The sequence below is a fragment of the Hesperophylax consimilis genome, chromosome 17, assembly GCF_061612785.1.
Source record: "Hesperophylax consimilis isolate HC1 chromosome 17, BYU_Hcon_1.0, whole genome shotgun sequence".
Taxonomy (NCBI): domain Eukaryota; kingdom Metazoa; phylum Arthropoda; class Insecta; order Trichoptera; family Limnephilidae; genus Hesperophylax; species Hesperophylax consimilis.
The window spans coordinates 3,149,715-3,221,803 of record NC_142852.1 but is presented as its reverse complement, the minus strand read 5'-3'; the positions used below and the strand labels follow the sequence as shown (position 1 = coordinate 3,221,803).

The following is a 72,089-nucleotide window of genomic DNA, read 5'->3' as shown; positions in this document are numbered from 1 at the left end:
CAGATACAAGCTCAATGGAAGATGCTCAAATTGGCTTGTAAGAGCCAATTGAGCCGGTATAGGAGGGAAGTGATGGCAACAGGTGGAGGTCCCCAACCAGCAAGTCCTTCGCAGGATATTCTCTCGATGGTGGATTTGTTACCACATGAATTCGTAACGGACAAAAATGTTGATGATAGCGATTCAACATTTAAAGCAAAGGTAAATATCTTTTTATCGAAGGAAGCAAATACTTTGTGGTGTGACATTATATATTAAATGGAAAAACACACTTTTTATATGAATTAATATTTAACAGCCAACCAGCATTTTTTTTTCAAAAGATAAGTTGATAGTAATATTATTGAAATATTGATGGTTCTGTCTATATTTAAACTCATGTAAATCTTGCTTTAATTGTGGGAGTTATATTGGTAATTGTGTTTTATTATTACAGATGAATTTTCCTACATCAACCCCTCACTCCACACTGCCACACTCTGTTCCCAATAGGAAGTTGTCTTTTGAGGTAATATACCTAAACCTACTTAAATGATCATCGCAACAATGAGTGCTAACTATTTGCAATATTTAAAGCAGTAACTTTTCAGTTGGACATAATCTTTTGTTTATATCAACAGGAAACAAGTGAAGCTGATTCACCACCACCGCCACTATCACCACAAGCACACACCATCCAGCATGTCCCGCTGCACGCTTGCCCTCCACCTCCACCTCGGAGGCGACCACGCCATAAAGTAAGTATTTCTTCACACCACATTTTTGTTTGCTCAACTGACTTTATTGTCGTACCAAAACTGAAAGTTTACTAAGAAAAACAATAACTCGTATATGAATATTATTTTTTTTATGTATAAAATGCACGATAATTTCAGTTGGACATAATCTTTTGTTTATATCAACAGGAAACAGTATCGAGTAACAAAACTGCTGCTTCGGAGAGAGACGGAAGACGTTTAAGCGAGAAGTTTCAGACTGAGGTATGTTTTTACTGCCAAGATGCTCAAATAGTATTGTTATTTTCCTAGGAATTCAATGTTGATACAAATAATATATGTGTTTTTTACAGGTTTCCAGTGAAGCTGATTCACCACCACCGCCACTATCACCACAAGCACACACCATCCAGCATGTCCCGCTGCACGCTTGCCCTCCACCTCTACCTCGGAGGCGACCACGCCATAAAGTAAGTATTTCTTCACACCACATTTTTGTTTGCTCAACTGACTTTATTGTCGTACCAAAACTGAAAGTTTACTAAGAAAAACAATAACTCATATATGAATATTATTTTTTTTTATCTATAAAATGCACGATAATTAAGAGATTTGCAGAGAATAGATTAAAACACCGTACTAGGTGACTGCCTGTTTCATGGTGACTAAAGTTGAATATAGTTATTTTGTATGTAGTGTTAACATATGGATTAATAAAAATAATAATTCTAAAGCGCCGTTTTTGTGAGAAATCACCTCTGCTGTACACTTTGTTATATATAGGCACTATCTAAGTTTATTATTTACAAAGATACATAAACATACTTACCTGGATTGGAAATTGGAAAAATTATAGTAGAAAGTTGGAAATAGAATAATTATGTTACCAGTTATGAAAAGTTTGTCATTTAATGTTTTTATTTTCAGGAAGACGACTTAGCCCAAATGAAGGCGAACGTCTTTGAAGAAACAAAAAAAATAATGCACCTTGAGCACCAAAAAAAAATGGAGTACTTGTTCAGGCTCATGAAAGACGAATCCAGGGCCAAAATTCGTCTACAGGAAGTAGAGTCACAGACCAAGGTCAGCTTGATGAAGAAGGAAAGTGGCCTTAAAAATTGTCTACAGGATGAAGAGTCGCAGACCAGGATTAGGTTCATGGAGGAGGAACCCAAAATTAAAATGTCGATGCTGAAAGATGGATGGATAGCCAAATAATAATTTTATTTTATCTATATTTCATATTTTCGTTTACATTTATTAATGTTCTTCACTGTGCTATATAAAAATGTACAGACGTACATCAAATTGAATTCCTTGTAATATAAATAGACCAGCTCAACGCCCATGTAAGGAAATCTATAAATGGTTTCTCAGTTAGGTGAATTACACACTATAAATTAAGCACGTTGTAAACTGATTTCCCTAAAATAAAAAAAACAATATTGATCATACCGTAGTCTTATTATTATATCTTCATTATTGTGTAATATGCATTTGTGTCGCAGGTACATTATACTATTGAGTATGTACATTTTTTCAGTGTAATATAATTATATATGTAGATACAATCATATTGAGTACATACTAATACATTTAAAAATGTTGATCAATGAACACCTGTCTAGTAGCATTTCCAATATGATTGATTGGGGCTACTTGTTCATTTGGGGCTACTTCCATGAAACCACCACCACCTGCTTCTGCTCCTTCACCCTCATCATGTTCTTCATCATCATCTATTCCAAATTACAAATCATAGCATTAGTACATACAAAACTCTAATGTAAGGAATATCTAAAAACTGACATATTATATTATGTTTCATTTTAACACATCTTTTATTTTGAGTTGTTTTCTTACCTAACTGAGGATCATTCATATCGATGGCAAGACAATGGAGAACAGCAAGAGCTACGATAGTTGTCTTGATGGTATCGAGAGATCCTGACGTACCCCGCAGCAGGCAACGAAATCTCTGTTTCCATACCCCAAAACATCTCTCCACCGTGTTGCGAGTAGATATTTGAGCCCTGTTATACGCCACTTCTCTGGGGTTTCTTGGGTTCCTAACTGGGGTGAACAGATATGGTGTACAGGCATAACCTCCGTCTCCCAACAGTCGTCCGTTAAAGTGACCTTCTTCAAACCTCTGCTTGATGGAACTTTCCCGGAAAATACGAGCATCGTGAGTACTGCCTCTCCAATGAGCAACAATATCCATAATTTTTAGATCTGCATTGCACACCACCTGGAAGGAATTTATTCATGCAATCAATGTTGGTTAATGTTTATATTTCAGACACGTATTGAGGTTATCACTTTACAAACCTGGACATTTAAGGAATATTTCCCCTTCCTATTGATGTAATATTGGCCGGCATCACCCCCAACTTTCCTTATTTTAATGTGTGTGCAGTCAATGGCACCCATTACTCCAGGAAAACGTTTTATTCCTTGGAACTTTGCAACTGTTGATTGTTGCTCTTCAATACATTGTGGCATTTTAATGTACTGTGGAGCAAGGCGGGCAAATGCAGTTGCGACCCTTTTGGCAATACGGGACATTGTCTGTTGACTAAATCCATGTAAATCTGCACAATCATCTTGTATCTGCGAAAAAAATGTTATAATAATTTAAAAACTGTTTAGTTATCGATTTTGCTGATTTGTTTCACAGGAATGCAACAATAAACACTATCCTTACCTCGTTTCTGCCCCAGTATCGTATGGCACAAAGAACTTGGAGATCGGTAGATATTTTTCCACCCCGTTTGTTATTGACATGCAAATATGGCCGTACCAAATCGATCAAACGTCTCATATTTGCTTTGGTGAATCTATATTTGGACCTAAAATCTCCTTCCGTTAGCGCCGTAAATGGGTCATACCGCTTTTTGTATGTTTTCCGTGCCCGTGGTGGATGAATACATTTGCCAAAGCTCCAGTCAAAACGTCAAAATTGTCAAAGTCAGCCATTTCCGAATTTATACGCTCATATACTGCCTAATCCTGGTCTTCGGGTGGGTTAAATTCTGACGTCTGCTAATACGGTCAGATTAGGCAATGCGCATGCGCGCGAGTTGGCGCTATTATGAGTAAAAATTTCACTTAACCTGTCCGTATTATCGTAGTGTTGCGATTATGAGTAAGGCTGGAGTTTAACAGATTCGAGATCTCGGTGTCTTATTCCACGAGAGTCTGCAGTTTAACTTACACATCGATAAAACTACAAGCGATGGGATGAGAATGCTCGGTTTTATTTTGAGAATGGGGGCAAAGTTTAAAAATGTGTTAACTTTAAAACATCTATATTGCTCATTAGTACCAAGTTAATTAGAATACAATTCAACAGTATGGTCACCGTACTACAAAGTCCATTCTCATGCCTTACAAAGGTATAAAATAAATTCCTTCGGTGCATCAATTTTAAAATAAATATTTCCATCGAATTTATAAATTACAATAACTTACGCACCCAAGCCAGACTTCTAGATAGAAGACTTTTAACTTATATATTGTTTTTATTGAAAATTATCAAATCTCTAATTGAAAGCCCTGAATTATTGGAATTAATTTCTATGAATGTACCTGCCAGACAAACTCAAAGCAGACAATTTAAAATATAACAATAACCTCAATACTAACTACTCTTTTTATTCACTAATTCCAAGAATACATCACCGCGCAAACAAACACTGTGAACTTATTGATGTATTTAGTGTTAATAATTTTTGAGTTTCAAAAGGCAACTAATTTCAGACTTGTTTGCTAGTTATCAACTTGTATTATTTATTAGCTTTAAATATGAATGCAACAATATAAATAAAAATGACTAGACATGCATTTTAATGTTAAATTCAAAATAATCAGTTACATTATCAAAAACTGACTTACCAAACACAGGCAATTCTGTCGACTGACCAGTCCAAGGCAGTCCAAGGCAAGATGTGCTGGGCACAGCGGTATCTGAAACATATACAATATTTTGTTAACATTTCCTCTCGGAATTCCAAATTAAACCAACTTGGTTGTGCCATTATATATCACATAACTTTCTACCAACCATCAGGCGATTCGCAAATAGCGCGATCGCTGTCGTTGCTGAAAATCATTTCGACATTTGTCACCAAGTCCAGCACGCTGTCGATTGGATGATGCTCCTGGGAAGCACTTGGTGACAGTCTGCCCCCTCCCGTCTTGGGCCTGCTTATCTTTTCTCCACGAAGCTCCAACTTCCTTTTCGTTTTTATGTTGTCCCAAAATTTCTTGAGCTGCGCTTGAGATCGCTAAAAAGGAATTCAATACGGTATTATAATCTAGTATACTATTACGGAGTGGGAATAACAGAAAATTATGATGGATATATGAATGTGGATGAAACGACGTGATGGTTGGTTGGTATTTTAATTACAAACGAAAAATACCTTTAGATTGTCGGCGATCGAGTTAAATTCATCCGTCACCTTGTCCCAAGCATTTTTCTTATCTCCGAGCTGCTGGTGATTTGTGGCAATGGAAGAAATGGCTGGATATTTGCATATCAAATCAACCTAACATTTATTCTCATTGGGTGTAACCACAATACGCGAACTCATTTAAAAAAAAACTCACAAACACGAAAGAAACGAACTAATGGAGTCTGACAGCGGCTTGATAATATGCAACTCGGCGTAGACATGTAAATCCATAGAGAATAGCATAGATAAACGTACAACTTGTCACAAAACGGGGAGTGTTGTGATAATTATAGCGCAACATCCTCAAATTTCTGATGACGTCCCAACTTTATTTCGGCGTAGACATAAGGTACACACCTTGATAAAGGAAGTTCCAAGTGTGGACTCTGAATTGAAGCGTTAAAGGTAAGGTTCCTCGATTATTTCCCTTGAGTAAGGAAAACACTTGAGTAAGGCAACCTTGAAGGATCGATTCTGAATACGGGTGTCAAAGTTATTGTTGAATTTGTAGATAATATATTTTATAAATTTGTTTTGGATATGTTCTATACTATCTATGTAAAGTTTATTTTGTGGATTCCAAATAGGCGATGCATATTCCAGTGTACTTCTGACTAATGCGAAATATAAAATTACAATTCTAGGCGGATTATTGAATATTTTACTTACACGTAGCGTGAATTTATAGTAATAGTGCATTTGAATGACAACGAATTTGTAAGCGTTTCATATGACGTTAAATTTATAAAATCTACATTTTAACTGAATAAATAATACAAATAAGTTTCGTACCTTCTTCAAATTATAATGAAATACTCAATAGTTGAATATTCCTAATGGAGATTTGAAATCTCATAATATTTTTCCTTATTCCGTGAAGTCATTCTTCAATAGAATGAAAAATTAAAATAATCCATCCCCGCGGATATCAAAACCTGGACACTAAACCATTACCGATTATAGTATTAATATGTCTTTCACATAAAATACACACATAACCTTAAAATACATTCAACCTTTAGATTCTTTATGGAGCGCCCACTGGGTGCTTTTTCAGTACTGTAAAAATGATCATTTTTTGTTCATAAATAACCTTCCCAACTTATTATTTGACAGAATGCCATTTTTTACTTACACTAAACTCTAAATGTTCCTTAAAAACGCCAAATTTATTCCATGACTTAACCATTAATATCTGTACCCGAGAAGCATACGGATGCAAGTCCAAAATTTGAAGAAATGAGTTTTTGATGAAGACATGAAGTAAATTATCATATTCATTAGTGGCAGAAAGATGCAAGCCCTATCTTGAATATTTATGGTATTTTCAAAAATATTATAAGGATGCAAGAACCATTAGCACATTCAAACCGTAGAAGCATAAAGATGTACATTGTACTTGCATCTTTCTGCCTCTAACATTACTAAACTTTCCATGGAAGTAAACATTCGAATGTAGACTCAAGTCCATTTTGCGTCCTTCTGCCTCTAATTTCTATGTTTTCTGTGGAACTAAACAGAACAATCCCAGTGCTCTCATCATTATTTATTGCATTAAAGAGTATTTCCGTGTATGAATGTATGACGAGGCTCAAGAAACAGAATTCTTCTTAAGAGACTTATGGAAACATAGGTGGTGATATTATTATTGAAGACCTGACCATGTCACTTATTTATTTATTTACTTACATTTACCTTACCTCATCATTATACTACTGAATGGACTATATAGGGATGGAAAACAGGGGGCAAATGAAGTAGCTTCTTGCCTCTTAAAGTGGATATACATTATACAGCGATATGGAGAATAATGTTGAAGAAATAACCGTATGGTCTGACAACTGTGCAGGTCAAAATAGAAATATAACAATAGCCATATCCTACGTATGGCAGGTTTTATAAAAAATTAAAAACCTCAAGATCATTCATCTTAAATTTTTATTACCTGGAAGTAGACTCTGTCCATTCAGCGATTGAAAGGGCAAAAAAAAACTACCCAATTCCAAATATTTTACCGCACAACAAAAAAAAAATTAACGGGAACAATTCATCAGATATTGCAAAACTAATAATCAGTACATCAATGAACTTAGAAAATTTCAAATATTTAAATTCCCTTTAAAACTGGTTCACAATCACCTTTTGTATGTCGAAAGAAGAATATGAATGGGAAGGGTTTCCTAATATCAACGGTATTATGGCTACGAGCTGACGTAAATGTGTCGGGGATGCTACTGTATAAAAATGGTTTTCAGGAAACTGAATTAAATATTATTATATTAGAAGAAAAAGGAGAGGTGTTTTGAGCGGTGACCGGATAAATCATCAAAATGATAATTCATGATAATTTCCCATTTTTAAAAAGTTATATAAAAGTCATGAAAAGTGATGGTAAAGTGAAGAACAAAATCTCTATTAACTGGGTTAAGTGGGTTAGGTTAGGTTTAATTTATTTTTTTCATCGTTTCTAATGACTTTATATCACTTTTTAAAGGTGTGTTGAATTGTCGATTTATCATGGAACCATTTTGAGCACCCCGGAGGTACTGCCCCAGGTAAATACAATTCCAATCGCATTAAATACACCAAATTTTGGTGTCCTACAAAAGATGTTACAGTGGGTACCAGAGCCACTGCACTTTTTTTACACTTATTTTTTTTAATCTTTTTTTTCTCTGTCAGATGACGAAGATATGGAAAATACCAATAATTTGTAAAAATAATTATAATTAAATAAATATATAAATAAAATAGATATTTATATATACCGGTTATATAGTTATTATTTTACTTCCAAATGAAATTTCAACATTGATCTATTTTATTTATATTTATATTTACCTATAAATATCTATTTGATTTTTTATTTATATTTACCTAGTAAATATAAATATTTATTTTATTTATAGGGAAATATATATTTACCTGTAATATAGTTATTATTTTACTTCCAAGTGAAGTTTTCAACATTGATCCCTTTATAATATACCATGTGTCATACCAAAATATTCAATATCATTTTGAAGCAGAAGGACTCAAGTCCACAATGCTTTTTTTAAAACATTTTTTTTAGGCTTTGCATATAAAATATTTTATTTTATTTTCTTATTTTCGATACAAAATTAATTGATTCAATAGGATAAAAAATAAAAATCAATTATCATGAATATCCGCAGAAGTTATGAGACCAAACTTACAGAAAAAAAAGTATTTTGGCTCTCCTGAACATTTAGCTTTTTGGACTTGCATCCGTATGCTTCTCGGGTACAGATTAAGTAGTAGACAGTAATGAAGTCATAGACAATTTTATTTTCGTAAAGTTGACAGTAAGTATTTCAAATTAATTTACATATAGTATGTTGGTATTTTTTTGTAATCATTTCATTTGCAAGGGCTCCCGCCAGGGAGTAAATTGATAGAAGTATAAAATATATAATTATTCGAAGAAAACTTCTTCAGAAAGGTTTTCACTTTGTGATGGCATTATTTATTTTAGTAAAAAGACAAATAACTTTGTTTACATCACTTTATTTGTACACAATCAACATGTTTCGTGAACAATGTTCACTTCTTCAGGATCAAACGTATACTAAACTTAAAAATTAAATATAGATTACATATGGGCGGAAAGAGAAGAGTTTAAATTTCTTAGATTTAAATTTAACACTGATAGGTTATAAAATAGATTTCAATATATTCAGTAAAGATACGTACACCGATACTGTTATACATAATTCATCAAATCATCCTTTCACTCAGATACTCGCGGCCTTTCACTCTATGGTTAATAGATTAGTTACTATTCCTTTGTCTGTTCCTAATTTTACTTTGGAATTAAATCTCACTAAACAAATAGCAGTTAATAATGGTAATTCTACTAAACTAGTGGATCAAATACTTAATAAAAATAATAAACAGAAATTCTTAAAACTATATATCTACCCTTTTTCTAAACATAATAATAATCAATGGCGAATAATTCTATTTGTTAATAACGATATGTCGAAAATAATTAGCAAAAGTATTTCCGGTAATATACACCCAGCATTTTATGCAAATAACAAATTTAAAAAATTCATCCTTGACAACAAAGACAGCGACATCAAAACAAAAAAGTCAGGCGTTTATAAACTCGATTGTAAAGATTGTAATAGCTTTTATATAGGTAAAACAAATAGAAAGTTTGAAGTAAGGAACATCTCAGGGCATTGAATGGCAATAGCGAGTCTGAAATCGCAGATCATTTATAAAACAATAATCATAATTTTGACAAACACCATGGACTTAAAATATTGCATACAGGCTATAAGGTATCACAGATAAATAAGTTAGAGATTTTAGAAATAATAAAAAATGTTAATAATAAGGCAGACATAATTAATAAACAGCAAATTTTTGTTAACCCTCTTTTGAACCTTTTCCAACTTAACCGGTCTTTCCCTGCTAATGGCTTTGAAATCCCTAATTGATAAACTTTCCCCACTTTTACCCCTCTCCCTCCCTTCTGTCCTTTCCGACAATATGTAATCTATATTTAATTTTTAAGTTAAGTATACGTTTGATCCCGAAAAAGTGAACATTGTTCACGAAACATGTTAATTGTGTACAAATAAAGTGATGTAAACAAAGTTATTTGTCTTTTTATTAAAATAAAATATTTCTCATAGCGATGATAGGGACTGACATACCAAGAAGAATATAATCTTTACAAAGTATTCTGCTAATAATAATTATACAAGTGCGACAATATAAGTGATGTCAGTTTATTACAAGATATGTTGAGGGGTGTGGGAGGGATGGGGGATATAGGTATAGGATAAAGAGACGTAGGACGGGAGTAGATGGGAAGGAAGATTGTGTTGTCCCTTTTGGTGATGGGCAGGACACATTAACACTATCGAAAAATTTCGACTCTTATCGTCAAAACGAATACTTAGTTATTTAATTTTTTTTATTTAAAATGAACAGTAACTGATTTGAGTCCTCTGAAATAGTATCGTTGTTAAATTATCTTGTTACTAGTAGATCAACTAGAATCATATTATTGTAACAATACTGTCACTAATGCTGAACAAAATTTTCTAATATATCGCCTGCGTAGATAAAAAAATGATGATTTGGATATCAATGATGAATGAAGTCTGTTATCGTATAAAAATGTGTAAAAAATATGTTTTTCGTATAAGAATCAAAAGATTATGAATAAAGCATATTTTATTCATTATATGTATGTTATGCTATTGATAAAATCACCGTTACATTTTTTATTTGGAAAACTACAGTATTATATGTGTAATTTACCTGAGAAATTAATGATTGATTATATTACTACACTAACACATTATAGCTTAATTAAATAATTCTACAGAACAGCTAATACATTTTATTTAAAATAACAACTAGAATTACCCCCTTATGCATGTAGGTACTTTGGTTTATTTGTAAAAATAATAAATTTTAATCACCTTTTTAATTCACTTTAAAGGTGAACTTACGTAGGTAGTACATCAAGTTGAATATATGTTTGTAACTCACTAACACTACACAGGCTTTATATTTTTATCACAAAGAACTTTAACAAGCAATATTTTAGAGACACGAAATGATATAATTTAACTAATTTGGGGTGTCGCGGTGGACAAAAAACAAAATATTTATGTAGGGTGGAACAATACGTTCTAAAAATTATTAATAATAACAATAGTAATGAAAATAATAATTAATCTCCGTCAGTACAGGGTGTTCAAGAAGTCGAACCGATCGACAAACAGAATTACCTACCGTCTATAGCCCTCCGCGATTCTGATAAATTCCACAATAACTTATGAAATGAGATTAGAACGACATGCCAACTATAGGGGCAGAAAGTTTGCGATTGGTTCCTGGAATGCGCGATCCCTTAACAACAAACTAGAGGTGGTGGACGATATTTTCATATGAGACCAAAAACTCCATATCCTTACTGTCACAGAAACTTGTCACAAGAACAGTGATTCGTACTCAACTAAGAGACTCCGAGCTTTAGGGTATGTGGTTCTTGAAGAAGCCCGACCTAGTGGGGACCTACCATCAAACAATATCTCACATGTGAATCACGGGGGTGTCGCGATAATAGCCCACCAGGATTACGGCTAAACAAAGTAGCTCTCGGTACATTTAACACGTTTGAGTATATTGGATGCAGGGTTTCTTCTTCAGGAACGTCGTTCATGTTGTGCACCCTTTATAGGCCCGGATCGAAACCAATGTCTGTCAAATTTTATAATGAGTTTTCACAGTTTTTGGAACTTTCAGTTTGACTCTCCGACGCACTCATTATTAGAGGCGACATCAATATTCGTCTTGAGCGCGTGACATCACCAAACGCTGTTAAATTCTTAGAACTATTAGCCAGCTTTGGATGCCACCAATGGGTTGACGTCCCAACTCATGATGCTGGTGGTACATTAGATGTACTAATTTAAAAAAAACAGTGATCCACCGCTTTCGGCAGATATTCGTAATATAGGACTGTCAGACCATCGGCTTGTTTGCAATAATATTTATTTTAACCCGCCTAAAGTACCATATACAACAATTGTATCAAAGGAATGGCGTAAATTTAGCCCTAGTGATTTTCTGGAAGAGTTACAGACCTCTCTCTTATGTACACCCAATGTTTGGGAAACAAAGAATGTTTGGGAGACAAAGGAAAGATAATGTTAAATAAGTGTTAATCTCGAGTGACCTACCAGGTAAGTATTGTACTGTTTATTTTCTCCATAAATAGTTAAATAATAACATAAATCACTGTAGAAATGTATTATTAGTTTGTACAGCGCCCTTGAGGTGATTTTGCACAAAAACGACGCTATACAAGTCATCCAATTTTTTTTTTTTTTAATCTTTTCCGATTTTATGTTCGGGTTAAATCTTCCCCATGGGAAAAACTAAACCCTTCCACACACTTTTCCACAAATGATCATCTAGTCCAGGGGTCTCCAAACTACGGCCCGCGGGCCGTATCCGGCCCGCCAGTGTCTTCCATCCGGCCCGCGACATCTAATGACCAGTGTCATCAAGGACCCGTGACAGCTAATGGCTAAGACCTTGCTCAGAAGGGGCGAAAACTCCGCGAATTTTTTCGTGCGAATAAATAAATATGCTCGTTGGCGAGGTACTTGGCACCAATACACTGCGGCCACAAGTATCGCGCGAATATATCAAGAGGATTTTTTTGAAAAATCTTTATTTGATTCGCAATGATATCAAGGTCTGAGAAACGAGTATCAAAAAATATCTTCAAAGCTACGTTATCTAAAGCTATATTTTCATCCCTGAAAATTCTATTGTCTACCCCCCCCCCACCCTAGGACAGAAAATATGGGTGTCTAGAAATTAAAACGGTTTTGGCCCTCCGAACTCACTGGAGTAGTCAATGTGGCCCTCCGGCTGAAAAGTTTGGAGACCCCTGATCTAGTCAATCAACATTATGCAAGTGCATTATATAAGCAAAATATATACAAGAACAACACGTCAACTCACGAGAGGTCAAATGAGAAAATAATTCACCGACTCCAGATATTTTCATATCAGAGGGTTCGGCTCGGTAGAACTCCTAACAGGGCCTATAAATCCTACTGATCCCTCAGCATAAATATTTAAAAAATATTTCGTTATCCTACATGTATTCAAAATGACTGACTTTTGCATCTTTATATATAATTTTTTTGATAGATCTAAAACGCCTAACTTTGTAATGAGGGAGCTAGGTATAATGCCAGTAGTACATTATTATTATTATTATCAATTTCGGGGACCATGACGTTTCCCGCGTGGCCTTGAGCGAAATGTCAAACTCTAAGCCAATGAGATCTTTTTTTTTTTTTTTGTATTAGGCAATTCACCCTAAAGAGAGTGCTTTGTGCCGATTGGGTTAAGATATATGGTTAAACTGATGTGAATTATCTATAAGGGGACTGGACATATCATATATTAAAGTCATTCAAATCTATAAACTTATAAATAATAGAATATACGCGAGAGTTGTTGAGAGACAGCAAATATGGAATACTAAGGGGAGACTGGTGGGTGATTTTAATAAGCAATCGATACATGCCCTTGAAAGAAGAATGGTTTTTACAATTGAAGAAGACATGGTCAAGAGTCTCATCCTCCACACCACACTGCCATAATGAACTTTCGAGTACCCGAATTTTAAACAAATGAGTTGCTATAGAGCAGTGGCCAATTCTCATTCTCGAGATACAGGAAATAAATCTTTTGGACTTTTTTATTCCGTGAAACCAGGGTTTACTTGGAATATGATTTTGTATTCCAGCATAGAAAGATCCAGTTTGAGTTTTCGTGACTGTCCAATTTTCTTCCCAGGAACGAGACATGTTGGATTTAAGAATAGAGAAGACGTCAGAGACAGGAATTTTAAAATCTAAAGGAATAGAACCAGATACAGTTCCAAGTTTAGCGAGAGAATCAGCTTGCTCGTTACCCTCAATTCCTAGATGGCCAGGCACCCAAACCAGTATTGTCTCAAACATAGATTCGTTTAAAGAATCGAGGATGTTTTTAATATTACAAATAACATAGTCTTCTGGACATCGAACGATATTAGAGGAAATTTTTAATACTGCACTTAGAGAGTCAGTACACAGTAAGGCTCGACGAATATTGAGGAGTTGGATTTGAATTAAAGCTTGTTCAATTGCGAAGCATTCTGCAGTAAATATGGAAATTTCTTTAGGCAATTTATAAGACAGATTAACATTGAATTCAGGAATATATACCGATGCGCCACATTCTTTGTGGTCGGATTTGGAACCATCTGTGTATATGAGGGAAAATCCAGGAAACTTTGAAAATATAAAGTTTTTAAAATGTTCTTAAACATTTTGAAATTTATTAGCTGATGATAAAATGTTCGTCCGGAAGTCAGAAATTATTACGTTTGGGATAAAATTAATAGCATTAAACGGGGTACTGTAAATAGGAAGGATTGGATCATCTTGTAGATTTTGAAGGTTAGAAGACAGAGATCTAAATGATAGAAAACTTTTTAATAAGAGAGGGAACCGATCTCTATCTATTACCCTCCTTCTGTTATTCAAAATACTGAACAAACGATCGAGACTCTGTTCCAATGAGTGACGCGATAAAGATAACGCTTTGAAGATATATCTATCCGCGAGGTATTGTCTTCTCAAAAATAAGGGAGGATCTACACATTCTATCTGAAGAGCATTAATTGGAGAAGATTTCATTGCCCCAATAATCATTCTGAGCCCTTTTGATTGGATTCTTTCAAGTTTTTTATCCAGATATTTAGGAAGTGGGTCGAAAAGAAATGTGCCATAATCCAAGTGACTTCGAACGAGGGAATTATACATTAGTTTAAGAGTAGTAGGATGGGATCCCCACCATACTCTGGAAACAGCTCGCATCATATTAAGCCCCTTTTCACACTTAGCAGAAACGTTCTGAATATGCGGGAGCCAGGAAAGCTTATGGTCCAAAAGCAGGCCAAGAAATTTTATTTGCTTAACGATTTGAAGGGGGAAATTATCAAAAGAGACTGTAAAGTGAGGCAGTTTTCTTTTGCGAGTAAAAGCCACTACCTTGGTTTTAGAGGTAGCTAAATTCATTCCATTTGTCAACATCCAAACTTTAATATTATGTAAGGCCAAATTTAATTCCTTCGCAGCATGTGATAAATTTTTGTGAGATAAATATATGAGAAAATCGTCCGCAAAATAAAGTCGCTTTATAGACGAAGGGATTACAATGTCTAAATCACTAATATAAATATTAAATAATAATGGACTGATTACAGACCCCTGGGGTAGCCCTTTCCAAAGTTTGCGCTTCAATATGTTTGAGGAAGAGTGGATAATAATGGATCTGTCTGTTAGCAAGTTGATAATAAATTGAACTAACTTTATAGGGATTTTTATTTTAATTAATTTTTCCTTCAAAACATCAATTAATACATCGTCGTAAGCTGAAGAAAGATCTAGAAATGTGGCCAATGTACAAGAGTTAAGGGATTGAGAAATACGGATATCTGTTGTTAACAAACTTAAATTATCCATAGTAGATTTCTTTTTCCGAAAGCCGTATTGATTAGGACGGATAATACTGTGATTTTCAACAAACCATTCTAATCTGTTCTTTATCAAATGTTCCACTACTTTAATTAAACACGACGAAAGAGCAATAGGACGATAGGATGAGACTTCGGACGGATTTTTCCCTGGTTTTAAAACCGGGAGGATTTTTTGAACTTTCCAGACATCCGGAATAAATCCTGTTTCAAACATGTTATTAATTAAGGATAAGAAATATTCAACCGACATGTCGGAGAATGCTTTAAAGAAGCTATATAATATTCCATCAGGACCCGGAGAAGAGTCAGAAAGAGATTTAATTACTCGTTTTAGTTCACTAACTAAGAAAGGAGAGTCTAGCCAGTTAGAGTGAGATGGATATGAAATAAAAGAGGGCATTTCTTCACATCTGGCAACTGAAGGAGGGGCAATCTTATCAGCAAAACCTATAATAATTTCCTCCGGAATATGTTTGGTACGCTCCGGAGCATATGACGAACCGAATTTTTTTAAATTAGTCCAAACAGATGACTGGGGAGTTTCAGGAGACAAGTTTTCACAAAATTTTCGCCATCCAGACCGCTTTTTATTTTTCAAAATACGTTTAGTTTCTGATTGGACGCGTTTCACTGATAAGAAATTTTCAAAAGACATGCATTTGCGGTAAATGGAAACTGCTTATTTTCTAGAGTTAACAGCACGAGTGCATTCTTCGTCCCACCACGGAGTCGAATGTTTAGTTTTAATGTTAACTTTACGCTTTGGAATGGATTTTTCTGCTGCTTTTATAACTATAATAGGAAATAATTCACTTTGTGTTCTGATGTTCCCAAGAGAAGATTTTACAGAGTGAACAAGAGAGTCTAATACAGAAGAAAAAAATCTCCAGTTCGCATCTTTCGTTTTAAATTTAAATTTATTGTTAATTGTAAAGGAATGCGAGGTGGTTAGATAGTGAAAGAGGATTATAATAGGGAAATGATCACTGGAAAGGGGGTCTTTAAGTATGTTCCAAGAACATTTACGTATCACCGAAGATGAACAGAGAGATAAATCAACAACACTTTTCCTTTGTTGAGGGGGGGTGAATCGGGTTGGAGATCCGTCGTTTAAAATACATAAATTATGGGAATCAATAAAATCTAGAAGATTACGGCCAGAACGATTCGTTAATTCACTACCCCAAGAGGTAGAATGAGCGTTAAAGTCGCCCAGTAACATATACGGGGGACGGATCTGAGACATAAATGATGACCATTCGTTTTCATCAAAAATAGTGGAGGGAGGGACATATATTGATAGTATTGTAATATCACATACAACAGCTGCTACTATCTGAAAATTGTTAGAGAGAGTATGAAACATGATTGGTTTGAAAGGGATAGAGTCATGGATGATTAAGGCAGCGCCACCTTTACCATCCAGTCTATCATGTCTAAGACAATTATATCCCGAAATCCTAAATAGATACGAGGGTTTAAACCACGTTTCAGAAATAGCGGCAACTGAAATTTCATGTTCATCGAGTAATTTTACAAGTTCAAATTTATTACAGATTAGACTTCTGATATTCCACTGAAGAATTCTGTTCAGTTTCGGAGACATTAGGAAGACAGGATAATAAAGATTTAATGCAATCGGCAGCGTTGGACGGTATATTATTGTTGTTTGAAAGAATAGAAATTAAGAGGGTAATTAAAGTCTGAATGAAAGCAGAATTTTCATTCACCACTTTCCCTAAATTAGGGGAAGATTGGGAACTATTTAAAGCACTCCCATTGAGTGTCTGAGATTTATAATTCCCATTTGGGTTAAACAAAATATCATTATGTTGATTTTTATCAATAGAAGCAATAAATTTTGGTTTTGGTTTTAGTGGTATAAAAATTGTTTCCCTGTGAGAAGATGATGGAGGAGATTTAGAGTAAGATAGATTGCAAGGAATTGAGGTAGATGTTACCTCTGCAAACGATTTTATTGCAGGTGGGAATAATTTTGATGCCTGGAAATAGGAAATGTTGTCTGAAGCCATTGATTGTTTAATATTCCTTTGTCTGGTCAATTCTGGACAGGCCACACTAACCGCTGTATGATTTCCCTTGCAGTTAATGCAACGTGGATCATTCGATGATTTTTGGCAAAGATCAAAGGGGTGGTCCTCTCCGCAATGAAAACAACGTGGAGGGGAACGACATATGGGTTTAGAGTGTCCGAAACGGCAGCAGTTAAAACATTGTATCGTCGGGAATTTATATACTTCCACAGGGAGTGCGTTGTAATAAATAAATACCCGAGATGGCAAAGTTTGGCCTTCAAAAGTAATAACAACCGATTGTGAGGGTTTCCATGTAGTGGTTCCATTAGATGTATCTTTGTAATTTAATCTACGTGCTTTTAAAACCTAAGGGGTCACTTGAGAATCATTAAGTGCATCAACAATTTCAGATTCTGAGAGATCGGTTGGTATACCTCTCACTCGGCCCATTCTAGTAAGGTTGTAAGTTGGAATATAAGCTTTAAATTTGTGGTGTGAAAGCGTATCAATTTTTTGGACAAATTCATTTGCAAAGTTTGCGGATTTAAATTCTAGGGATAACTTATAGCGGCCTTCCGGCTTAATAGATCCGTTAACTATGCCAAGGTTATTGTTTTTTGAACTAAAAATGAATTTCCCGAAATCCAGAGGATGAATAATTTTTCCTTGTTCAGTACTTTGGACATTGACAATGAATGGAGCCGAGGAGGATGGGGAATAACTTAGTTCAGTATTTTTAGATTCTGATAATATGGTATCCTTACGAATTTCCTTAGGGTTTGAGGTTTCATCGGATTGCGAAGGTTTAATTTTGGGTGGTACATTAAGACAGAGCGATGGTCTTCGTTTTCTGGAAGGGAGTATTATAGAAACATCCGATTCATACTCATCTCCAATATTAAATATGGACTCGGGGTCAGGAGGTCGATCTTCATCTTCCTCCATATTTATAAATTAATTAACAAAAAAAAACAATAATACAGTCTATTTGATTGACTGTACACACGAATTTATCAAAACCTAAATATAACAAACAAATAATAGAAAACAAAAATGTAACAATAATTTCTTATCTGTACGAAGTCCGCGACAGCAGGTAGGCAATTCGTCAAACACAGAGCACGACTATCCACTACCGTAGTTCGATGACTCCCAATGAGATCTGTTATTTTTTTCTAAAAGAAAACGGAGTTGGGCGTGTCGGTTTCAAATGGGTTTCAAGGCCAGACCCATAAATAAACCACTCACTATCATCGACATCTTCGGGCTTTTTGTACGTAGCATATTGGTCTTCAATTTAACCATAAACATGTGAAGAAAAAAAATTGCGCGGAATAAAAATACGTCACACACCATCGACGAGGATAAAGGAAACTAAAAAAAGGCGCGACCATAGACAATATAATTTTCATTCGTAGCCTACCCCATTCATAATCCTAAAATATTATTTAAAAAATGTTTAAAATGTCGAAACATTCCATCACAACATGAAAAATCTATATGACAAAGTGCTGTCCTGCAAAAATGAGCTTAAAGTATCTTCTTTGCTGCTCATTTTCACAGAACAGCGCAAGTCAGGTAAAATCTTGTTCCAAGATGAACAATCAATCTGTCTTAAAAATAATCTAAGATGATTTGAAATTTGAAATCTTCTAAATAAAGGATTTGATTTAAAATCAAAAGCGCTGAAGATTGTATCTGTCTACAAAATAATTTGAACCGGTTAATTAATTGGTGTTCTCTTAACAAACTTCATCTGAACATAAATAAGTGTTATTCTATAATATTTTACAGAATAAATCAACCAATTATTCATTCATATAAACTCAATAACTCAATCCTTACCTCTGTCGAAGAAATTAATAACCTGGGGATAACTTTCGACTCTAAATTAAACTTTATATCGCATACAAATAATATTAATAATAAAGGAATGAAAATGCTAGGCTTCATTTTTCGAAATTCCAGAGGTTTCAAGAATATTTCAACATTAAAAATTTTGTATACATCCCTGGTTCGTAGTCAAGTCGAATATAACTCCTCGATCTGGTCCCCCCACTACAAATTACATTCAGATTCAATCGAAAAAATTCAACATAAATATAAACTATAATTACTTGATGAAAAATCTAAATTTATTAAAACTCTCAGATCGAAGAATTATATCCGACTTAATATTTATGTTCAAAATTGTAAATGGTAGTATAGAGAGTCCTGATTTAATTAACCTCAATGAATTTCATATACCCACGAGAGCTACTCGTTCTAAAATTTTGTTTAAATGCAACAATATAAGGACTGAGTATTCCAAACACTCTTGCTATGTTAGTAATAGATACGCAGATGTGGCAGATCTATTTAACTGCACGCAAGGTAAGTACAAGAGGGCTATGCTATCAAATCTTTTCAATCAATATTAATTTAATCTTATTCTACCTTATTTGCACTATAGAAACTTATGTACTTGTATCTCTTGTTTACTTACTTACATACTCTCTAATGTTATTTCACAATCAGATGCCACATATATAGTAATTCTTTTTAAAAATATTTTTACGATTTTAACTGTGACATGTTATCATTGTTTATGGTATATTTATACCGTTGATATTAAGAGACTGGGACACGGTCAAGCGGCTTGATCGCAAGCACGTAGTTTTTTTGTCTATTGTTGTCTATTGTTGTCTATTATTGTCTATGCTTAGCGGCTTGACAGCCCGCATCAAGCCTCTCCGTCAAGCATGGCCACGCCTTCCTGTGATTTCGTGGTGGTCTATGTATATGTTCTTCTATGCCTTCCTGTCATTTCGTGACTCGCGGCAAAATGGAATCTGTCAAAGACAAAGCGTTCTTGGCTCTTACGTTAGCTTTATGTTTGAATAAAATAATAAAAAGAAACGAATTTGGTGTCAAGAATGGTACAAGTTAAGGTACCGCTTTACCCATGAGCATTTGCAAAGTGTATTACAGGCTACAGCTATTTTTTGTATGAATATCTTGTGCGGTATTCATACAAAAAATATGTTTTCTCCATTGAAAATTCAGAAAATTATTTATTCTACAGTTTGATTATTAATGACCTTGAAAACCGCTGTCATAATTATTAAAAAATACTAAAATACTTCCAGAATTTTTAAATTAGATGGATTTCTACAAATTGAACACAAAAACAATAACTAAGTACCTATTTTATAACAATTTTATTCAATTTATATCATGGTTTATGATACGTGATATTTATTTGTCTATTGTCGTTTGTCTATTCCCACAAAAATATAAATTCGCATCAAGCCTCGCCGCAAGCACGTAGAATTGCGCAATGCTTGCAAGCCAGCTTCGGTACACGGTCAAAATGCTTGACACAAAGTGCCATAGACAATAAACTACGTGCTTGCGATCAAGCCGCTTGACCGTGTCCAAGTCCCATTAAGAGACTGGGACACGGTCAAGCGGCTTGATCGCAAGCACGTAGTTTTTTGTCTATTGTTGTCTATTATTGTCTATGCTTAGCGGCTTGACAGCCCGCATCAAGCCTCTCCGTCAAGCATGGCCACGCCTTCCTGTGATTTCGTGGTGGTCTATGTATATGTACTTCTATGCTTTCCTGTCATTTCGTGACTCGCGGCAAAATGGAATCTGTCAAAGACAAAGCGTTCTTGGCTCTTACGTTAGCTTTATGTTTGAATAAAATAATAAAAAGAAACGAATTTGGTGTCAAGAATGGTACAAGTTAAGGTACCGCTTTACCCATGAGCATTTGCAAAGTGTATTACAGGCTACAGCTATTTTTTGTATGAATATCTTGTGCGGTATTCATACAAAAAATATGTTTTCTCCATTGAAAATTCAGAAAATTATTTATTCTACAGTTTGATTATTAATGACCTTGAAAACCGCTGTCATAATTATTAAAAAATACTAAAATACTTCCAGAATTTTTAAATTAGATGGATTTCTACAAATTGAACACAAAAACAATAACTAAGTACCTATTTTATAACAATTTTATTCAATTTATATCATGGTTTATGATACGTGATATTTATTTGTCTATTGTCGTTTGTCTATTCCCACAAAAATATAAATTCGCATCAAGCCTCGCCGCAAGCACGTAGAATTGCGCAATGCTTGCAAGCCAGCTTCGGTACACGGTCAAAATGCTTGACACAAAGTGCCATAGACAATAAACTACGTGCTTGCGATCAAGCCGCTTGACCGTGTCCAAGTCCCATTTAATAAATAAGAAAGGGTTGTTACAAAGAATTCGAACAATTGATCAAATTTCAACGTTCATTTGAAGGTTCTGTGAAAGTCCTATTCAAATTATGTTATTATATCATTATAGGCTAGTAGCTTGACAGACAACATGAAAATTAACTTTCAAATTTGGAGAATTATTAAAATTCTCTGGAACAACCCGTTATTTAAATTATAAAATATGAAATATGAAGTTGTGCTTTTTACGACTTTATCGAATTTTGACATTTCTCTGATTTTAACATAAAAATGAAACACACCGTATTTTTTATTTCGTTTAATAAGAGTTAAATTTATAGGTATATATTAGCATATTAAATTTAAGATCATTATTGGTGATGTATTCTTTATCAGAAGAAAGAATCTTGGTCCTGATAAGAAGGGAGCCATGATTCTTATATGTCTTACATAAAAAAATATTTTATTAATACATTTTTTTGTTGGTAAATGATTAATATATACTGTACTACTACTAGGAGAGGCATACTTATCGTACACAGTAAAATTAAAGTAGAAATTATTATGTTCTTAAAAGACAAGGTTCATGAAAATTATAATAATTGTCTATGACATCATTATTGTCTATGCATAACCTATATATTTTCTGACAAGTGCTTTCTTCTCCGACAGTCTTTCTTCCTGTTTCCACACTCTGTTTATCCCGCCCTGTTAAACTTATTATACTATGCAAGTGATGGTTATTGGTAAGAAATAATACTTAAATCCATTGCTATTCATTTTGGTAGCGGCCGTTCCCTCCAGTTTAGTTAGTGAATCATAGGGCGTTTTGTCACAGCAGAATGTTTTAAACTGTCAATATGACATCAACCTATTAAATGATAAGTATTTCAAATGCATTTTATTAAAATGATAACAAATATACGGATAACAGTTGTTTAATCACAGGTGGATTACAACGGAATGACGCTAGAAATAGACAGTAAATAAATTAAGAGTTTTCCCAAGATAAACCACGTTTCTCTCAACCTTTGTCATAACTTCAAGGTGTTCTATTGTGTATTTTTGTTACGACTTGAGAAGCCAAATTTTAAAAACTGAATTTCGTTACAACTTTGTTCTGTTCCAGAGTTAAACTAATTACCAAACCCCACCAAAGCAGACCATGGATCTACTGAAGCCAAATACTATATCCATCAAGACGGAACCAGGGCTCCAGGAAGAAGGTGGAGGTGAAATTGCATTTTCAGATTTAGATTTCGACCTCCCAGCTGTAACGACGGAATTCTTGCAATATGCGGAGAGTAGTTGCATTGCATACATGTATAATATAGAACTTTAAATACGGATGTCCGGAATCCATGTCTGTTTTGAAATGTCGTGCAAACAGAACACATACTTGTTTCATCCTCTCTTATAAAACAAAAGGTGTATTGGGTATTTACCCTAAAATGCATCCTTTCCGGAAACTACCAAATACAGCACTATTTTAACATGATTATACTATTCACAATAAGTTGTCGGTTCCTCTATTTTCCCCTAATTTTATTGCAACATGATGTAAATAACACGTATTTTTTAAACGTTAAAAATTCATAAATATTGATTTAGAAAACACTATCCCATTGACTTACAACTCCCTACTTAAGGTGCTCTAGAGCAGGGTTTTTCTTTCTTGTTGAATCTGTCCCTCAAGTGGACGTCTGTGGTCATTTTTATCTGATATTGACCTTTAAAACTTTCATCCAAATTCCAGCTTTTATGGTTTCTTTATTTGTTAAAAAATAATTTATAGTTTAATTAAAAAAATATTTCGTTTTACATCAATGGTACGAAGATACGTGGCTGGCCTTATGTGGAAGCAATTGGACCAGTTCTCTTCAGGCGTCGAATACTCACCTTAACACATCGCCCTTGATATTATTTTTGATAAATACCGTGCTACAAAAAACCACAAATCATAATTTTATTGATTACATTGATATTTACCCTTGGTGTATACTAATTAAGACTGTAAGGGCAACCAAAATTAAACTCGCGCCTGGCGCCGTTTGGTTCAGGGCTGGCCATTCAAAGATACATTCTATTTATTCTCCTTTTTTATTCCAGGAAGCATTAATGTGGAAACAGTTACAATAAACGCGGATCTTGGATCCCCACAAGATGAAGCGGGGCTTACTTATATGAAAATTGACATAGACCTGCCGGACGTAAAAGAGGAATGCTTGGAACGCTTTGGAAGATTTACCAAGGAAGCAGGTAAAACCAATATTTATCGTAAACATGAAAAATTCGGCATTTCCTATTTTTTTAACGTTTCTACGAACTTACTTCGCTTATTTACTCTAAGTTTAACTGAATCATTTTCATCCATGTTATTTTTCAAATTTGTTGACAGATCTTCGGACGCATTTTGTGGAAAAAGGATTCACTCCTCTCAACCGCAACTACTCCTTCTCTCCTAAGTCAAATTTTGCCATGAATTTTCAAAAGCGAAATTCAAACGTACACATGCTGACTCACAATGGAGAAAAACCTTTTCCATGTTCCGTGTGCAACTATGCGTGTCGTCAAAAAGGTCAGCTGAAGAGGCACATGCTGACTCACAGTGGAGAAAAAGCACTTTCATGTTCGGAGTGTGACTATGCATGTTATCAACTGGATAAACTAAAGAGACACATGCTGATTCATAGTGGAGAAAAACCTTTTTCATGTTCCGTGTGCAACTACGCGTGTCGTCAAAAGGGTCAACTGAAGAGGCACATGCTGACTCACAGTGGAGAAAAAGTATTTTCATGTTCCGTATGCAACTATGCATGCTATCAAAAGAGCGACCTAACGAGCCACATGCTGACTCACAGTGAAGAAACACCTTTTTCATGTTCCGTGTGCAAATATGCGTGCTGTCGAAAGGGTCAGCTGAAGAGGCACATGTTGACTCACAGCGGAGAAAAACCTTTTTCATGTTCCGTGTGCAACTATGCATGTTATCGAAAGAGCGACCTAACTAGCCACATGCTGACTCACAATAGAGAAAAACCTTTTTCATGTTCCGTGTGCAAATATGCGTGCTGTCGAAAGGGTCAGCTGAAGAGGCACATGCTGACTCACAGTGGAGAAAAACCTTTTTCATGTTCCGTGTGCAACTATGCATGTTATCGAAAGAGCGACCTAACTAGCCACATGCTGACTCACAATAGAGAAAAACCTTTTTCATGTCCCGTGTGTAACTATGCGTGTCGTCGAAAGGGTCAGCTGAAGAGGCACATGCTCACTCACAGTGGAAAAAAACCTCTTTCATGTTCGGAGTTTGACAATGCAAGTAATCATCAGGGTAACCTGAAGACACACATCTTGACTCACAGTGGAAAAAAATCTTTTGCATGTTCCCTGTGCAACTATACGTATTATCAAAAGGATCAACTAAAGATCCACATGCTCACTCACAGTGGAGAAAAACTTTTTCATGTTCCGTGTGCAGCTATGCATGTTATCGAAAGAGCGACCTAACTAGCCACATGCTGACTCACAATGGAGAAAAACCTTTTTCATGTCCCGTGTGTAACTATGCGTTTCGTCAAAAGGGTCAGCTGAAGAGGCACATGCTGACTCACAGTAGAGAAAAAGCATTTTCATGTTCGGAGTGTGAATACGCATGTAATCAACAGGATAAACTAAAGAGACACATGCTGATTCACAGTGGATAAAAATCTTTTTCATGTTCCGTGTGCAATTATGCATGTTATCGAAAGTGCGACCTAACGAGCCACATGCTGACTCACAGTGAAGAAACACCTTTTTCATGTTCCGTGTGCACCTATGCGTGCTGTCGAAAGGGTCAGCTGAAGAGGCACATGCTGACTCACAGTGGAGAAAAACCTTTTTCATGTTCCGTGTGCAACTATGCATGTTATCGAACGAGCGACCTAACTAGCCACATGCTGACGCCCAATGGAGAAAAACCTTTTTCATGTCCCGTGTGTAACTATGCGTGTCGTCGAAAGGGTCAGCTGAAGAGGCACATGCTGACTCACAGTGGAAAAAAACCTCTTTCATGTTTGGAGTGCGACTTTACAAGTTATCATCAGGGTAACCTGAAGACACACATGCTGACTCACAGTGGAGAAAAATCTTTTTCATGTTCCCTGTGCAACTATGCTTATTATCGAAAGGATCAACTAAAGATCCACATGCTCACTCACATTGGAGAAAAACCTTTTTCATGTTCCGTGTGCAGCTATGCATGTTATCGAAAGAGCGACTGTTGCTTCAGCCTCATTTTCGAAAAAGTAAGGTCCAATGACTCCGCCGGACCATAAACCGCACCAAACAGTCACACGTTGAGGAAAGAGATATAGAAGCTTTTCAAAAATATCTCTTGGGTTTTCCGAGCCCCAGATGCGACAATTTTGCTCGTTGACGAAGCCACCGAGGTGGAATCGGGCCTCATCACTCAAGATGATTTTTCGATGAAATTCTGGATCATTTTCACACATTTCAAGGACCTTTTGTTGAAGCGTGTATCATTCCATTTTTATTAATGGCGTAATGTCTACTTGTCCAATATCAAAAAATGACAGCTTCAAAAGTAACATCTACCGAAATAGCGGGCTATTCAAAGTAACACCTCTGTATCATACGTATCCAGACCTCCAGAATCTTTCAGAGGAATTCATATTTACGTAAAAATTACAAAAACACTCAAACCCCGAAACCGCTCGATACCGTGTCGCCGACACAATTGGAAATCTTCAAACCATAATTACTTAATCAAATTATGTGCTGTATGTGATTAATCAAGACAATTACATAGCAATACAACAGCAGAACCTGAAATACATCTGAAAATAACCATCCAGCACCTCACTCGGAGCCACCAACCCACGGAATGAACCACTCTAAGGAAGCGACCCAGTATTTACGTGACCCCCCCTCCATACCACCCGGAAGGAATTCCATGATGGCCGCCGAGTTTTCAACCAATCACAGCTCAACATACTCCATTGAAGAGCCACCAATCCACGGAATGAACCACTCTAAGGGGGCGACCCAGTATTTACGTGACTCCCCCTCCATACTGCCCGGAAGGAATTCCATGATGGCCGCCGAGTTTTCAACCAATCACAGCTCCGCATACTCCATTGAAACTCTTATCAAACACTGATAACGAAAATTGATGCGACCACCTATAATGACATCAGACTCAATTTACAGGAAAATATCAGAAGATACGACCACAGAATAAATATCAACATCAAGAAATGATTATATACTAACATAATAACTTAAAGAATTGTACCTAAATATGTTTTTTACTCTTTGGGAAATGTTCAAACCAAGGATATTTTGCTTCAACCCCAATATGAAACTTTGTATAATTTATTATAAAATAAATAAACGGGACTGAAGGAGGTGGTTTGGGTAAATTGAACTGACCTGGTAAAAGGTATAATATTAAAATATAACTTTCCTCTAAACAAATTAATTGTAAAGAGGAAAAATACCTAACCAACTCACCCCTCACGAAAGGGGTGAAAACTCCCCCGAGAGGGTTCGATTTGAAAACGTTCTATAAATAGAGAACCGAATTCCATACAAAGTCAGTTCAAAAACTACCCCTGAAGAGAAACGTCTCTCCTGAAGAAACCATCTCCAAAGTCTACAAATCTCAAGAAAATATTTTCAAGTGTTTTTTAATTCAGTATTAAATTCAGTTTTTCCAGTCTTAAATTCCTTTCGTCGACTCAGACTTGGGAATCAATCCCTCTCTGATCTTGACATTAAATTCTATCCACCAAGACTGAAACACTAATAAAAGTGTACCCAGCTACCTACGCATTTACAGTATTGTACGGACGGAATATTGTTTCGTACAACCTCTTATTGCAAATATTGGACATTTGATGGATCACATGCTGACCAACAGAGGAGAAAAACATTTTTTCTTGTTCTGAGTGCAACTATGCAAGTTATCAACAGTGTGCCTTGAAGAGAAACTTGCTTACTTACAGCTAAGAAAAAACTTTTTCGTATTCTGGCTGCAATTATTCATGTTCTCAAAAGAGAGATTTGAAAAAAACACCTGTACACTTACAGTGAAGACTTGTTTGTTTCATATGCACTTATGCATTTTCTCGAAGAGACTTTTTGACTGGATACTTTCTTTGTTCCTTGTGTTAACATTCTTCACCAAAACTATTAACAAAATAAATTTTAGTTATAGACATGATGTTTCACCAGAGAGTTTCCAGTAAATAAAAGATGTATAATTTGTTATAGTCAAAATATTTATTACCTTTCGATTTCTTTAAATTTGTTCTGAATCGCATTGTAAAAGATTTGATTATTTTTTAAAACTTAAATGTACGAAGTATGTGTAAAAAAGATAATTATGTCACACCTACTTCTTAGGCGAATATCAAAATATATATGAATATGTGTACAATAATGAATTCAACTATTTATTCAAATAATATTATTACACTTTTTTTTATTATTTTTTTTTATTATTATTTTTTTATTTTTATATATACCTATATATTTTTTTTTAAAGATACACGAATTACATTACATAATATAGTACAGTTATTGTTTAAATTAGGATTTAAGAACAAGAGGGAGATTCCTTCTATAAATAAAACACTTTGTGGAAGTTGAAATTACACCGAATTTATTGTTGCCTTTTCTCAAAGCTATATTGCTACCGACACTCTGTAGAGATCACTATACCAACGGAGAGCGAAATATATTGTAACTTTGGGTTCCTTTAGCTAGAAACTATCGAAGAGAAGTGAGTTCCCTAATCAAAATTGGGGCTTAAATAACATAATTTGGCTGCCTTTAAAGAAGGTGTAAACTAGCGCCATCTGTGTTCTAAATCAGTTACTTTATATAAATTATAATTGGTTTGAAACTCGGAGCAAATTCGAACATACTCCGGGCCAAAATAGGCAGATATTTTTCATAACAAAAAAATATCGAATTCTATTTTCAAATTAAACAACCAAAGAATTATACAAACCAATTATGAAATAATAAATTAGAAAATTACTGCTGTTAAAACAAATTCATTCTAGAATACAAAACATTTTGTAGTAGCAATTAAATCTCAACAGAAATATTACATAAAAAACAAAAAGAGAAAAGAAAAAACCACATTACAATAATCATATATAAAAACATATAGTATGGACAACACAACAAAGGTTAATAGATTCCAGGTCATCCTTCTTCTTTGTTCATTACTGCATTTTGAAAAGTTTTTAGTTTTCAATTAATTAAGTTCAAAATGATTGTGTTATAGTGTTTTTATACATTTTTATGAATTTTTAACTATCTTCCTTTTTTTATTTCACGTTCTAATCACTTGTTTTTATTGCTTTTCACCATTTTAAATTCATAATGTTTTTTTTATTTTTATTTTAAAACAAAAAAAAAAGTTTTTCTTTTAATTTTTAAAACTTCAAAAGACACTTTCAAGCCTTGTGTTTAAATTTTCTGTCGCGTTTGGACTGCGCCTGCTCCGTTGGGTGGGTATGTTGTCATCCTCAGTTCATCGTTGTCGTCTATTGGTAATAGACATAGCTTCGAAATTGCCCTCTGCGTAGTTCCATGAGCTGTTTTCAGAGTAGCCACACGGATCCTTCCGTCGGCTCCAGGATGTACTGCTGTTACACGCCCGAGTTTCCATACACAGGGTGGTAGGTTGTCCTCCTTCAGGACCACCATGTCGCCAGGCTTCAGCTGCTTGTGAAGTCCGCTGGTCCACTTCGTTCTGCCTTGGAGTTGAGCCAGGTACTCCTTGCTCCACCTCGACCAAAATGATTGTATTAGCAAAGACAGTTTTTGATAATTATTCAGTCTGTTGAATGATATATTTTTCAGATTTTGCTCTGGAATAGCTGCCAAGTTTTCACCAACGAGAAAATGACCAGGACTGAGGGGATTAAGGTCATTTGGATCAGTGGATAGAGGAGTGAGAGGTCTAGAATTTAGAACTGATTCAATCTGGCATAAAACGGTATTAAATTCCTCATATGTTAGTGAGGAGTTACTCGCTATTCGTTTCAAATGATATTTGTGATGTTCTATCCTTCAGGATATACAGCCGTGGACTTCTTGCCACAGACTCCCAACACCCTTTGGATGGAAGATACCTTTTTCAGTAATAAATAGGTTACTTGTTATTAACTGGTTTATTTAGAATATCGCGTGTACAATATAACCGCGTTGGTCAACCTTTATCGGTACTCGCTAGATTCGGTCTCCCAGTGGGATTCCAATGAAACCTAACCTAAAGCTGAGACGCCCTCTGTCGTCGGAGGCTAAAACTAAGAGCACTGCCATCTGTGTCTGAAAGCCCGAAGCTTTATACACAACATCTTCCCCCTGCTAAACTAGAAACCTGTCTACGATATTTCATTGTTACAGTATTCTTTTTAAAATCACGAATCTATACAATCGCAAACAGATGTCACTTAAATCAATATTATTAAAATCAAGAACTAAATATTTGAAAATAAATCATTACACACAAAATTAAATAATTCATTAAGCACTGACTCTACTCCAAAAAGATGTTGACTCTATAAGTAGCTGATTCTTTCCCTGGAGGTCATTTCAAAGACGTCTGGGACGAAGTCGTCCCGCCCATGGTGCTGGTTCATTTTGTGGTGGGCTTCTGTTTCTCCCTGGAGACCTGAAATCAAGAGAACACCGGTTAAAATCTCTCAAAAGGAGTGACGTGTCAACCTCATCTGCCCAGCATTTCGTCATATCAGACGCGAAAGGTTCACTCTCTGCCTCTTCCTCCCTGTGCTGCGGACATCCTCTCAGTTGATCAATATGCCTTTTCCACGACATCTGTGTCCCCACAATTTTAATAATATACAGTTTTTTTCCCAGTCTTTTTTCAACAATTCCTTTTGCCCAAGAACATTTATTCACTTGTCTGAAGTCTCTCGCTAAACACTTCTGACCTATCTGAAAACTTCTACAAACAACCCCACCGAAATTCCTAAACTGATTTTCCTGACCTTTATTAATATTCGCATTCGCTAAATTCTCTGTCGAGGTTGCTACGTTTTCTTCAAAACTTTTAGGTAAAAGGCTACTAAAGGTTGATTTTAATCTCCTACCAAACATTAGCACTGAGGGTTCAATTCCAGTTGTGGAATGTGGAATATTCCTATAATCACTTAAAAATTCATATAATCTATCTTTATAATTTGACTTAAATACGTTATTAACAAGAATTTTCTTTAAAAAATTCTTCACTGTTTTTACCGAGTTTTCAGCCTGCCCATTGCTTTGGGGATGACGCACTGGCGTTGTTAAAAACTCAATATTATTATACTCTAAGAAATCTTTGAACTCCTGACTAGTAAAAACGGTTCCATTATCAGTTACAATACAGTCCGGGTACCCAAAATTTGAAAAAATTCTCTTCAACTAATTAATCGTATGACGACTCTTAGGTGGTAACGGCCTAACTGCTGCACAATTTTTGCAACTTTGAACGATTTTCTCTAAGTCCTTGTTCATTGACGGCCACCAAAAATAACCTTTGGCTAATCCCTTCATTTTTACAATGCCCAAATGCGATCTGTGTAACAAATCTAAAACTATACTCTGAAGCGAACTTGGAATTATAATTCTATGTTGCCAAAACAAACAATCATTTTCAATAGATAATTCATTCCTTTTAATCCAGAATTTCCATAAAAAACTGTCGCGATTTACCCACTTGGGCCACCCTCTACGAAGATGCCCTAAAATTCCTTGAATTTCTGGGTCTGAGCCTGTCGCTGCGACTATACGCTTTACATCTAAGTGTTCACACTTTTCTATATAGCCTATGAAATCGGAACCTAGCTTTTCAGTAAAAACATCCGGAAATTCACGAATAAAATTATCCTTATATTCCTCTTCAGGGTCCACCGAATTAATTGTATTTTGTACTGAAGCGATTTCTAACCCAAAAATATCCATGAAATCTCTACCTACAATTAGATCTGAACCTCCCGCAACAATTATAAATGTAACATTATTGTTTTTATTTTTGAACTTCACGTCAAAAATAACTTTGCCAATAACTTTCAAAGGATTCCCTGCGTACCCAGTAATGGTACGGTTATCCGCCAATAATTTTAATGAACCAAAATGACGCTTAAAGATTTCTTCCTGCATTACACTTAACGAAGATCCCGAATCGACCATCGCTCTAAAATGCTTGTCGTTAATTATAATGTCTGCTGTGAACGGTTTTATTGAAGCTATCACATGATTATTACAACAAAAATCCTCAACAATTGGATTTACACTATTTGAAAAGTTATCATTCACACAATATTTTTGCAGATGACCTACTTCATTGCATTTGTAGCATCTCGCATTGCGAAATTTGCATGAATTAGTACAATGACCCGTTTTCTTGCAAATTCGGCACTGGGTTTTCGCACCCGATGGTACTGTATACGTCGGTTTGTTTACAGATGAACTCGCGGCAAACTTTTGTTTATTGCCCTTAGAAAAATGCCTATTGCTAGTATTCTTACTGATGATGTTAACTTCTGATTTAACTGAATTATTTGGAACGTCTAAAACTGACATACTATTAGCTATTTCCTCTAGTTCGCTAAGTGACAATTTCAGCCCTTCCAAGTAAATCTTGTCTTTAATGCGACCCGGTAATAATCCAATGGCAAACATATCTACTAAATTTTTCTCCAACCTAGCTTCAAATTCACAATAAGTTGACAAAGACCGTAATCTAACCCCAAAATCTTTAATGGATTCGCCCGCCTCTTGTCTTGCTGAAAAAAATACTTCGCGTTCTTTGAATACTGAACGCTTTTTACTGCAAAGTTTTTCAAGAAGTACCCATAATTTTTCAAACGATACGTCCGTAACTCTAAGTGGAAAACACAAATTTATCAACAAAGAGAATGTATCCGGCTCCAAAAGATTTAACAGAAACGCCCTTTTTTTATCCGCGTTAATCTCATCATTTATAACGAAAAACTGTTCTAGACGAAGCTTAAACACGAACCAATCTCCCTCGAGATGATTAAAACTCGGAATTCTTCCCGATTCCATATCTACACGAAGCACAGACCACAATAAAAACACACAAGAAAAAAAACAAAACCCGGAACAATAACCTCCAACAAAAAAAACAACTACTTAACTCAGGAACTCTTCTTTCCGCCGCCAGTCTTTCAGAAATTCCTTCAAAAGTTGTTATTATCCACCGCTCGCCTTGGCAATAGATAAATGCTGCAAACACCGCACGTCCTGGCAATGTTTTATTGTTCCAAATTAGCTCCACCGCTCGCCTTGGCAATGGATTATTTTCCTTTGTTAAAATGGTCCTCTGGTAAATTGCCTCTTAATTCCTAGAACAGAAATCGTCGATCCTAGGCCTCCACGGCCCTGGATAACCAATCTTGTCTCCCTTCTCCACGAAGGAAAACACAATTGGAAGTCACCCCGTGACTTAGCCCTCACGTTCCTGGTTGACAAAATTCTGCTGCCGTGTGACAACAAAAAAAAAAAATTCTCCAGTTATCCTTCGACTGCGCCAGCTGTGATGTTCTATCCTTCGGGATATACAGCCGTGGACTTCTTGCCACAGACTCCCAACACTCCTTGGATGGAAGATACCTCTTTCAGTAATAAATAGGTTACTTGTTATTAACTGGTTTATTTAGAATATCGCGTGTACAATATAACCGCGTTGGTCAACCTTTATCGGTACTCGCTAGATTCGGTCTCCCAGTGGGATTCCAATGAAACCTAACCTAAAGCTGAGACGCCCTCTGTCGTCGGAGGCTAAAACTAAGAGCACTGCCATCTGTGTCTGAAAGCCCGAAGCTTTATACACAACAATATTTGACAGATTTTATTCCGGCTTCCCAAAGTCCTCCAAAATGACGCGCTCTTGGGGGAATGAACTGCCATTGTATTGCAAGTTTCGATAGTGAATTTTCGATTTCATCGCTAGAGCTAGATAAAAAATTATAAATTTCTTTCAACTCGTTGTTTGCGCCCTTGAAGTTAGTAGCGTTGTCGGAAAATAATTTACTTGGCCTTCCACGACGTGCTATAAAGCGTTTTAGAGCGTTTAAAAAACTATCTGTGTTCAAAGACAGTACAAGTTCTAAGTGTATGGCCTTTGATACCATGCATACAAATAAACATATATAAGCCTTTACGTTACTAGTTTTCCTGTGAATACCCGACTTTATCATAAATGGTCCACAATAGTCTATACCAGTCATCCTAAAAGGTTTACATTCGGTAACCCTTTCGGCTGGAAGGTCTGCCATTATTTGCTGCATCGTCCTGGGATTTGATCTATAACATATTACACATTTTTTTATTATCTTTTTTACAATATTTTTTCCATTTATTGGCCAGAATTTCAATCTGACTATTGCCAATAAAGTCTGAGTGCCTGCGTGCAAATGCAAATAATGATATTTTTTTTATAATTAGCTTAGTTAAACAGTGATGTGATGGTAACAAGATGGGATGTTGTTGATTTATTGTTAACAATTTTCCTTTCGAAAGCCTGCCGCCCACGCGAAGTAAATCATTATGCAAATAAGGATTTAGTGAACGTAGATTACTACCCCTCCAAACATCCCTGCTCGCTTGCAAGGCTCGTATCTCTTCTCTGAATGAATATGCTTGTGCTCGGGATATTAAAACATTCAAAGAGTCATCCAATTCACTTACTGTCAATTGACCATAACGCTTGCGCGATGCGTTCCTACAATTAAATAAAAATCTAAGTAAATAACCTGTTACTCTTTGCAATTTGTTTAGACTTGAGTACCTCTTAAAAATGTCCCAATCTTGTGTTACTGTTGCCAACAGTGCAGTTTTTGTTTTCACTTCAGGTGGATCTAAACACGTAGATTCACCGCATGGCCAACTGGATTCTTCTAGCGTTAGCCAAGTAGGCCGGTGCCACCAAATTTTAGATATCAATAATTGAGAAGGTTTAATACCTCTAGATAATACATCCGCGGCATTATCTTCCGATTTCACATGCTTCCATTGTGCAGGTTGGCTTGATTCTTGAATTTCAGCTACCCTATTGGCAACAAAAGTGTTCCATCTCGCAGGTTGTCCCTTGATCCAACATAAGGTTATTTGAGAATCACACCAGTAAGTTGTAACTATATCAGGTATACATATAGCCACCTTAACATAATTCATTAATCTTGATAGTAAAACAGCTCCACAGAGTTCCAATTTGGGAAGAGATATGGTTTTCAGAGGCGCTACTCGCGACTTTGATATTACTAAATTGGAATATTTTTTACCCAACTCATCAGTAGATATCATATAAATGCAAGCCGAGTATGCCTTTTCTGAAAAATCACAAAATCCATGCAATTGCAAGTTTACTTGATTCTGACAAATTATTTTTCTAGAAATTTTCAAGTTATTTAATAGCGGTAATTCGTTTGTATAAGATTCCCATGCATTCATCATGTCAATTGGAATATTTTCGTCCCATTGAATATTTGTCTGCCACAGTCTCTGCATTATTAATTTTGCGACCAACGTAACTGGTCCTATTAATCCTGAAGGATCAAATACAGATGCTATGGCCGACAGCATTTCACGCTTGCTTTTAATTTGCTTATTTATTGGATTCACTGTGTATAAAAAATTGTCCTGTTGATTATTCCATGACAGACCTAATATTTTTCCGTCATTCGATTCGTCACTAATAATCATACTTGACATATCCTCTTGTTTTGAACATAATGAGGGTATATTTGATCGCCATTTCCGCAAATTCATTCCAGCGGATGCCAAGATGGATATTAATTGTTCTTTAATTTAGGCAATTTTGTTCACTTTCATCGCCAGTTATCAAATCATCCATATAAAAGTTATGTTTTATAATTTGACTGACCTTATGATTTTTTTCGAGATTTTCATTTGCCAACTGCTCCAGGCATTTGGTTGCCAAAAATGATGAAGGCCCCAAACCATAGGTGACGGTATTGAGATGATAATGTTGAATTTCTTCATCGGGAGAGTTTCTCCATACTATGCGTTGCAGATCCCTATCTTCAGGTTGCACCAATATCTGCCTGTACATTTTCTCGATATCAGCTGTTAATGCATACTTGTGCTTTCTGAAAAATCGTAATTGCGCGCATGAATCCTTTTGTAAGATTGGTCCTACCATGAGGGCATCATTTAAAGATACTCCAGTAGATGATTTTGATGATCCATCAAATACTACCCGAGTATTGGTGGTTGTACTGGACTCTTTCAACACCGCATGATGCGGTAAATAACAATAATTTTTATCCAGAGACGGCGCTTCACACCGTGTCATGTGACCTAAATCATGATATTCTTGCATAAATTCTTTGTACTTTTCCATCATATTAGGGTTTATAGAAAACTTCCTCTGCAGATTACAGAGTCTTTTTTCTGCCATAGGCAGTGTTTCGCCCAACTGTTTAATACAGGGGCGCTGCGGTAATCTTACCGTGAAACGACCCTCGTCATTTCTTTTATGCGTGTCCTTGAAATTTATTTCACATGCACGCTCCTCGTGACTTCTATGCTTAGTAGGACTTAGTTCCTCTAATTTGCAAAAATTTTCAATTTGCTTGTGTATTAAGCTGAGTGAAAGATTACATGTTTTTATTGGCCTTTTTTCTGAAGTGAAGATTGGTCCGGATACCAGCCATCCGAATTCAGTTCGTTGCAGTATTGGTCCGGAATCCTGAATCTTCATCCGGTCAGAATGTAAAATCTCCCAGAAGTTGTCAGCCCCGATCAGCATGTCTATCGGGCCGGTTTCATTAAATGTAGGATCTGCCATCTGCAATCCTTCGGGAATGCTGGCATCCTTTTTCTGAAATGAGATTTGTGGTAGGTTACTCGTCACTTCCTCCAATACTAGGCATTAAATCCTCTTTGTGAAAGATGAATAATTGGAAGATATTTCTAAATCTGTAATGTTTTTGATATGTAGAACTTTCTTATGAATACCTGTTATAGGTATATCCGCCTTCCTAATTTTTAATTGTAATTTAGTGGGAAACTCTTTGCTAACAAAATCAGATTGCGCACCTGAATCCAAGAGAATTCTAGCCTTAATTAAATTTCTCTTTTTATTTCGTACATTAATTACCGCAGTGGATAATAAAATAAAATTGTTGGAGGCTTTCGATGCATGATTACTAACTAAAGGCTCCTTAAATGAAGTGCTGCTTTCTGGATGATTTGACATTTTGCTGCCTTAGTTCTTGTATGTTCAATAGACCATTTAGCAAATTTTATAGGAGACGTTTTTTTTGTTTTTACAGGCAAATTCTAAAAAAATTTTCGATTTTGGTCATTTCGTTTAATACATATGTGTAACAGGAAATTATTAAAGATCATTTTTCGAAGATTGAAGCTATAATATGCCCATATTATGACTTTAAAGGTGGACGTTGAACATGGCTTGAAAATTATGAATGATTATTTTGGATATTGAACATATCGTCTGGAGATTGAACAATTCGGCTCACATAAGTTTGAGGTATTTTTTGTACAATTAGCCAATTAGTGGTAAATTGTATATACAGGGTGATTTTCAGATTTCAAATACTTTACTTTTATCTTAGTTAGTAGTTGACTTAAAGTATTACTTTAAAATATACAAACAGAGTCCTTGAGTTGATTTTTCACAAAAACTGCTCTATATAAATCATCCAATATTTTGGAAGTTTGAAAACAATGCACAAGTACAAAGGTACCTACCGCTAATATACTACTATCGGTTGTCGGTGCATGCGTGATGTGAAATATTCTTACATCGTACGTATTACGGCCTCCGTGGTCTAGGGGTACTCTTGACTAGAAATCCGGAGGTCGCGGATTCAAATCCCGGCGTGCGCAAGTAAATTTTATTTGATTCATTTATGTTATTTTCATAAATTATTCATTTAAAATAACATATAATCTATTTGCGGCATGTTCCAGAGAGGAAAAAATGGTGTAAAGACCACCATAAGAATTGAAATGGCTTTAGCCGTGTTTGGTGATCAGATCTGAATAGATACTCACATACCATCTCTCTTCTCCTTCCTCTCTTTCTCCTCTTCATCTCCTTCCCCTCCACACTACCTTCAGCCTCACAATATACTAATATACCCCAATTGGGGATTCCATAGTCTTACTGGCTCCAGATGGTTGGGAGCAGTTGAGACTGTGTGCGGTATTCCATAAAAAAAAATCCCGAGTGATGCGTAAAACTATTGAAGTTCAATTTTCAATTTTCACTTGAAAATTTTGTTTTATTTTTATTGTTTCGCTACCTAGATTTGATAAATGTAATTTTTAAAGTTTACTTACTTTAGAAAGATTTTTTTTTCTTTCGGAAGGTCTTATATGCCGTGAGCTTATTATTTATGTTGATTATCGTGAGTAAAATATTATTTTTTTTAAATACTTTCGGCTCTTAAAATCCTAAAATTATAATATCCCGCGATTTGGGTTATGGGTGTGCGCTATTTAACATTACATTTATTGTTGTTAGTCGTTTGCCTAGTTGGTTTTATTGTAGTTCCTACATAAGAATATGTTTATTTTTTTTATGTGACTAAAAATAACAAAAAATCAGAAACTTTTAATTGAATGAATTCAAAATTGAAATATTTGGACTTCGTTTTCATCAGCGATCTAAGCAGTGATAACGGACTATATATGTGTCGTAGATGTCTTTCAATCAGACGATGAGGATAGTCGACTTTTTGCACATTTCCATGTCCTGGCTCTTTTGTTGTATTTCTTGAATAAAAATAAGTTTTAATGCACTAATTTAATTTATTATGACTCATTTTATGTAAAGGTCCTAAGTTTGTAAATAAATAATAAATGAAGCATCCTGTATATTTGCCTAGCAAATTCAAGAAGTACATGTAAAATATTTTTTTTTTTTTTTTTTTTTTTTATATTTACTCCACACAGGAGGCCCTGAAGAAAATAATTTCCCTCGGGGCCTATGTCATCTTTGGGGATGCTGTGTGGAGGATCTTTTTTTGGAGAGGAAGGAGTGAACATGGGTCTTGAAGAGTCCCATGTTGTAGGAGGGAGGAAACACAGAGGCCGGCAGTTCGTTCCACAGCCGAGCTGTTGAACTTAAGAACGAATCGTAGAAGCGACCCGTTCTCATGTGACAAGTGTCAACTGTGTACAAATGTTGGGCGCGCGTTTGGCGTGTATCCCGACTACGCACCGGTGCCGAAGGGATCAATGATGCTAGTTCCTCAGAGCATCTTCCATTGTAATACCGATAGAACAAGGACAGCATACCTACTTGACGCCTGTGCTCTAAAGATTGCAGTCCGTTTGTTAAGATTGGGGAATCTATCAAACGGACCGCCCGTTTCTGCACAGAGTCAAGGGTTTTTTTCAGGTATTTTGGGGCTCCAGACCAGAGATGGCTGCCAAATTCGACAGTAGGGCGCACTTGCGATTTGTACAGGGTGAGCAGTTGTGTACTATTAAAGTATCTGCGGGCCCTGTACAGTACGCCCAGCTTCTGGGAGGCCAACTTTACTCTGGCTTCGATGGAGCCCCCGTACCTGAGCTGGTCACTTATAGTTACACCAAGCATATCAATGGAAGGCCTGTTCGGAAGATTGCTTCCGTTGAAGGAGACTAGATTATCATTTGGATCCCTTTTAGACGTAATCAGACAGGATTGGGTCTTTGAAACATTAAATTCGACGAGATTATTTTTACCCCAGGAGGAAATACTCTCGAGATAACCGTCCATTCTCTGCTTCAAAGCCCTCCGAGCCGTTGGAGTTTGTGTGCCCTTTGGGGGCTTGTCAAACAAAAAGCTATCATGAACTGTACTGTCATCCGCGTAACAATGAATCGGTGCACATGTCAAAAGGTCATTGATGTGCAACAAAAACAAAGTCGGAGACAGAACCGATCCCTGTGGGACGCCAGCATTTATGGAGTGCGAGGAAGAGGTGAAACCGTCAGCAACCGCCTGAATCGACCTATCCCTTAAAAAGTCAGCAATCCACGTACACAGGGATGCGGGAAGTCCGTAAGAATGCAATTTGTTGACAAGTCCTCGGTGCCAGACCCGGTCAAAGGCCTTGGATATGTCTAGTGCGACCGTTTGGGTCTCACCGTGACGTTCCAGGCACCGCCCCCAAACATGCGTCACATACGCGAGAAGATCACCGCACGAGCGGTTCCGCCGGAATCCGTATTGACGGTCGTTGATAATTTTGTTCTTCTCGAGGTATGTGAGCAGTTTGTCGTTGATCACACGTTCCATCACTTTGGACAGAACTGATGTGATCGCTATGGGGCGGTAGTTGGCCGGGTTGGAGCGGTCACCTTTCTTGGGAATAGGGTGAATGACCGCTTTTTTCCAACCAGAGGGCACAGTGCCACACTTCAGGGACATGGTGAAAAAGCATATAAATTACATAATTTTAAGACTTACCTTTCTATTTGAGCTACTGTTCTTAGGTAAATTGATTTTGGAGTCGGTGAAGTCATTTTTTAGTTCAATAACAGTATGTATTCGCAATTAAACGTATTTTTAGTGGAACAATTTCGATGTTAGAAAACAACTAAAAATCAACATGGCCGCACATTTTTACTAGCCGGCTCCTGATTGGTTGACAGTGGAGATTTTTTTTTGGAGAGACAGTGAACATTCAAGACCTCAACGTTCGGCGGGATGTTGAACAAATATCTATGAACTTTTTAAAAATGTTAAATTCATAACTTTGAGTGTTTGAATGTTCAATATCCAGGAGATTGAACAAACAAGAACTGAAACATTATTCCGTGAGTGAATATTGGCACTCGAAAAATGCTTAAAATGTCACTTAAAAACCAAACAATATGGTTTTTTTGAGCTTCATTAATGCGCAATAGGCTAATGAACATATTGGCATTCATAACTCAGTTTTGCAAAAAAAGGTCTATTGAACATACAAGAACTAGGGCGATTTGTTGTTATTATTATATGAAATGGATTTCTAAAGATACATATTCGTATAGTGCTTTATAATAATATGTTGTTTATTGCATAACTTAGAAGTTTTTATTATTATACATGTCACATAACATGTGATACACTTCAGGCCGCCGGCCGCCCAGAAAAGTCTCACAGTGAACTGGGCTGTAAACCGTTATTTTACTTTTGGTCTTTACTTTTCTGCGCGGTGGTCCTGAATTCGCGCGGGGCAAGTCAACAAATAGCGACGACAATACCGTACCGGGCTTGAAAATCAAATATTCTAACTTAAAATATTAATTTAACTATGAAATCTTAATCAATTTTTTTTTTTTTTTTAATAACATCAATTCTAATAGACGGTTACCATTGGTAAAAAAATTACTGGAATTCCTTATTGAAGAATTAATTTTTTTTCCATACAAAATCTTTAAGCGACGTGGTTCTTACAGTTTGAATGACGTCACACCCACACCGCTCGGATTCCGCTCGTTTTGGCGGGCTTAATAAAATTCAAACTTTGAGAATTAATTTAACTATCAAAACAAACTTAAAAAAAAAAAATACTCGTATTTAAGTTTGAATGCGAACATTGATAAAAAAAAAATAAAAAAATGGACTCAACTTCCTTATTCCGAGAGTATCTTCCACTGATGGCTGAGTATACACGTGAAAGAAGCAACAAGTTATGATGTACAATGTGTAATATTAACGCAATTGTTTACAACCCGAATGGCGGTTAACTGTAAATGAAAATAAAAGATCATCCGATCAGGTTAAAATCACTGGGAAAACGAGGAAACATGGAGAACGCTTTACCTTACGATTGCTGTTAGTTTCTTGAAAACCCAACTTTAATGCACGTTGATTTTCTTTTATAAAATTTCACGTCGTAAATTGCTCAAAGGTCAGCGGTAAATTCAACATCGTTGTGATTGAAACAAGTACATTTGTATAAGACATAAAAATATTATATTAGCGTTCTATTCTTAGAATAATTTCGAAGTTAACTATGTTGATTATACCCAATTGATACCCAAGACTCATATTAAGTCCAACGACTACGTAAATAATTAAACATATTTTAAGTTAAATAATTTTAACGAAAATACCAATAATAAAAAATACAAGTCCAAGTTGTACAAAACGCAATTGTAAAATTACTAGTCGTCCCTAATATTTTTAAACGGAGACATAATACACCGTTGTGGTTTCAGAGTGCCAAAATTTTACCTGTTAAGGCTATACTATGGCAAAAAGTCATAATTCGGTATATATTTACCCCGCAGCATAAAGAAAAATTAGAACATAAATACAGCACAAGATTCGCGCGCAATGACGGTTAGTAGTTCCGAAATTTAATAATAAATACGGACAGAGAACGTTTGAATAAAACATACCGAAGATATTTAATTTATTACCTGACACTATAAAGCAATGTAAGTCTATGAATAAGGTTAAATATATGGTGAAAAATTGGCTATTGGAAAAAAAATATTTACTTTAATATGTATGAAAAATTGTATAAAAAATGTTGATTCTGTAGATATTAGATGTAAATTATAACTTTTAAAAATGTATATGTAACTAAACTTTAATCACCTGTTGACAAGCCAATTCAATTGGCTTATCAGGACTTGTTTATTGATATGTTTTAACTATTTATATAATAAAAAAATAAACTAGGTTTTGTGTCACTTGTGATATATTTTATTGTCTACCGGTTTCGGTACCTCCGTACCATCATCAGGACTGTTATAAAACATATGCTATTATATACAGAAGTACACATATCAAAAAAGAAAGAGACAATATACTAAAGGGGGACAGTGTGTCAGTTGTGGTAGAGAAGTGGAGAGGGGAGTGTGGGATAAGTGAAGTAACGGGGAACACACTTAGAATTGGGCTGACAGTTAAACTGACGCACTGTCCCATTGTAGTAAACAGTCTCTTTTGTTTTTGATAATATGTGTACTTCTGTATTTAGTAGTATTAGTTTTATAACAGTCCTGATGATGGTACGGAGGTACTGAAAACGGTAGACAATAAATTATATCAATAAAGTGACAAAACATAGTATTTTCGTTTCATTTATTTAAAATTTCGAGTTAATATATATATTTTTTTTTTTTTTAAATTATATAAGTACATTTTTGTTTATTTGTTACAACATATGATCAAATATTTCAAGACCCCTCTTCCATAGAAGCATTAGCTTGTGGCTGGAAGAGGAGTATACATTGTTTTATTAGAGTAAGTAAGTAATTAAAAGTAAAATGATTTTAAAATTATTTGAAGAATGGAATGTTACTTAAGGAAACTAATTGAGATGATTTATTCTTAGGATTAATTCAATTGGAAAGAATTTTTATTTTTTGTAAGTTTGTCTTTAAAATATTTGTTCACAGTGTTTATTATTTGGATGTTATCATTAATGTTTCTAATTTCTTAAGGTAGTCGATTAAAAAAATCTATTTCTCGGTAAGTGTAATAATTTTGTGCAAAGGAAGTGTTTAATTTTGGGCATGGAAAAATATATTTAAGTCGAGTACGGCTTTCAGTTAGAAATTGATACTTGTCTTTTTCTTTTAATGATTTGAATTAATGCATTTTTAGTATAAAGATCTTTAAATGAAGGCACTTGAAATTCTTCGAATAATCGATCCGTTGGGTAATCGGAAGGCTTTCTTAATATTATTTTAATTATCAACCTTTGTACCACTTCTATTGGAGTAAGGTTAGTTTTGTATGTGGATCCCCAACTAATGATACCATATTGTAGAGTTGATTGGACCAAGGCATAATATATTAAATATAGGTTTTTTAAAGAAAAAAAATCTGATTCTTAAAAATACATATATAAATGATATCTCCCAATAGATTTAAACGGTGATAATTTTTTATATGCAGATGATACTGCAATTTTCTACTGGGGTAAAGATTTAAACATCTTACTAGAAAATACACAGAGTGACTTAAACAAAATTAACAGTTGGCTCCAATCAAATATCCTATCAATGAATTAAAAAAAACAGGATACATGATTTTAAGCTCAACTCGTAAAATAATTCCTCCTCATTTACCCTTAAAATTGAATATAACACAAAGCAAAGTAATCAAAAAACTATTTCATTTCAAACCTAGAACATCAACAAAAAAATTATACATGAAAAACAAAACTATTGGAATTAAGAAAATTATATGAATATAATACATGTCTCCTTATTTACAAAATGAATAATAAACTCATACATACAAATACAGAACTCATTAAAACGTCCCAAATACACACACACTTTACACGGCAACACGATAAAATAAATGAAAACGCCTTACATACTCATTATGTCAAACAATCCATTGGTTACGAGGGGAGCAACATATATGTATAATTGCCTCCCAGATGAAATTAAAAATGAAAAAGTGTAGGTACATTTAAAAAAAATAATTTCAGTTTTATGCTCAATCAACAAAACAATGAAAGTGAATAATATCGTTGTATAATATATTTATTTGTAATGTATTTGTTATTTCTAGTTAAATAAGTGAAAAATGTAATTTTCTTTTATCTAAAATAAAATAAATAAAAATAAAATACTTAATTCATTCTCGTGCCGCAGACAGTTCCTCCTAATTTTCTCTACAATTGGAAATAGCTTTTACCAGAATAATCTTAACAACTATTGTCAAAGTGTAAAAATTTACGAATTTGTTGAAAAGGCTTTAACGGCATTATATCTGCTTTAAGCATGTAACGAAATGTATGATTGCATGAAGGCATTTCGACAACATTTTTTTTTTTTTTTTTAATTTTTTTTTTTTTTTAAATACATAAACGGCTGTACTGCCTTTTATAAATAAACATATAACAGAGTACAAAAGTAAGAAAAATAATATCATTACATAATAATAGTTTTAAACTTAAAAATAACATACAATTATTTTGTGTATCACAACCAAAAATAACAAAAAAAGAACAATGAGAAATATCATCATTTAATTTCAACATGTCCATATTGCGCATATAAAGTTACAATATGGAAAAATAATTTTTGAGTGCATGTTTATATTGCGTTAATTTTAAGAAATAAATGTCGCCGATGTTAGCATGTTCATTTCCCAAAATGAGTAATCGACTGATTGGTGAGTAATAATGTGATAATGTATGTGTGTTATTATAGTAGAACGGTAGTCAGTCTATTGTTAGCGCGACCAGGGCAATGAAATCGTATTAGCTCTATTAAATCAGGGGTATCCAGGACCGAGTGAATTATTTTATATAATATTAATAGATCACAGATTTTTCTGCGATCTGATAAATTTACGAGATTAGTTCAGTTTAATAACAAATTATAGTCCACGGATTCTCTTGGAATACCTAATTTAAAATTAATATACCTAAGGAATCTATGCTGGACTTTTTCAATCGCTTAACCTTCCCCTTACTGTCCTAAAAAAATACACGCGTTACGGTGCTGTGTAGTCAATACACATCTTAAAATAAGCGATTTTAAATCGGAAAAATATGAATATTCATAGCCAATCGCTTATGTTTATTATATTTTATGTCAAAAGTGATAATAATTGTAATTTAATAGCTGAAAACATGAAAAAACCATCGGCAGATGCTAAAAAAACGTGCGAGGAATGCTTATCTAACGACGGTCCGTGACCGAATGGCGGCTGATTCCGCTGATGGGCGCTGGACTATACGCACACAGCTTTGCGTGTTTACGCTGCCAGTTTTGCAGGGGTTTCAAACTTAAATTTTTTTTTTAAATGAAATAAACAAATGTGTAAAAAGAAATATTATATTGAGAAACTAAACATTAAAAATTCCACATGCATTATATTTAAATATAACAGCAAACTTATGTAAGAACAAAACAATACAGCGAAATTAAATATAATAAAAATTTAAAACCAAATATATAAAATTGTTAATCTAAATTGCATCGCAATTGTGACAGGAAATATATTTTTTTTTCTTTTCTGTGGCTTTTGCATACAGATTTTTGACAAATATGACAAACTATGGTGCTTCTTTTTTGTGTTGTATGGGCAAAATCTGCAAGTTTTCGACGGTGCTCGGGACACTAGTACATTTCTTGAATCACTCGTAATATCATTCGTAACAGCAGTTGCGGGTGGTGTTTCTTGATAATATGACAAAACTGTCTCGAAAGCATCTTGTTGTTGTTTGTGAAATTTGACCGTGCTGTTTTTTCTTTTCATTACATTGGGCTTAGCCAACTCTAAACTTAGCTGTCTTATGAATAATTTCCTTTTACTTCTATTATTTTTTTCCACTCCGGATACTTTTGAATCCATAATAAATATGTGTTCAGTGCAGCAATGTCTAACATTTCCATGAACAAGCGAAACGGCCATCTTCTTGTCGACCTTACACACGAATACTCGGAGGTCATTTTGTCCCCTGTGTCAACAGCACCTTTGGTTTTATTGTAATGTAAAATAATATCTGTTTTTTTTTGTATCGATTTGGCTTATTTCATTTCCAAGGAATTGAGTTGATAAGAGCAAAACTGCTTTATTTTGCTGAGGCACATGTGATACAAGTGTTTTATTTGATATAAACCAAACTGGCTACTATACAATGGCCTTTCTTTTGATGGCAAAAACTTTTTAGGGATTTCCCTCTTATTTTTGCGAAGAGTGCCAGTTATGGTCAGATTTTTAGACAAAAGATTGTCCGCCAGTGGTACTGACGTAAAAAAATTATCTGTGGTTATGCCTCTATTGGTGCCATATTGAGGTTCCACCAATTCCATAACAACACGATTGCCTTGATTTATTTCTCTTTTATTATTTATCATACCGCTGTATATTTGCATGTTTATTTATTTATTTATTTAAGGAGAAAACACAGATACAGACAGTAATTAAAAGATAATTTTATAAAAGAATAACTTGAGAATTCGCCTGCATCCTAACTATTTCTCACTGATTGACTGGTAGATAACAATTTTAAATATTTTTTATATGTAAATAAGGTAAAATTATTTTGTATATAGATAATGCTCAGTATCAAATAAAAGTGTACACATATTTTGTAAACAAGTTTAGAGATAGATCATAAAAAAAGTACTAAAATAGACAATATTGCATTGCCGACGTCTCGATGATGATGGTGGTAATACACTCCATTCGAATCCGTGTTTTGAAACTAGTATTTCTCCCTCGTCTTCATTTTCACTAGTCGATTCCGAGTCCGATTCTTCTAAATGTTCAACCAAATCTTCAATATCTGATATGTCATTGTTCATTTCAAACTCAATATCACTATCATAATCAAGTTCTTGCGCTATCCCTTCTTCTGTTAAATTTCTGTCAGTTATTATTCTTCCTGAAAATGGAAGGGTTTTTGTAAATAATGTAAAACGCAGTATTGCTTAACGGAATATTATAACGAATAAGAAAAAAAATGTGAAATAAATATTCAAAAATAAATCTTAGATCAGTGATTAAATGACGAAAGCGCACGAATAAATAGTTACGTAATACACACTTTTCAATACTATAATATAAAGTAATAGTATAACACAGTATTCTGAAATAAATGAAAAAGTACTTACAAAAAATTATTATTTTAATTATCGAACGGAAATAATGATTCACTTTAGTACCCCTGCACAAGTTGGTCACGAGACGAAGCTACACAATGCGGCCGTAGGTATCGATGGTCTAAATAGAAAAATAGAACTGGGGACAAGTGGATTTCTCATGTGCACGCATAGCGAAGTAAAGCGGGACATCAATAGCGTGTCATTTCCTCGCACACTCTTCGCGTAGCAATGTCACACGGTTGAATGTATTGGTATATTTGCTCCCGATTTCTTACAAAAAACTCGGATTTTTAATTGAATTTGAAAACTATGTTAAATATTATTTTTTAATTCAGTGCATAAATGTATAACGGAGGAATACCTAAAATCTGAACCCAGAATTTATTATATTTATAGAGTTATTAAAGTTATTAGAAGCAATGTGTAGTAAATACACACCACAGATGAGGAAAGGTTAAATATGGATATTATAATGTGGAGCCCAAATCGTAGAGTTATATTCCAAAATGCTTCTCACTAGCGTTATGTATAAAATGCGAATAGTATCAATGTTACAAAATTGTACAATTGTCAATTAGTAAAAAAAATTCAAATTAAAATTTTGTCGGTTCTGTTATGTACGGAGACAAATACTTACATTTTAAAAAATCTGAGAGAAAAATCGTCATAACTCAAATCAATGGAACTTTTTCCTGTCTGCCAAGGTAGTACGTTCTCGAGCAGTTGAAGTACCTAGCGGCTGAGTTTACCAAATAATTCTCGCAGGTACAAGGTGTGATCTCCGGAGGGTAAATAAAAAAGAGAATATTCTAGAACGCACTAATAGCTGCTCCTACAATTTTATAGTTTTGACAGACAATTTAGAAGTGTAATAATATTATTTGAATAAATAGTTAAATTCATTATTGTACACATATTCATATATATTTTGATATTCGTCTAAGTAGTAGGTGTGACATAATTATCTTTTTTACACATACTTCGTACATTTAAGTTCTAAAAAATAATCAAATCCTTTACAATTCGATCCAGAACAAATTTAAAGAAATCGAAAGGTAATGAATATTTTGAACATTACAAATGATACATATTTTATATACTTCAAACTCTCTGGTGAAACATATCATATCTTTAACAAAAATTTATTGTGTAAATAATTTTCTTGAAGATGAATGTTAACACAAGGAACAAAAATAGGGGCCAGTCAAAGAGTCTCTTCGAGAAAATGCATAATTGCATATGAAACAAACTAGTCTTCACTGTTAGTGTGCAGGTATTTTTTCAAATTTATCTTTTGAGAACATGAATAATTGCAGCCAGAAAACGAAAAAGTGTTTTCTTAGCTGTAAGTCAGCAAGTTTCTCTTCAAGGTACACTGTTGATAACTTGCAAAGTTGCACTCGGAACAAGAAAAATTGTTTTTCTCCGCTGTGAGTCAGCATGTGATCCATCTAATGTCCAATATTTATCTTATATAGAGGTAAGATGGCCTTTCCTAGAAACTAAATATGTGCACTTGGAAAATGAAAAAGGTGTGTCGCAACTGTGAGTCAGCATGTGGCTTTTTGAGAACATCCATAGATGATCAAGGAACAAGAAAAAGTTTTTTTCCGCAGTGAGTCAGCATGCGCTTCAGATTGCCTTTTAAAACATTATAAGTGGACTTATGGAAAATAAAACAGGTTTTACGCCACTGTGAGTTAGCAAGTGGGTCTTTAGATGGGCGTTTCGCTAAGATGAAAATTTTCACACGGAACATGAAAAATGTTTTCCTCCACTGTGAGTCAGAATGTGGTTCGTAAGGTTGCTCTTGTGATAACATGAATAGTCGCACTCTGAACACGAAAGAGGATTTTTTCCACTGTGAGTCAGCATATGCCTCTTCAGATGACCCTTTTGACAACTTGCATATTTGCACACGGAACATGAAAAAGGTTTTTCTCCACTGTGAATCAGCATGTGGCTCTGTAGGTGACCCTTTCGACAACACGCATAGTTGCACACGGAACAAGAAAAAGGTTTTTCTCCACTGTGAGTCAGCATGTGGCTCGGTAGGTCGCTCTTTCGATAACATGCATAGTTGCATACGGAACACTTAAAAAGTTTTTCCCCACTGTGAGTCAGAATGTGGTTCGTAAGGTTGCTCTTGTGATAACATGCATAGTCGCACTCTGAACACGAAAGAGGTTTTTTTCCACTGTGAGTCAGCATATGCCTCTTCAGATGACCCTTTTGACAACTTGCATATTTGCACACGGAACATGAAAAAGGTTTTTCTCCACTGTGAATCAGCATGTGGCTCTGTAGGTGCCTCTTTTGAAAAAACGCATAGTTGCACAGGGAACATGAAAAAGGTTTTTCTCCACTGTGAGTCAGCATGTGTTTCTTCAAGTTACCCTGATGATAACTTGTATAGTCGCACTCCAAACATGAAAAACGTTTTTCTCCACTGTGAGACAGCATGTGGCTCGTTAGGTCACTCTTTCGATAACATGCATAGTTGCACACGGAACATGAAAAAGGTTTTTCTCCACTGTGAGTCAGCACATGGCTCTTCAGTTGATCCCTTTGATTACATGCATAGTTGCAAGCGGAACACGAAAAAAGTTTTTCTCCACTGTGAGTCAGCATGTGCCTCTTCAGCTGACCTTTTCGACAACACGCATAGTTGCACACGGAACATGAAAAAGGTTTTTCTCCACTGTGAATCAGCATGTGGCTCTGTAGGTGACCCTTTCGACAACACGCATAGTTGCACACGGAACATGAAAATGATTTTCTCCACTGTGAGTCAGCATATGGCTCATCAGTTGACCCCTTTGATTACATGCATAGTTGCAAGCGGAACATGAAAAAAGTTTTTCTCTACTGTGAGTCAGCATGTGCCCCTTCAGCTGACCCTTTCGACAACACGCATAGTTGCACACGGAACATGAAAATGGTTTTTCTCCACTGTGATTCATCATATGGCTCTTAAGTTGACCCTTTCTATAACATGCATAGTTGCAAGCGGAACATGAAAAAGGTTTTTCTCCCGTGTGAGTAACCATGTGGCTCTTTAAATCACCCTTTCTAGAAGATGAATAGTGGCAACCGGTACAGTAAAAATATTTTTCTCTTTCATGGGTGGGTACGTTTATTGCAAAATTTGACTTAGGAGAGGAGGAGTAGTTGCTATGTGGAGGAGTGAATCCTTTTTCGACAAAATGCGTCTGAAGATCTGTCGACAAATTTGAAAAATAACATGGGTGAAAATGACTCAGTTAAACACATTTTTTCTAAACTTAGAGTAAATAAGCGAAGTAAGTTCGTAGAAAGGTTAAAAAAATAGGAGAGTCCGAATCGTTCAAGTTTACAGTGAAAAATTGGTTTTACCTGCTGCCTTGGTAATTCTTCCAAAGCGTTCTAAGCATTCCTCTTTTACATCTGGCAGTTCTATGTCAATTTTCATATAAGTAAGCCCCGCTTCATCTTCTCGGGGTCCAAGATCCGCGTTTACGGTAACTGCCTCCACATAAATGCTTCCTGTAATAAAAATGACAATAAATAGAATGTATTTTTGCATGGCCAGCCCTGAACCAAACGGCGCCAGGCGCGAGTTAAATTTTGACTGCCCTAACAGTCTCAACAGTACAAGCCAAAGCAGGATATCACTGTAATGAATAAAATGATGATTTGTGTTTTTTTGTAGCGCGGTATTTATCAAAAATAATATCAAAGGCGATGTGTTAGGTTGAGCACTCGACGCCCGGAGCGAACTGCTCCAATTGCGCCAGGATAGGGCCAGCCCTGTTTCTTCGTAAAATTGATATAAACGAGAATTTTTTTTAAATTGGTAAACAATAAACTATTTTTTACGAATAAAGATACCATTGATCAACGAGGTCAAAGTTAGATAAAAAAATAACCTCAGATGTCCGCTTCAGTGACCGATTCTTCAAAAAACAAAAACTTTCTCTAGAGCACCCGTAGTAGAGAGTTTGATTGTTTTCAGTCAATGGGATATTGTTTTTACAATCAATATTTATGTATTTTTAACGTATAATGAATACGTGTTATTTACATCATGTCCCAAATGAAATTAGGTGAAAATCGAGGAACAGACAACTTATTGTGAATTAATTTATGGTTCTTCAAAGTACAATCCCATTAAACCGCAATTAAGCAGTTTTTCAACCGGATGTTGATGTTTAATTACAATATGACATATTTTCATAATATTATGACTAATTACAATACAACTTATACCTCATATTTATCACCAACCACTGCCATAATCAAAAGTATTCCTAATACAGAGTATCTCTGCTTAGTAGCCATGTTTTCAGCATATATCTGAATCTCTGAGGTTATTCGCATTTTTTTATATTGCTTGTTAACATGTTGAATATTTTGGGCACGTTGTATTCCAGGTTTCACTGTCCGTATTTATTGTTATGTTTTGGTACAAGCATTCCTTCATTTTTTGTGAACCTAGTATTATGTTCATGTTCGACTTTCCTCTAATATTCAGAGTCAGATATATGCTGAATCAATATTTTGTGCCATAATAAGGCCTGTACCGGTGAGACAGTCAAGTTCCGATACAATAATGATATGTTTCGCCTCTGTGAAAATATCTGTTTTGGAACTTTTTTTTTTTTTTTTACAGTAATACCGCACAAGAGTCCCAACTGTTCCCGTCTGGAGCCAGTGAGACTATGGCATCCCCAATTGGGGTATGTTGTGAGGCTGAGGGTATTGGGAAGGGGAGGGAGATGGGGAAGAGGAAGGTGGGGAAGTACCTGGCTATTCAGATCTGGTCACCAAACACGGCTAAAGCCATTTCAAGCAACGTTTCAATTCTGAATGGTGGTCTTACACCAGGGCGATACTGAGAGTATCTTCCACTCTGGAACGTGCCGCAAATATACTATATATTATTTTAAATTAATTAATTGTGAAATAACACAAATTAATCAAATAAAATTTATTTGCGCACGCCGGGTTCGAACCCGCGACCTTCGGATCTGTAGTCAAAAGCGTATACCACTAGACCACGCCGGCCGTCAAAACTAGTAATTTAATCATAGAATTTTATACTAATTGTAGGTAATTTAGGTTAGTTTTGCAAGAGTGTCCCCATGTGGTTATTCCATATCGTAAAGTAGATTCTGCAAGTGATAAGTAAATTATTTTAAAAATATTCACAGGAACGAAACATTTCAATTTGTACAGTTTACCCACTAACGCACTCAGCCTTTTACAAATTTTGTTTATTTGCAAGTCCCATTTAAAGTTGCAATCAACAGTCACTCCCAAATAAAAATATTCATTAACAAGTTCAATACTATCGCATTTGAAGTTCTGCAAAATGTTTTGATGAATACATTAAAAATTGTGGGATATTATTTCAGGCTTATTCAGAACTGAAGCATGTGGAGATCGTATGTGCATCAATTTGTTTTTTTTTGGTATTTATGGTTAGGACTGCGTCGTGTGACCATTTTCATAAAGTCATTCTGCATATATTTAATAGCATTAGATAATTGATCATCAGATATAACAAGAGCAGGGTCGTCTGCGTATACAAAATGTTTTATGTATAACAAAAAGTTTTTTCATTATTGATACAAATATTATATAAAGCGTGGGTCCCAAAATTGAACCCTGAGGTACGCCAACGCTCACTTTTTTTCTTCCCACTCAGTTTTTCTAATATTTTTACACAGATATGTCTATTAAATAAATAATTTTTAAACAAATTAAGTAGGTTTCCTCTAATTCCAATTGCCTCTAAGATTTTTAATAATTTTTGTCGATCAATGGTATCAAATGCTTTGGAATTATCGATAAATAGTACTAATACATGTCTTTTACGGTTTAATTCTTTATGTATATAATTCGAGAAGTCCTGTAATAATTTTTCTGTGGTTTTTTTCTTTTGAAATCCGTATTGTTTGTTGTCTATAATGCAAAATTTATGTAGTAATTGTTTAATTTAAACAAAAAACATACTTTTCTAAAATTTTATCAAGTGCAGGCAAGATACTAATAGGTCGATAGTTGACTATTTCCGAGTTTTTTCCTCCTTTTTATATAGGTCTAACAATAGCACATTTAAGGTCATCAGGCATTTTCCCTTGTACAATAAGTCTATTTACAAAGTTAGTTGACAAATGACTCAAAAATAATAATATCCACTATCAAAAAAATTGATGACATACCAACACAAAATCTAAAAATATACAGACTTGGTGCTAAAAAACCTGGAGTCATCAGACCAATTAAAGTGGAATTTGAAGATTCTTTCCAAGTAAAATACATTCTTCGGAATAAATTAAAAATTACCGATGGAATAAAGATAAAACCGGACTTGATAATAACTCAGCGAAATCACATGAAGAATCTGATAATAGAATTAGAACAACGGAAAAATAGCGGTGAAACAAATCTCACGATAAAATATGTTCATTCTATTCCGAAAATCGTTCAACAGCATACACCAAAAAACTACACAATAAACTAAATCACTGTTACCTATATTATCAAAACGTCAGAGGAATTCGAACTAAGCTGGACACTCTCAGACTAGAAATAACTACTTCAATATTTGATGTGTTGATTTTCACAGAAACTTGGTTACATCCGGATATTCACACTGCAGAACTAGGAATGTCAAGATACAACGTTTTCCGCCAGGATAGAAATCAATATACAAACGATGACATTAAAAACAATAAAAGAAGAGGTGGTGGAGTTCTGATTGCAGTAGCGAAAAATATTTTCTCCAGACAGTTAAATACAAAAAACGTTGAAATAGAGCAATTATTTGTTATGATTAATACAGGTAAAAACATAATTTTATTGGGTAATGTGTACATTCCGCCTAAATCGGATTTAAGTATTTATACTAAGCATTTTGAAGATATTGAAATTTTACAATTAAAATATCCAAAAGTAAAAATAATTATAACTGGCGATTTTAATCTTCCGAACATCATTTGGAATCAAAACTTTATGGAATTGACAGGTATAGAAAACGCTGGCTTGTCAACTATAAACAAAGAAGTTATAAGCATGTCAAATTTTATAAATCTAACACTAACTAACTAACTAACTAACCATCACGCCGTTTCCCCGCAGGGGTAGGCAGAGAGGACGGACCGCCAAACAACTCGGTCTTGGCACACACTCCTTGCCTCATTCACATTCATACATCGTCTCATACATACTCTTCTATTGTTCTGACTCTTGACATGGCCCGACTCAAGTATCTGATTCACTTGGTCATGCCATGTCTTCCTCGGGCGTCCCCGACTTCTGCTTCCATTCACATTTGCATCGTATATTCTCCTTACACTCCTTTCTTCGCTCATTCGCTCTACATGCCCAAACCATCTAAGCGTCCCTTTCTTGATCTTACTCATTACGCTTACATCAGTCTTGCACTCTTTGCGGATATCCACATTCCTCACACGATCATACATGGTTTTACCACACATACGCCTCAGGGATCTCATTTCAACAGCATTCAATCTACTTTCATCCTTTCTTTGCCAGTTCCATGCCTCACTTCCATACATCAGGGTAGGTACCAGCACTCCATTGTGGACTGCTAACTTCGCTTCTTTGGACAATTTTTTGTTAGCGCCAACTGCGTTCAGTCCTCCATGAATGGAGTTACCTGCATTTACTCTTCTTTCAATATCTCTGTCAGCCTTCCCATCTCTCGTAAACATGCTTCCTAAATACACAAATTCATCCACCTGCTCCAAGTATTCCTCATTCACAGCTATATTGCACACTGTTTTCGTACTTTCTCTTTCAAACACCATTACTTTAGACTTACTTACATTCATCATTAACTCATTCTTCACGCATACTTCGTTCATCCTAGACACGAGAGACTGCAGATCATCCATACTATTAGCAATCAGCACCGTATCATCAGCATACAACAGGCAACATACTTTCAGATTACTCAAATTCGCGCCCAATCCCACCTCTTTCAATTCTTGCATACAATTATCCATGTATAGATTGAATAACCACGGTGACATTACGCAGCCTTGTTTAACACCTTTTGTGATATCAAACCACCCCGTAAAACCACCGTTCACCCTAACACATGCAACGCTTCCCTCATATAGAGACGCAATTGCCCGAGTCAGATTCGCATTCACTCCATACTTGGACCTCACCTTCCATAGCTTTTTCCTGTCGACTCGGTCGTATGCTTTTTGTAGATCTACAAAGGCACAGAAAAGTTTCTGTTTTTTTGCCAGAAACTTCTCGGTGAGCAAACGCAATGAGAAGATCTGGTCCATGCACCCCCTTCCACTCATAAAGGCACCTTGCACATCCCATATTTTATCCTTTGTTTCCTTTCTTACCCTTTCAATCAAAATTCTACCATACAGCTTGCCAACTCAACTTAGCAGGCTAATAGCCCTATGATTCCCACATTCCATACGTGACCCTTTACCTTTGTATAATGGCATGATCACTGCCCTTCTCCAATCTAAAGGCGTGTAACATTCCTTTAAACATTGGTTAAAAAGATTGCACAACCATGTGAGAATTATACGGCTACCTCCTTTAAAATATTCAGCAGCAATATTGTCGAAACCGACAGCCTTACCATTCTTCATACACTTAATTGATCTTTCTATCTCATCTATGCTAATTTCAGTAACATTCAGTCCATCATAATTCATATCTGATTCTCCGCTAGAATCACTGTCACTCACTTCGCTTTCAAAGACTTCCTCGAAATACTCCATCCATCTCTCTTTTATTTTTTCCTCATTCGTCAACATTTTTCCATCTTTCGATTTTATCACTTTCATGCTTCCGGTTTCAGGGCCACACCGGGACCTTTTGACTTCCTTCCAAAACAACTTAATGTTTTCTTGGAAATGGTTTGTCATTTTCATTCCTCCTTCCTCTTCCAGGCGTTTCTTTCGTTCTTTCACTCCAACTCTTACTTTTTTCTTACATTCCTTATATACTTCTTTCGCTCGATCCTTCTCTTCGCTGGAAGCACTGCCAGCCGCAATCAGACATAACCATGCTTTCTTCTTCTCTGAGACCAGTGCTTTGATATCATCATCCCACCATGCATCACCTTTCTTTCTACCTTGCGTACTTATTTCACACACCTCTCTAGCAGATTCACAAAGACTCACTTTTATGTGGTTCCATGTTTCGTCTATGCTTAGACCATCCATTTTTTTCTCATTCAATCTCATCTCTGCACAATTCACATACCTACTTACTTCTCTCATTATCGTTTTGTAGTTTTTCTATTTTGATTCTTGTTGGAGTTAGTACCGTTTTCACTTTAGAGCGCCAACCGCGAAAGAGGTTTACTCTCGACACCACCAGAAAGTGGTCAGTTTCAACCTCTGCCCCTCTGAAAACTCTCGTGTCCTCGGTAACGGCTCTCAACCTAGAGTCAATTACTACAAAATCGATAATTGACCTCTCATTTCCTCTTTCCCACGTATATTGGTGGATACCTTTATGATCGAAAAAAAGTATTGGACACAAACAGGTTCCACTCTAAACATACTTCAAGTATTCTGTTCCCGTTGTCATTCGTTCTTTTATCCCCAAACATACCTAAGGCCGATTCAAATCCGTCACGTCTAATTCCTACCCACCCATTCAAATCGCCTGCCATTATAATCCTTTCATTAATATTTTTCAGTCTCATCACATCATTCACACCAGTCCAAAAATCATCTTTCTCTTCGTCACTCTCAGAATTGACAGGGGCATAACAAACAACAAGAAACACCCTTGTCAAACCGATTTTGAACCTAATCCACATTATTCTCGGACTTACACATTCATACTGCAACATACATTCAATCATTCTGGGAGACAGTAGTGCTGCAACACCCTGACACGCCCTCTCTGTATCTGGTCTCCCAGACCAAATGACGAGCCTATCATTATGCTGCATTGTACCGCTCCCTTTTTTCATACTCTCTGTTACACAAAGTATGTCCAAATATTTGTTAACCATCGTGTCACACAATTCATTCATCTTTCTTTCCATACCTCCTCTAATATTCCACGTACCAATTCGACATTGTTCGAGTTCCTTCCTCCTCTTTGCGCCACCGAAGGGTTGGCGATGTGATGGATAGCGAGCCTCATCCACACCTGTGTCGGCCATTCCCTTCTACGAACGGCTTATCTAGTCTAACATACTGATACTTAGGTATAAATCACTAACATACAAATTAGTACAATATTTAACTTACTACATTTTGATTTTCTCATTGTTGCGGCGTGAATGGACTGTAATTTGCGATATTTTGTGAATTTGTTTGATTTGACTTACCAATATCTCCAAGCTGTCGGCACCTTCCACTTTTCTCTGCTTTAATCACCGGTAGGGTAATTTTTAGTATTGGAAGAGAGGTCAGGAAAGGGAAATGGTGATATCGGTTTTGCGAAATGGTCAATGCGTTAGAGATTGCTATTTTTATGCATTTTGTCACGGCGATCTTTTGCGGTATAACATTTGCTGTTTACAGCGCGGCGCGGTGGTTTTAATACCTAAAGATAGGTTATGCGGAAGCGGTAGGTCTGTTGAACCTTGCGGGCGGCGCGGTAATTTTAACACAACTGACTCATGTAGGTAAAATGCGCGGGACGCGGGCGGGAGACAACCGAACCAAAATATTATATGCAACAATTATAACTGGCCCGAGCATGCCCCCCGCCTTGAACAATGGTCAAAGTCACTAATATAACAAAGAAACACGTTATGAAAGGATTTAGTAAACAATTCTGAACCTGCGGTAGAACTAAATTGTAAATTAACTAAATCTAAGATAACAATACTAAACTTGTGGTAGATCTAAATTAACCAACTAAATCTAAGATTACGTTAAAGTTATTGTGAAGGCAGGGGACAGAGTTTAACGACTGCCCTGCGATATGTTCCGGAGTTAGTCTTAACGTCCGCAACGCGGATCACCCCATCTACGCCGGGGTGGACGTTTACCACTACGCCAATAGGCCATTGTAGTGGTGCGATATTGTCACTCGATATTGGATTCGAATTTGTATTCCATTTCTGACGCGATTGCAGCGTGTTCAGATACTCCATTCGCCATCGATTCCAGAAAGTCTGGACAAGATGATGTATTAGTGAATTACGAAAAAAATTTATTAAGCTATGATAATAATATTTTAAATGTTGTAGGTAAAATGTCGGTTAAGGTCGCGTTTAATTATAAATGTGTTGACACATACGATAAATACGATATACGCGGTAAATTAATTCTCTGATAGCGAGCCTATATACGTGCATTTATTTATAGACAACATTACGCTACGTTTTGTGGTCGACACAGGTGCTAGTGTAAATGCAATTTCTTACGAAACTTATATGGAAAACTTTGCTCATAAGGTATTAGTGAATTACGAAAAAAAATTATTAAGCTATGATAATAATATTTTAAATGTTGTAGGTAAAATGTCGGTTAAGGTCGCGTTTAATTATAAATTTGTTGACACGGAATTCATCATAATTAAAAACGGTAGTACAAGCATCGAGGGTAGAAATTTTTTGAGATGTTTTGGTGTTAAATTAAGTGGAATAAATCTAGTGAATAGTGAGGAAGTTGATCATAATATTCCAAGTGTTTTGAAGTTAAAATTTCCTAAAGTTTTTTCTGATAAGCCGGGACGTTTCAAAAACTACGAGGCAAATATTGAGGTTAGGTCAGACTTCAGGCCAAATTTTATTAACCCCAGACCGATTCCATATAGTTTACGTGATAAAGTCGAATGTGAATTGTGAAAAATGTTAAAGGAGGGTATTATTGAAAAAGTGGAAATTAGTGATATAGCTAGTCCGATTGTTATTGTTAAGAAAAAGGATGGTTCAATAAGAATATGTACTGATTTTAAAAATACGTTAAATCCAATGTTAGCACCTTTGAAATATCCTTTACCCAGAATTGAAGATTTAATCTCATCGTTAAATGGGGCGAAATATTTTGCAAAGATTGATTTGCGTAATGCTTTTACATAGATTTCGTTGAACGAAAAGTCGAGAAAACTGTCTGTAATTTCAACTCATATTGGTTTGTTTGCGTATAAGGTGTTACCTTTCGGACTATCAACAAGTCCGGCTATTTTTATGCAGATCTTTCATGTGTGGTTTTAAAAATGTTCGTGTATTTCTAGACGATATTTTCGGTAACTCGAAAGAGGAATTAAATTCTGTTTGCGAAACGGTACTAAAAAATTAAATGATTGTGGTTTGACCGTTAATGAACGTAAATGTTATTTTTATCAAACGGAAATTGAATATTTAGGCTTTAGAATTTCTCAGGAAGGAATTATTCCGTTGGATGACAAAATCAAGGCGATTAAGCATTTAGCCCTGCCGAGAAATGTCTCGGAACTACGAAGTCTATTAGGGGCAATATCATACTATAGAATGTTCATACGGAATATCTCAGATATTTTGTCACCTCTCTACAGTTTGTTAAAGAAAGGAACCGAGTTCATATGGTCGGAGGAATATAATATTGCTTTTAATTTAGTGAAAGAACATTTAGTGTCAGATAACATTTTAGTACATTTTAATCCTAGTTTACCTATCAAACTTATTTCTGACGTCAGCAATATAGGTATTTCAGCTATGCTGTGTCATGTATATGAGAACGGGATAGAACGCCCTATTGCTTTTGCTAGTAGGACACTATCGGATACGGAGCGAAAGTATTCGATATTAGACAAAGAAGCGTGTGCCATCATATTTGGTTTAAAGAGATTTTTCCAATTCCTATATGGAAAGAAATTTATTTTGTCATGCGACAATAAATCGTTGGTACATATTTTAGATACTAACAAGCAAGTACCTGTTTTGGCGGCTAACCGTTTGCAACGTTATGCGTTGATTTTACAGACATTTGATTATACTATTGAGTAAATTAGTTCGGGCGATAACAAAGCCGATTTTCTATCAAGATTGCCAATGCAGGGTTATTATTATTTTTTTAGTTTTAATTAGTGATTTAAATATTGAATGTATAGAATCTGATCATTTAAATACTATATCTACAGAAATGGAAATAAATGCGGAAGCCATAAAGATAAGTTCGGTAAAGGATATAATTATTTCAAGTATTATAAATTATTTAAATACAGAATGGCCAGAAAAGAAAAATTTAAATGCTGATTTATTAAAATTTTGATTAATGAGAGATAAATTGTCGGTTCATAATGCGTGTTTGTTTTATAATAACAAGCTAGTGATTCCAGTGGAATTGAAGGAATCAGTTTTGAAATTTATTCATCAGTCGCATTTAGGTACTTATAGTAAAATCGAAATGTTTGGCGAGAAATTACTGTTTCTGGTTCTTCGCCTTTTTTAAAAATAGGCGAAAGGAAGCTGAATTTTCATTTAGTAGGAAAACATCCTGTTCGTAAAGACCGATTAACAGCAAATATAAAGGATACGCCAGATTGGTAGCACAATTATTCAAAAATACAGGAGGTATTGTATGGTATCTGGTCCACCACTTTTGCTTTGATCTAGTAATTTTAGTTCAGTCAATATATCATTATATTCTATGTAGATAAAAGATAAATTAAGATTATGATCAGTAGTAAAATTTGATACTGTACTAGCAGAAACTGGTGTCTCACATTCATAAACGCTTTTAAAAAAATCAGCAAAAAGGTTAGCAATACTTTGAGTGTCTAGTGATTATATGTAAAAAACAAAAAATTACAGAAATTTAGATTTATTTATTTATTATTTTTATTTATACATATTCGGGCCAGCAGATCTTCAACCTGTTGACTTTGGGAAATCCGGAACCTTGAACACAAATCACAATAAAATATTTACACAAAATTAAAAAAACATTGTTTCTAAAATAAAATTTAGTGCAAGCGATTTGGACACTGACCTTTATACAGTTTCTTTATACATAAGGCTTAAAATCACTTTCAAAACTAAAGGCAAACTCATAACTATCCTATTAGTTGTTAACCCTTAACTAGGCAAGGATATCAAAAATGAAATTTTAAAAGTTAAACCGTGTTATTAGGATTCTGGGTCTAAAACAGTTCTTGAAAAAAATAGAAATAAAATAAATAGGTTATTTAAATTTTCAGTAATATCAGAGTTCAAAAGGTAACTACGGTGAACAACGCTAAATGCGGTTGTTAAAGTTAGATTTGAATGAAAAATTGCAGCCAATAAGTAATTATCTGTATTAACTTCTAATAAGTTTCTGTTTTGTAGGGAGAAAAATACTTACATTTTAATGTATCTGAGAGGAAAATCGTCAAATCATTCGAATCAATGGAACTTTTTTCTGTCTGCCCAGGTAGTACATTCTCTGGCGGTTGAAGTGCCTAGGAGATGTGTTAACCAAATAATTCTCGTAGGTTCAAGGTGCGATCTCCACAGGGTAAACAGAAAAGGAAATGTTCTAGAACGCACTAGTAGCTGCTGCTACAGTTCAACAGTTTTGAAAGTGAATTTAGAAGTGTAAAAATATTATTTGAAAATAATTAAATACATTACTGTACACATATTCATATATATTTTTATATTCGTGTTAGTAGTATGACATAATTATCTTTTTTACACATACATTTACATTTAAGTTACACGTACATTTAAGATTTAAAAAAAATCAAATCTTTTCCAATGCGATTCAGAACAAATTCAACGTAATCGCAAGGTTATAAATATTGTGACCATTATAAAATTATATTAAATTTATATACTGGTAACTCTCTGGTGAAACATATCAGATCTAATACTAGAATTTATTCTGTAAATAGTTTTCGTGAAGGTGAATGTTAACCTTTCCCTTACTGTGCTAAAAAAATACACGCGTTCCGGTGCTGTGTAGTCAATGCACATCTCAAAATAAGCTATTTAATATCGGAAAAGTATGAATATTCATAGCTAATCGATTATTTTTATTATATTTTATATCAAAATTGATAATAATTGTAATTTAATTGCTGAAAACATGAAAAAACCATCGGCGGATGCTAAAGAAACGTGCGAGAGGTCCACATCTAACGACGGTTCGCGGCCAACTGGCTAGCGGCGCGGCTGGCGGCTGGCACAAACACAGCTGTGTGGTCGGTAGGTATCGATGGTCTAAATCAAAAACTACAACTGCAGAAGTGTGGATGTCTCATGTTCCCGCATAGCGAATTAAAGCGGGACATCAATAGCGTGTCATTTCCTCGCACACTCATCGAGTATTTAGTATCACACGGTTGATTGTATTGGTGTATTTGTTCCCGATGTTTAACAAAAAACTCTGATTTCTAATTAAATTTGAAAACTATGTAATATATTATTTTTTTAATTCAGTGTATAAATGTATAACGGAGGAATACCTAAAATCTGGACCCAGAATTTATTATATTTATACAGTTATTAAAGTTATTAGAAGCAATGTGTAGTAAATACACACCACAGATAAGGAAAGGTTAACACAAGGAACAAGAAAAGTGTCCAGTCAAAGAGTCTTTTCGAGAAAATGCATAATTCCATACGAAAAAAACAGTGAGTGCGCACGCGTTTTTTTCAATCTCTCGTCAGCCAGAAAACGGGAAAGTTTTTTTTCAGCTGTCAGTCAGTTTTTTCTATTCAAGGAACATAAAGGATAACTTGCATAGTTGCACTCGGAACCAGAAAAAGGGGTTTTTTCTCCAATCTGAGTGAGCATGTGTTCCAACAAATGTCCTATATGGGGGGTGAGGTGGCCTTTCCTAGAATCTGAATATGTGCACTTGGAAAGTAAAAAAGGTTTGTCGCCACTGTGAGTCAGCATGTGGCTTTTAAGATGTGCGTTTTGAGAATATGCATAGATAAACAAGAAAAAGTTTTCTCCGTAGTGACTCAACGTGCGCATCAGATTGCCTTTACAATAACATAAATATGTGCACTCTGGAACATAAAACAGGTTTTTCGCCACTGTGAGTCAATATGTGGGTATTAAGATGGGCATTTTGATAAAATTAATTGATTCACGGGGGTTGAAAAAGGTTTTTTTCCACCGTGAGTTAGCATGTTGCACTTCAGAAAACATGTATAATTGCACACGGAATATAAAAGAGGTTTTCCTACGATGTGAGAGAGCATATTGCTCTTGAGTTGGCTATTTTGATAACATGCATAGTTGCATACGGAACACGAAAAAGAGTTTTATCCACTGTGAGTCAGCATGTGGAACTTTAGTTGACCCTTACGATAGCACGCATAGTTGCACAGGGAACATGAAAAAGGTTTTTCTCCACTGTGAGTCAGCGTGTGTGCCTTTAGGTTACCCTGGTAATAACTTGTATAATCGCACTCCAAACATGGAAGAGGTTTTTCTCCACTGTGAATCAGCATGTGCCTCTTTAGCTGACCCTTTTTACAACACGCATATTTGCACACGGAACAAGAAAAAAGGTTTTTCTCCACTGTGAATCAGCATGTGGCTCTTTAAAAGACCCTTATGATTACATGCATAGGGCACACGGAACATGAAAAAGGTTTTTTTCCACTGTGAGTGAGCACGTGGCTCCTAAAATTACCCTTTTGAAAACACGCATAGTTGCACACAAAACATGAAAAAGGTTTTTCTCCACTGTGAGTGAGCATGTGGCTCGTTAGGTCGCTCTTTCGATAACATGCATAGTTGCACACGGAACATGAAAAAGGTTTTTCTCCACTGTGAGTCAGCATGTGGCTCTTTAAAAGACCCTTATGAATACATGCATAGTTGCACAAGGAACATGAAAAAGGTTTTTCTCCACTGTGATTCAGCATGTGCCTCTTCAACTGACCCTTTCGACCACACGCATAGTTGCACACGGAACATGAAAAAGGATTTGCTCCACTGTGAGTGAGCATGTGGCTCCTTAAATTACCCTTTTGAAAACACGCATAGTTGCACACGAAACATGAAAAGGGTTTTTCTCCACTGTGATCCGGATTTGCCTCTTCAGCTGACCCTTTTGACAACACGCATAGTTGCACTCTAAACATGAAAACGGTTTTTCTCCACTGTGAATCAGCATGTGCCTCTTTAGCTGACCCTTTCGATAGCACGCATAGTTGCACACGGAACACGAAAAAGGTTTTTCTCCACTGTGAGTCAGCATGTGGCTCGTTAGGTCACTCTTTCGACAACTTGCATAGTTGCACACGGAACATGAAAAAGGTATTTTTCCACTGTGAGTCAGCATGTGCCTCTTCAGCTGACTCTTTTGACGACACGCATAGTTGCACACGGAACATGAAAATGGTTTTTCTACACTGTGAGTCAGCATGTGGCTCTCTAAAAAACTCTTATGATTACATAAATAGTGTCACACGGAACATGAAAAAGGTTTTTCTCCACTGTGAGTGAGAATGTGCCTCTTCAACTGACCCTTTCGACCACACGCATAGTTGCACACGGAACATGAAAAAGGTTTTTCTCCACTGTGATTCAGCATGTGCCTCTTCAACTGACCCTTTCGACCACAGGCATAGTTGCACACGGAACATGAAAAAGGTTTTTCTCCACTGTGAGTGAGCATGTGGCTCCTTAAATTACCCTTTTGACAACACGCATAGTTGCACACAGAACATGAAAAAGGTTTTTCTCCACTGTGAGTGAGCATGTGGCTCGTTAGGTCGCTCTTTCGATAACATGCATAGTTGCACACGGAACATGAAAAAGGTTTTTCTCCACTGTGAGTCAGCATGTGGCTCTTTAAAAGACCCTTATGAATACATGCATAGTTGCACAAGGAACATGAAAAATGTTTTTCTCCACTGTGATTCAGCATGTGCCTCTTCATCTGACCCTTTCGACCACACGCATAGTTGCACACGGAACATGAAAAAGGTTTTTCTCCACTGTGAGTGAGCATGTGGCTCGTTAGGTCGCTCTTTCGATAACATGCATAGTTGCACAAGGAACATGAAAAAGGTTTTTCTCCACTGTGAGTGAGCATGTGGCTCCTTAAATTACCCTTTTGACAACACGCATAGTTGCACTCGGAACATGAAAAAGGTTTTTCTCCACTGTGAGTCAGCATGTGGCTCTTTAAAAGACCCTTATGAATACATGCATAGTTGCACAAGGAACATGAAAAAGGTTTTTCTCCACTGTGATTCAGCATGTGCCTCTTCAACTGACCCTTTCGACCACACGCATAGTTGCACACGGAACATGAAAAAGGTTTTTTTCCACCATGAGTCAGCATGTGGCCCGTTAGGCGGCTCTTTTCATAACATGCATAGTTGCACACGGAACATGAAAAAGTTTTTTCTCTAACATGGGTGCGGACGTTTATTGCAAAATTTGACTTAGGAGAGGAGTAGTTGTGATGGGGAGGAGTGAATCCCTTTTCCACAAAATGCGTCTGAAGATCTGTCGACAAATTTGAAAAATAACATGGGTGAAAAAGACTCAGTTAAACTTATTTCCTAAACTTAGAGTAAATAAGCGAAGTAAGTTCGTAGAAAGGTTAAAAAAAATAGGAGAGTCCGAGTCGTTTAAGTTTACAGTGAAAAATTGGTTTTACCTGCTTCCTTGTTAATTCTTCCAAAGCGTTCTAAGCATTCCTCTTTAACATCCGGCAGGTCTATGTCAATTTTCATATAAGTAAGCCCCAACTGTCGGGGTAAGAGATCCGCGTTTATGGTAGCTGTCTCCACATGTATGCTTCCTGGAATAAAAAAGGACAATAAATATAATGAATCTTTGCATGGCCAGCCCTGAACCAAACGGCGCCTGGCGCGAGTTTAATATTGACTGCCCTAACAGTCTAAATTAGTACACGCCGAGGCAGTATATCACTTCAATCATTAAAATGATGATTTGTGTTTTTTTGTAGAGCGGTATTTATCAAAAATAATATCAAGGGCGATGTGTTAGGTTAAGTATTCGACGCCCGGAGTGAAATGCACTAATTGCGCCCACATAGTGCCAGCGCTGTATCTTCGTCAAATTGTTATAAACGAGAATTTTTTTTAATTGAAAAATTGCATTTTTATGTCCGCTTCAGGGACCGATTCTTCAAGAAGGAAAAACCTTTCTCTAGAGCACCTGTAGTAGAGAGTTTGGTAGTTTTCGGTCAAAGATATAATGTTTTTCCAATCAATATTTATTTATTTTTAACGTATAATACGTGTAATTCACATCATATCCCGGTGTAAATCGAGGAACCGACATCTTATTGTGAATAATATAATAAAGTTTAATGAGTGCTGTATTTTTGTATTTTCCGACAAGGACGCTGAGTAAGGTAAATACCCAATAAACCTCATATTTTATAAGAGAGGATGTTGTGCACAAGTGTGTATCCTGTTTGCATGACATTTCTAAAGAGACATTGATTCCGGACATCCGAATTTTTAGTTCTATATTTTACACGTATGCAATGCAACAAACTGGCTGTCTGAGTTTTCTACGCATATTGCGAGCATTCCTTCGTTACAGCTGGGTGGTCGAAATCTAAATCTGAAAATGCAATTTCACCTCCATCTTCTTCCTGGAGCCCTGGTTCCGTCTTGATGGATATAGTAGCTGGCTTCAGTAGATCCATGATCTGCTTTGGTAGAGTTTGGTTACTGGTTTAACCCCAAAAAATATATCTGAAACAGAACATTGTTAAAATAAAATAAAATGATAAAATTAAAAATTTAAATTAAAACAAATTCCTTCTTACGTATCCTTAAAAATTGAATATAACAACCTGCAAATCCTGATACGGGAGAATTATCTTGGGCTGTGCAATGATAAACACTTAACTTTTAATAAAATAAAATAAAATATTTTTTTGTTTTAAAACCACGATATTTATTAATTTAAGAACCGACCGGTTTCGCTTTACTTAAGCATCATCAGGGTACAAATTAATACTAAACAAGAAGTACATAATGTGTGTATATATATAACAAAATATAGAGAGAAAATTTTATCTAGTACCTCACATCTTATAAAAAATGTCTTGTACTGGAAAAGATACGTTGATGATGTTTTGTGTATATGGACAGGGACTAAGCGTCAACTGAATTCCTTCCTCAATCTTATAAACTCTTTTCATAATAAGATTAAATTCACATTAGAAATAGGCATAAATTCAACCTTAAATTTTTTAGACCTTACCTTATCGATCGTTAATAACAGAATTAATTTTAACATTTTTCGTAAACCCTCCTATACTGACGTTGTCATACACAGCACCTCCAATCACCCTATTTCACATAGGCACTCCGCATTCCATTCAATGGTCCATCGTTTAGTCACAATTTCAATGTCCGATAGTAATTTTGATAGTGAACTAAAACTAATTAAAAACATAGCAGTAAATAATGGCTATGAATCAAATTTTATAGATTTAATCTTAAATAAAAAGCTAAAATAAATCGCCATTAATCGCTTCCTCTTTGCTAGTCCTTGTCCTCAAATCAATGATAATAATATTAATTATCAATGGCGGCGAATTTTATTTATTAATCACTTTTCTACCTTAAGTGTAAAAAACCTTCCTTCTGAAGTCAAACCGGCCTTTTATACCAATAACAATATAGGTAAATTTCTAATTAATTCTAAAGATAAGGACGATAAATTAAGTCATTCGGGGATTTATAAATTAAATTGCAATAATTGTTCGGCTTTCTATATCGGTAAGACATCACGTAATGTTAATATTAGGATAAAGGAGCATCTTCGTTGCCTCAATAATAATGGGTTTTCCGAATTCGCAAATCATTTGATCGATAAAGATCATACATTCTGTCATAGCACCGGTGCTAACATCTTACATAAAAACGGGCATGGTAGCAGACTAAACAACTTAGAGGCACTAGAAATTAAAAAAGCTGTAAAAACCAAAAGTGAGATACTTAATAATCAATTAGACATATCAAGTAGTCCAATATTAGGTCTGTTTCCAATAAACCCATAAAAAAATCCCAGTTCTCCTTACCTCCTTACCACCATGCCAGTTGATGCTTTGTTTCTCCCGATTTATTGATATAACCCATTAGTCTACATAATTATCTAGCGGTTTTTCCATTACTTGTGCACTTATGTTAATGTATTTTATGACCGTCTTTGTGTTGCTTATATTTGTATCATGTTGTATCCCTCTATATTTTGTTATATATATACACACATTATGTACTTCTTGTTTAGTATTAATTTGTACCCTGATGATGCTTAAGTAAAGCGAAACCGGTCGGTTCTTAAATTAATAAATATCGTGGTTTTAAAACAAAAAAAAAATATTTTATTTTATTTTATTAAATATGTCAAACCACAAAGTGATTGCTTTCTACAATAATACTTAACTTTTAAACAGCTTATTCAAGATATTAAAGATAAAATCACCCCTTTAATTAGCGTATTTAGCCGGATATCATATCTGTTACCAAATAAAATTAAAAAAGGTCTATATTACAGCCTCGTAAATTCAAATTTAAACTACTTGATTGAAATCTGGTTAAATGCATATGAAACATATATAAATGAACTACACGTAAAACAAAACAAAATAATCAAAAAGCTATTTCACTTCAAACTAGAACATCAACAGAAATATTATGTATGAAAACAAAACTATTTACATTAAGAAACTTTTTATGAATATAATACATGTCTCCTTATATGAAAAATAAATAATAAACTCATACATCCAAATACAGAAATCGTTAAAACGTACCAAGTACACACACACTTTACACGGCAACAAGAAAAAATACATTTAAACACCATACATACTCATTACGGCAAGCAATCCATTGGTTACGAGGGGAGCAACATACATAATTGCCTCCCAGACGAAATTAAAAATGAAAAAAGTGTAGGTAAATTTTAAAAAAAAGTTGTTCAGTTTTATGATCAATCAACAAAACAATGATCGTGAATAAAATCGTTCTGTAATATATTAATGTGTAATGTATTAGTTTTTTCTAGTTAAATAAGTGAAAATGAAATTTTCTTTTATCTAGAATAAAAAAAACATAAAAAAAAAATTAAAAAATAAAATGTGGTTTCGCTTGGAATATCCTGTCAAAATAACGAAGTCGTAGCCAAAATACATTTGAAAACCTTGAAGATATGACAACGGTTAATAGAAACGTTGTTTATCGTGGGAAAACTATATATATATATATATATATATATATATATATATATATTTACAATGTTTACCGCCATTCCGCTTTTAACAAAATATCTGTTAACGATATGGTTTTTTTGTGTTCATTGTAATAAATGCCTTCTAAATACTAATCTAATAATAGGTAGACGTCAAATTGACAGTTTAAACATTCTACTGTGACAAAACGCCCAATGATTCCCTAACTAAACTGGAATAACGGCAGCTACCAAATAAATAGCGATGAATATAAGTATGAGTACTTACTTTACCAATAACCATCACAGGCGTGGGATAGTAAGTTTAACAGGAAGAAACGGAGAAGAAAGCACTTGTTAGCACTTGTCAAAAATATTTAAGAATTATGCATAGACAAGAATGAAGTCATAGACAATTATTGTTATTTTAATGGCGACCAGATAACTAAAAAAAAAAATCATTTTTATCGTGTGACCGTTGAACACATACATATTGTTTACATACATATTCATCATATGAAAATTAATCACGGTAATTAATAAGAATGGTTATTATTAAGAACGATCTTAACTAAGAATAATGATTTTAGAAAATTTCATATTCAGCACAATTTGCTAGTCATTCCACGCGAGTGATACCAACTAACAATATATAGGCGGAAAACAAGTTTAGCTATTATGTGTTTCAAAATTAGGAACAATTTTATCGATAGCCCATTCCTCTTGGGATGCTATGATCTATATGTACCAGACCACCACAGCCGATGTCGATACCATGACCTATTCAAAGTACCAAAAGGCAAAACCAACGTTTTGGCAAAGCATAGCATGACGTGGAGAGGTGTGCTGTTAAACGAACTTGCAAAGAATTTGGATGTAAGTGACTGTTCTCTGAATGACTTAAAACAATTATTGAATAGTCACCTAGCTAAATACTGACATATATAAAATTGTACTGTAATTGGACAAAATATTCTGTTGTGCAATAAAAAAAAAAATATGCCAAACAACACTAAACCAACTGTCACCTTCTTTATGGTCACGTCCGACTAAAGCCTTTTCCCCAAAATATGTTCTTCAATCAATTCATTTTCTAATTTTTTTATTAAAATGCTTAATTGGGACGATTCGATATTTTTGGCGCGATATAGGGGTATTTCAACATTTTTCACTTCAAATTCAAGATGTTATTACAACTGTATTTAGAAATGAATAAAACAAAGTTAGTGAACATTTCCGGTGAAAGAAACAATTTGAATATCGTTCCATATAGACACCTCTCCTGTGCTATTAACGAATTTACTTAAATCAAGTCAGTTACCTGGAAATATTGACATTTACCCTAATGACGTACCGAAATGTACAAGACATTTAGATCTGTTCTGGACAGATTAGATATACATTTAAATAACACGGTATATCACAATTTCATAACAAGAACATTAAGATTGACGCATGAAATACCTAAGTAAACTCTACAACTTTGACATATTTTCATTAATTCATTCAAAATCTCGTTACAAAGTATGGACGTTAATGAACTACGGTACATACTTTTGCCTAAAGGCTCGTTCGCATTGGTCGAGTAGTTTAGTCAAGTAGCTCGCTACTCGCCATTTGACTGACCAAAAAGCGTTCGCATTGGTCGAGTAGATTTCACGAGTGAAGTGTCAAATTGTAAGATGAACGGGCTGCAACAAAGTAAATAGGCTAATTAAGCTGATTGTAATGGATATTTTAGAAGAGGTGGAGGAAGAAATTAGTGAGACGAAAGTGAAAAAACTATAGATACGAAAATGGATTAATAGAAGAGATGCATTAGGAGCTACAAATTCTCTTCTGAAGGAAATGGCATTTGAAGATCCGAAAGAATACTTCGCGACTTTGAGAATGACTGAAAGCTGTTTTAATTTCCTTCTAATGAAAGTGCAGTCACAAATTCAACGCACGGATACCCTTTTCAGAAGTGCAATTCCCGCAAAAACCAAATTACAGGCAGTTCTCTACTTTTTTGCTACAGGATGTAGTTTAAGGACAATCACACATCTCTTTCGACTTGGAAAATCAACTGTTTCGGAATTCATTATAGAAGTTTGTGAAGCTATCTATGAATTATTAAAGGAATTTATCAAGGTAAGATTAAGAGCTGTTTCACACAGCTACAAATATAGTAGATGGCTTATTTCAGCATATCATTCGCCATAAATTCCCAATGGAACGACCACTGAAATAGCCACTAAAATAGGCCATCCCGCTATAATTATAGCTGTATCTAAAACGGTTCTAAATAAATTATAAATATAATTTGAGAAACATTTATTAATTTTCACATGGTTTAAATATTAAAATTTACATTAAAGTTATTCGATGTCATGGTTTTCATGTGTTTCAATTTCATAAGTGTCTTCTGGGGGCTCATCTAAATAAATTACATCATCATAATACGAAGTATTACTACATGGAGAGTCTTGCGAATCATTTGATACTGGTGTGACTATCCTGGTGAATCTATTTTGCTCAGTTGAATTTTGAAGGTGTTGGCGTCGAATTCTGTTCATGTACAGTTGAATATATTCCTGGGTTTCAAGTGCCAATAGCAAGGGCAAAGATTTCAGTTGTAAGCCGACGTGTCTGCCGAAGACCTCAAACTCGTCTTCTTCTGTAGAGTTGGCAACCTCAGTTATCTCCTTTAGTTGACTCACCATACTCGAAAGTTGGGAAAGCCGCTTTTTTTTTGTAGGGGGTTTAGATACGGGTTCACGAAAAGAATTCATAGTAATTCTGCTTTCCTCAGTATCTGTATCCGTGTGTATAATGTCTTCCTGAAAATAAAG

The 72,089-nt window shown here is 35.2% G+C and overlaps 1 protein-coding gene and 1 pseudogene across 1 annotated transcript; one reads left to right on the top strand and one right to left on the bottom strand.

Moving 5' to 3' along the window:
- The first annotated feature begins 22,691 nt into the window (after nucleotides 1-22,691).
- Nucleotides 22,692-26,690, top strand: LOC149415783 (uncharacterized). Its single transcript, XM_089641696.1, has 4 exons — nucleotides 22,692-22,758; nucleotides 23,636-23,785; nucleotides 23,925-24,860; nucleotides 26,386-26,690. Exons 1-4 carry the CDS (start codon nucleotides 22,692-22,694, stop codon nucleotides 26,688-26,690), a joined length of 1,458 nt encoding a protein of 485 aa, XP_089497822.1.
- A 3,421-nt stretch (nucleotides 26,691-30,111) lies between these two features.
- Nucleotides 30,112-69,622, bottom strand: LOC149415782 (uncharacterized; annotated as a pseudogene).
- Between the last annotated feature and the right edge of the window lie 2,467 nt (nucleotides 69,623-72,089).

Coding starts and splice junctions, on each gene's coding strand:
- LOC149415783 (XM_089641696.1), top strand. CDS start 22,692: ATGGATCTACTGAAGCCAAATACTATATCCATCAAGACGGAACCAGGG. Junction 23,786..23,924: donor AAGATTTACCAAGGAAGCAG/GTAAAACCAATA, acceptor ATTTGTTGACAG/ATCTTCGGACGCATTTTGTG. Junction 24,861..26,385: donor CAATGCAAGTAATCATCAGG/GTAACCTGAAGA, acceptor ATAACCATCCAG/CACCTCACTCGGAGCCACCA.